A 72,089-nucleotide genomic window follows, 5' to 3' on the forward strand; every position below is an offset into this window, starting at 1 on the left:
AAAAAATGGTGGTTAGGGCCTACTAACGGCTTCTGCCCCTCCCTGGTGTTGTCCTCAACTAAATAAAGCTGAGCTTCAACCTTCCGGCTCTCATTATGTGGTTTTAAAAAAAAAAATGGTGGTTAGGGCCTACTAACGGCTTCTGCCCCTCCCTGGTGTTGTCCTCAACTAAATAAAGCTGAGCTTCAACCTTCCGGCTCTCATTATGTGGTTTAAAAAAAAAAAAAGGTGGTTAGGGCCTACTAACGGCTTCTGCCCCTCCCTGGTGTTGTCCTCAACTAAATAAAGCTGAGCTTCAACCTTCCGGCTCTCATTATGTGGTTTTAAAAAAAAAAAGGTGGTTAGGGCCTACTAACGGCTTCTGCCCCTCCCTGGTGTTGTCCTCAACTAAATAAAGCTGAGCTTCAACCTTCCGGCTCTCATTATGTGGTTTTAAAAAAAAAAAATGGTGGTTAGGGCCTACTAACGGCTTCTGCCCCTCCCTGGTGTTGTCCTCAACTAAATAAAGCTGAGCTTCAACCTTCCGGCTCTCATTAAGTGGTTTTAAAAAAAAAATGGTGGTTAGGGCCTACTAACGGCTTCTGCCCCTCCCTGGTGTTGCCCTCAACTAAATAAAGCTGAGCTTCAACCTTCTGCTCCAAATTACCATTTTAAAAAATGCAATAGGCTTTTCCGGCCTACTAAAGGTGTCTGCCCCTCCCTGGTGTTGTCCTCAACTGAACAAAGCTGAGCTTCCACATTCTGGCTTTCGCCCTATACTATCAGATATTAAACTGCATTTGGCCTACTAGTGTGGTTAGGCCCTTGAAACAGTGTCTGCTGCTCTTGGGTTTGCTACTCCACTGAACAAAGCAATGCCGCCTGTTTAGTCCTGTTACCAATTTTGAACTGCATGTAGCCTACTTTATTCTTTGGCCCTATATCTGTTTCCTCCTCATCCTGCCCATTGCCCAGCCACTGCTAAATGAGTCTGCTGGTACATTGACCGAGACCACTACATTCCCCTTGTACTCTACACAGCCAGAATCTGTCCCTGCTGAAAGTAAGGTTCCCCTTCCCGCATGTTATACCACCTTACACAGGGACAAAGAGGAAGGTGCAGATGAAAGTGCAGGTTCCTTCATCAGGTGGGGGGGCATACTCGTTGGCGACGTCACTGGCACAGGGCCCCTCAGAGTACGCAAAAGTGTCGCTGCTGGTGGGAGGCGCCCCCGCCATGCAAACACACCGCCGTACTTTGAGGGGCCCTGTGCCAGTGGCAATGCGAACGAGTGGGCCCCCCCCCTGCTTGCTCAGGATCACAGCACTTGCAACTTTTAAATAATTACCTTTCCCTGCAACACCGCCGTGACGTAGTCCGCATTTCCTGGGCCCACGAAAAACTTGAGCCGGCCCTACTCCCCCCACAACTTTTGCCAAATGACCCCCAATTCCCTATGCCCAACTATTATTATAAAGTTAATTAAGATTGACAAGCTTCAGAAACAAGAATGGATGTTTTTGGCATTAAAATGGGCACTGTAGGTGTTTTCCTGGCCTCCACTCACTGCCGACTATGCTTCCCCATTGACTTGCATTGGGTTTCGTGTTTCGGTCGATCCCCGACTTTTAGCGATAATCGGCCGACTGCACTCGACTCGACTCTGGACAAAATCGGGTTTCCCAAAACCCTACTCGATCTTAAAAAAATGAAAGTCGCTCAACCCTACTCTCTAGTGGTGACTGTATAAATCTGTATGTAGTGAGCTCCCTCTAGTGGTGGCTGTATAAAGCTCTATGTAGTGAGCTCCCTCTAGTGGTGGCTGTATAAATCCGTATGTAGTGAACTCTTTTATTATAAAAATACAAAACTTACAATCAATAAATAGCACAAATCAAAACCCCAGCAAAAGCAACTGTCCGAGTCCAACATTACCACCCCCCCCAGTCCAAAGCAAAGTCCAAGTCCAGCATAACTGCCCCCAGTCAAAGCAACCCCGCAAAAGAAAACAAAACTGCCTTCTTCTTTCTCAGAGAAGCTTCCTCCATCTTTCTTTCTTATGTTGTTTTCCGTCCTTTACTCGTCTTTTCACTTTTTATCCATCCAGATCTCCTCCTCCCCAGGTTACATCACCCAAGGAGAGAAGAAACATTTTATTAATACACACGCACATACACACTTCATACCAAACCTGACAAAGAAAAACTCTGGTCCATCGCCCAAAAAGAAACATTATAGCCACCTGGCTTAAACACATCTATCTAAATCACACAAAACACATTTTTTTTCCTTTTTATCTATTTTATAATTTATTTTTTTTTTTAATATATATATATATATATATATATATATATATATATATATATATATATATATATATATATATATATATATATATTTTTTTTACACAGCAAACACAACTATAAACAACCTACCACCAAACCCACACAATACAAAAATTAGCTCACCGAGGAACTCATAACCTCTTGCCTACAAGACAGGATCATCACATTACAATACAATGCTATATAACTCTATATACAACACTTACCCAGCGCCAGGATTGGTGCCTGTAAGCCCTATATCAATAATTCACTTCTGCAAAACAAAAATCTGATAGTGAAAAGCCCCAGCCCGCCACCGGGAAACCGGAGATGACAGGCTTCTACCCTAACAATCCTTACCCTACCAGCCGTCCCTACCTGTCTAGACATCTGTCCCTGGGCTGTCCCTATCCTGTCCCTACCTATCTACCTGTCCCTACTGAAGCTATCTACCTGTCCCTATCACCTACCTGCTTATCTAAGCCCTAGGTACATTAAATGAGAACCCTCTCCAGAGAAGAGAGGCCCTCGCTGCACCTAGCCTGTCATACTCCAGAGAGCGCACCTTCACCAGGCCACCCAGAATGTTCCTAACAACCTCGTCCCTGGGGAGGATTTTCTGCTGAGTTGACACTAAGCACCGTGCGTTCCACGTGTAAAACCTGACGACTAAACTGACTAGAAATAAAGTGCCCCGATCTCGGCCACCCAGGGATCCGAAGGCCCCATACGCCCACTCCGCATAGGAAAGGTGTGCCAGCCGAGGCCAGCCTATGGAAGCACCCACCCTGTTGTAGACCCCTGTATTAAAAGGACACTGAAGGAGGAAGTGCTCCATGCTTTCCAGCGTGTCGCAACACCCCTCACGGGGACAACCCCGATCATCGGAGTTCCTACACTTCAGGTTGTCCCTTACATACAGTTTCCCATGGAAGCAGCGCCAAGCCAAGTCCCAAAACTTCAAGGGGACCCGTGTAGAATTCAATAACCTCAGCCCACCCTCCAGATCCCGACTTGGGCAATCTTTGAGCACCAGAGGCTTCTGGAAATGGGTCAACAGGACCCTCCTGTCAAGGAATTTCCTCGACATGGTCCTGATCTCCCACATTCCCAGACCCCACCGGCGGATCACCTTCAGAACCGGGGTAGCGTAAGCCGGGAGATGCCCGTGCGGTGTGCGCAGGTCCTTCACTTGCCCTCCTGTCTCCCATTCCTGGAAGAAGGGTCGAAGCCATCCCCTGCAGGAGAATACCCACGGAGGAGCCCTCTCTGACCAGAGGTTGGCGATGTTAGTCTTGACAAAAGTGTTTATTAGAAACACCACTGGGTTGACCATACCCAACCCTCCTAGTCTCCTCGTGCGGTACGTGACCTCCCGCTTGACTAGGTTCAGCCTATTTCCCCATAACATCTGGAAAAACAGGCTGTAGACCCGTGTCCAGAGCGGCTCTGGCAACATGCAGACACTGCCCAGGTATATTAACAAGGGTAGCAAAAAACCCTTAACCAGGCTAACCCTTTCCCTCAGGGTCAAAGACCAACCCTTCCATTGGTCCACCTTCTGGGCGGCGATCTTAAGTCTGCCCTCCCAATTTTGCTGGGGGTAGTCCCCAGGGCCAAATTCGATGCCTAGGATTTTTGCCGATGCCTGGGGCTCTGGAAGAGTGTCCGGGAGACCAAAACTAGGGTCACCCCCTCCCAGCCAGAGACTCTCACACTTTTCCTGATTAATTCTGGACCCAGAAGCCTCCGAGTAGCGATCAACCTCAGACATGACCCACTCCGCCTCCTCACCCGAGGACACGAAAAGGGAGACGTCATCGGCATACGCTACCACCCTCAGAGTGGCTTCCGGGGCCACCTGGTCCATCCTGACTCCCGCCAACGGCCCACGCTCAATCCTCCTTAAAAGGGGATCTATCGCGAACACGTATAACAGCGGGCTCAATGGACAGCCCTGGCGGACCCCAGACCCAACCTCAAAAGGGCGGCCAGACCAACCATTCACGAGCGGGAAAGTCTCTGCCCCCGCGTACAAGATCTTTAGCCAATTTACAAACCCCCCAGGCAGACCGTACCTCAGAAGGACGGACCAGAGGTACTCATGGTTAACCCGATCAAAAGCCTTCGCCTGGTCTAAGGACAGCAAGTACCCCTTCCAGTGACCTGCCCTGCCCTGCTCCACTGCCTCTCGGACACCGAGCACAGCACTAAACGTACTGCGGCCTGGAACAGACCAGTGCTGGGCCCCCGAAAGGAGCCGGGGTGCAAACTTCACCAGCCGTTTGAACAGCACCTTTGCCAGAACCTTCCGGTCCGTATTGAGAAGCGCTATGGGACGCCAATTCTCAATACGGGACGGGTCCTTTCCTTACCCTTTGACAGGATAATCAGGGCAGACTGCCTCATTGACTGGGAAAGAGCGCCCGAGGAGAGACACTCGTTAAACACCTCAGTCAAGAGAGGGACCAAGGAGTCCCTAAAGGTCTTATAAAACTCGGATGTTAAGCCATCCGGACCTGGCGATTTCTTAGGCCGAAGCCCATCAATGGCCAGTCGCACTTCCTCTTCCCTGATTGGTTCTGTCAAAACGTGAAGCGAGGGGTCATCTCCTGGCTCAGGGATGGCCTCGGCCAGGAAAGCCGACATCACGTTCCGATCCAGATCCCTCTTCCCCAAGAGGTGTGAGTAGAAAGATCTGATCACCTCCAGGATCCCTGATTTGGATCTGTTCAGGGAACCCGTATCGTCGACCAAACCTGTCACCACCTTACAACTCACTGACATCTTACAGTTTCTGTAGGGGTCAGGCGAGCGGTACCTCCCGAAATCCCTCTCAAAAACCAAAGATGTGTGCCTATCGTACTGACACCTCTTGAGTAAAGACTTCACTCTGGAGATCTCCTCACGGTCACCTCCAGCCGAGACGAGATGTTCGAGTTTCCTCCTCAGTTCCTGATACAGGCGGTACCTGCTCAGGCTCCTGAGGCTCGAGAGCCGGCGGAAGAAACTCGCAACCCGATCCTTGAACATCTCCCACCACTCTGACTTATCGCTACAGAGATCCAAAAGCGGTACCTGGCTCTGAAGAAAGTCCTCAAAGGATTGTCTTATCTCTGCTTCTTCCAAGAGGGACGAATTCAGCTTCCATAGTCCCCTTCCCATCCGAGGGGTTTCTGAAACATTCAGAGAAAAAGAAATCAGACAGTGATCGGAGAACTCCACCTCAACAGCGGACACTGCTGAAGAGATGGCATCCTCCTTTAAAAAAAACCTGTCTATCCTAGACCTACAATTACCTCTATGAAAGGTGAAACCACAGTGACCTGGGGTGTGCCGGATGTGGACATCCACCAGGCGAGCCTCACTAGCTATGCTATTAAGAGTATTACTATCATAAGCCAGCCGGTCAATGGAGCCTCCCCTATCACGAAGCCTTGTGACAGTGTTAGGGTATGTGCACACGTTGCGGATTTCTTGCAGAAAATTCCTGAAGAAAACCGGAAATTTTCTGCAAGAAATCCGCATTTTTTTTTTTGCGTTTTTTTTCCGTTTTTTTCGCGTTTTTTTAGCATTCTGCAAGCGTAATTAGCTTGCAGAATGCTAAAGTTTTCCCTGCGATCTGTAGCATCGCTTGGAAAACTGACTGACAGGTTGGTCACACTTGTCAAACATAGCGTTTGACAAGTGTGACCAACTTTTTACTATAGATGCTGCCTATGCAGCATCTATAGTAAAAGATAGAATGTTTAAAAATAATAAAAAAAATAAAAAAATGCTTATACTCACCCAGACATCTCACCGGCGTCCGTTCCGTATAGCTGGTCTGTGCGCACAGGACCTCCCGTGACGTCACGGTCACGTGAGCGGTCACATGACCGCTCACGACCAATCACAGGACAGTGACGTCATTCGGCGAGGTCCTTCAGCGCACACCAGGTACAGAAACCGAACGGCAGCGTGCGAGGAGGCAGCAAGACATCGAGGGTGAGTATAGGACTGTTTATTATTTTATTTCTTATTTTTTGACCACTTATATGGTGCCCAGTGCGTGGAGGAGAGTCTCCTCTCCTCCACCCTGGGTACCAACCGCATATAATCTGCTTACTTCCCGCATGGTGTGCACAGCCCCGTGCGGGAAGTAAGCAGATCAATGGACCCCTAGGTGTGCGGAATCCCTGCAATTCCGCATTTTTAATGAACATGTTGCTTTTTTTTCCGCTATGCGATTTTTTCACGGAAAAAATCGCAACATTTGCACCAAAAATGCGGAATACCCTGTAAATAATAGGAGGCTTATGTAAGCGTTTTTTTTCGCGTTTTTATCACGTTTTTATAGCGAAAAAACGCGAAAAAAACGCTAACAATCCTGAACGTGTGCACATGGCCTTTAAGTCACCTCCAAAGACCACCTGCCGACTCGTAAAAAGATAGGGCTTAATCTTCAGGAAGAGACATTTACGGTCCCACTTTGACTGCGGACCATAGATGTTAATGAGCCGAAGCTCCTGTCCCCTCATGAAGACGTCTAAGACCAGGCACCTCCCCATTTCTACCTCGATAACTCTCCGGCATTCAACCGATGCAGTCTTAAAAAGGACTGCCACCCCGCTACACGGCTCGGCCGCAAGAGACCAGTACGAAGACCCGCACCTCCACTCGCTCTTCGCCTTGCGTATGGCCCCCATATCGGTAAGCCTGGTCTCCTGCAAAAACAAAATTTCAGCCTCAAATCGGGTGAGAAAATCAAAGGCCGCAAATCTAGCCGCATCAGACTTTATACTAGCAACATTAATGGTCGCTAGAGTCAACGGGGTGGGTGCCGCCATCATGAGTGATCAAGTTAGATGGCCTTTTTCTTCCCCCCACCCTTTTTCTTAGCCCGCTCATCTCCGGACGATGAAGCCCCCCCTCTTCTTTTCAGAGAGACAGAGGTATCCATCCCTCCCACCTCTTTCTCATCTCCGGACCCAGGGTCGTCCCTACCTCCCGAGGAAGACACACCCCCTGGAGAAGGGACTCCCCCGCCTCCCAAAGGCCCTCCCGATGTTACCTCCGGAACCTCACCCCCGACTCCCGTCTCAGCAGGATCGTCAAGGGCTTGGAACCGGTTGGAGAGGGGGATCAGAGGGGAGTCGGTGGGACCTTCCTTAGGCACCTTGGTCAGGGAAGAAGATTTTCCACCTTTTTTCTTCTTTTTTTTACTTTTGGCACTCTTGGCACTCTTGGTACCCTTGTCACCCATTTCTTTTGGCTGTTCCCCTCCATCCTCATCAAAACTTTCATATTGAGAGGCATCTGAGAGATCAGCCACTTCCTCATTCTCCATCCGTCTGATCTCCTCATTCACCGCTTCCTCCCCCGGGGCCTCAGTGACATGAGCTGTCGCCTCGGAGGAGGGGGCAGCCATTACCCCAGTTTCCCGAGGCTCCTCCTGCCCCCTGCCCTCCTGACGCCTTGCCTGCCTCCGCTGGTAAGAGGGGCCCCTCGCCCTGCCATTCCTCATCGGCCCCTCAGCTCCTCCCCCGCTGCCACCTCCAACCTCTGCAGAAGTTGCACCGCCAGGAACTTCCTCACGGCTCCCCTCCGCCCGGCCGGCCATGGCATTAGAGAAGGAACGAGGGCAGCGGCTGAACGGGTGACCTAGATCACCACACAGGTGACATCGAATGACACCACAGGATGCGGCGAGGTGACCCACCTCGCCACACAAGGCACATTTCTGCACCTTGCAGCCCGCGCTGAAGTGGCGAGGATCACCGCACCTGTGGCATACCTTCGGCTGCCCCTGGTAGAAGACCAGAATCCTTCCCAGGAAAGCCGAGGAAGGGATGTGGGTGACAGTGCCACCTGAACGCTTCAACTTTACCATGAAGGTCCAGCCTCCTGACCAGATACCAAAATCGTCCCGGTTCTTCTTAGGGACCTCCACAACCTCGCCGTAACGGCTCAACCAGGTCATTATGTCAACGCCAGAAAGAGACTCATTACATGTTAAAACGGTCACTTTCTTTGGCCCACTTTGGCGAGAAATTGCTTCCACGGCGAACCCTCGCCAGCCGGGCTCCTCTTTTACCAGCTCATAATTCGACCAAAAGAGCTCCAAGCCCTCTGGCCGAACAAAGCTGATATCAAAGGTGGAGGTCCCAAAAGGATGTATCAGAGCAAAGATGTCAATAGCCCTGAAGTCCATCTTCATGAGGAGCTTCACTACATTTGTCCTGGATGGACACGCCTCATCGCCCCTCCAGCGAAGACGAACCACATTTCTCCTGGAGACCCCCTGCCCGGCTGTCGGGAGGGACCACACGGTCTCCCCCCCCTTTTCTCTTGGAAGGCAGCTAGACCAAACTTATCTAGCCAGTAGGACAACGCCACCTCTCTTCCCTCTACATTGATCGTCCGCTCACCTTTTTTGAGGGCCTCCAGGAAACAGCGGCGAAAAGCTTCATTCCCTGGGTTCGGAGATGAGGAAGACCCCTGTGGAACCCCAGCGGCAGCAGCCGCATAACTAATGGTGGCTGCAGGTGAGGGGGACGATGGACCAGCCCCTATATTCCCTGAACCCTCAACCTCACAGTCAACCATCTCCACCTCACTTACCTCAGCCTCACCATTTTCACTGGTAGAAATCACCGCACTGGCACCATTCACACCAACCATACCTCCAGCAGAAACCACCCCTGACCCGTCACCATTATCACAGACACTATTCACACCACTTGCACCAATTCCATTCTTATGTACATTTACATTTTTGTTTGCATTTTTTTTTCTGCTTTCTGCTGGGGTTGTTGCTATTTGCAGTGCAGCTGCCCCTTTAACATCCATACTGCAGGGTTTGATTACCACACCCTGCTTTTCAGCAGAGCATGTGTTGGCAGCTGCAGACTGTTGCTCCAGCCTCTCCTGCAGACCATCTCCACGCTCCTGTGTGCACTTCACCGCCGGGTCCCCCACAGATACAGGTGACACACATGCAGAGGACCCCAGCGGTGCGACCCCCTCCGGTGAGGGTGCGATCCGGTCCGGCATTACCGCAGCCATTACAGCTGCACCTGAGATGATAAGCGGTGCCGGGGTCCCGGATTTTGACCCAGCATCGGATCTGCATGTGGGGGACCCCGACACCACAGCACACGCCGCCGATGATGCGGCCCCGGCTGACAGCGCACCGCCAACACTGCGGGGAGCGGCGACCACCGGCAAGGTACCCACAGCCTCCACCCCCCGAGCGCCAGCAGGTGCAGCAGGCACCAGGCCGTCCCCCGTTTCCACAGAGGATCGGGCCTGGACACCTCCACAGGTTCTATTACTGCCCGCCACAGGGCCACACTCCAGACCATGCACACTGTCCGGCTCTGCAGCCGCATGCCCACTCTCGCCCCCTCTGCTACCGCCAGCAGAGACGGCGACCTGCGCCATACGACTTGTACTCTCCCCGCTCCCTCGCACCGGACCCACTGCAGGTCCCGGGCCGGGGTGGGTAGCGGGCTCCACACAGCGGGATCGGGGGGTCCCAGGAAGGGGGACAAACACCAACCTCTCCTCCGATGTTTTCTTCCTTTTTTTGCTTTTCTTTTTCCCCCTCCTGGTTGCCTCGTCCCCGCAGACCTCATCCCCAAACTTCAGGTGGGCATAGTTTACTGGGGACTCTAGCTGACGGATCTGCTGCAAGACGAGGCAACCCCCACTACTGCTGTTATCACTGCTGCTATCATCCGCATCACCCCCATCATCCTCTGAAATGCTGTTATCTGATGGGAGTGGGACCTGCACTGGATCTATCCCGCTGTGTGTGGCCTGGAGATCACTTACCAAGCCCCCAGGTGGGTACGGCGCCTCCTCCATCTCCTCATGGTCCACCTCCTCCACATGGGTCGGACGCCGAGACCCCTCTGGCTCCTTCGCAGCAGCCATGTTGTGGAATCGGTCCTCGTTTTCCAGTTTTTCCCGGAAGGGCCCGCTGTTATCCAATATAGCCGCTCTCCGGGCTTCCATGCCCTCAATGCAGATCCCCAGGCTGGATATCCTGGCTGTCAGGGCAGACTTCTCTGTGCGGGAGGCTCTGCTTGCAGCTTGCCTCACCTCCTTCAGCTCCTCCCGGAGTCTCCTGATGGTCTTCCCAGCCTCATCATACTCGCTGAGGTACACATGGACGCGGGAGCCATAGCTGGTAACCGGCTCCTGTGCGGCCCTAGTGCCCCAATCCTTCGGCACCGCCACCGCTGCACCTCTGCGAGTGCTCCGCTCACCTCCGGGAGGAGACACCGCAGTGGCCCTCGCCTCAGCCTTAGGGGCTTTGCAGCCCTCCTGGGTCTTCCTGGGCTCCTCCATGTTTTGGGCCTTGCCGGATCTGGTGACCCTCTTTGCCGGTAGCAATGAGCTCCCACCCCTCGCCGGCTTAGACCGAGGGGTGGGAGACGGGGACTCAGCCCCACAGTCCATCCACTACACCCCTCTCTTTCCTAGGTTAGAGAGGGGGGGGAATTACTGGGTGGAAAAAAACTGGTGACTCTCCTGGAGCAAACAAACCAGCACCTTCCTCCACAGACTACAGGCTCCTAGTGATGGCTGTATAAATCTGTATGTAGTGAGCTCCCTCTAGTGGTGGCTGTATAAATCTGTATGTAGTGAGCTCCCTCTAGTGGTGACTGTATAAAGCTCTATGTAGTGAGCTCCCTCTAGTGGTGGCTGTATAAATCCGTATGTAGTGAACTCTTTTATTATAAAAATACAAAACTTACAATCAATAAATAGCACAAATCAAAACCCCAGCAAAAGCAACTGTCCGAGTCCAACATTACCACCCCCCCCAGTCCAAAGCAAAGTCCAAGTCCAGCATAACTGCCCCCAGTCAAAGCAACCCCGCAAAAGAAAACAAAACTGCCTTCTTCTTTCTCAGAGAAGCTTCCTCCATCTTTCTTTCTTATGTTGTTTTCCGTCCTTTACTCGTCTTTTCACTTTTTATCCATCCAGATCTCCTCCTCCCCAGGTTACATCACCCAAGGAGAGAAGAAACATTTTATTAATACACACGCACATACACACTTCATACCAAACCTGACAAAGAAAAACTCTGGTCCATCGCCCAAAAAGAAACATTATAGCCACCTGGCTTAAACACATCTATCTAAATCACACAAAACACATTTTTTTTTTTTCCTTTTTATCCATTTTATAATTTGTTTTTTTTTTTTTTTTTTTTTTTACACAGCAAACACAACTATAAACAACCTACCACCAAGCCCACACAATACAAAAATTAGCTCACCGAGGAACTTATATCCTCTTGCCTACAAGACAGGATCATCACATTACAATACAATGCTACATAACTCTATATACAACACTTACCCAGAGCCAGGATTGGTGCCTGTAAGCCCTATATCAATAATGCACTTCTGCAAAACAAAAATCTGATAGTGAAAAGCCCCAGCCCGCCACCGGGAAACCGGAGATGACAGGCTTCTACCCTAGCAATCCTTACCCTACCAGCCGTCCCTACCTGTCTAGACATCTGCCCCTATTCATCTACCTACCTTTCCCTGTCTCTCCCTGCCTGACCCTACGACCCTACCTAACTCACCGCGTGCCTACCTAACTGTCCCTGGGCTGTCCCTATCCTGTCCCTACCTATCTACCTGTCCCTACTGAAGCTATCTACCTGTCCCTATCATTTACCTGCTTATCTAAGCCCTAGGTACATTAAATGAGAACCCTCTCCAGAGAAGAGAGGCCCTCGCTGCACCCAGCCTGTCATACTCCAGAGAGCGCACCTTCACCAGGCCACCAAGAATGTTCCTAACAACCTCGTCCCGGGGGAGGATTTTCTGCTGAGTTGACACTAAGCACCGTGCGTTCCACGTGTAAAACCTGACCACTAAACTGACTAGAAATAAAGTGCCCCGATCTCGGCCACCCAGGGATCCGAAGGCCCCATACGCCCACTCCGCATAGGAAAGGTGTGCCAGCCGAGGCCAGCCTATGGAAGCACCCACCCTGTTGTAGACCCCTGTATTAAAAGGACACTGAAGGAGGAAGTGCTCCATGCTTTCCAGCGTGTCGCAACACCCCTCACGGGGACAACCCCGATCATCGGAGTTCCTACACTTCAGGTTGTCCCTTACATACAGTTTCCCATGGAAGCAGCGCCAAGCCAAGTCCCAAAACTTCAAGGGGACCCGTGTAGAATTCAATAACCTCAGCCCACCCTCCAGATCCCGACTTGGGCAATCTTTGAGCACCAGAGGCTTCTGGAAATGGGTCAACAGGACCCTCCTGTCAAGGAATTTCCTCGACATGGTCCTGATCTCCCACATTCCCAGACCCCACCGGCGGATCACCTTCAGAACCGGGGTAGCGTAAGCCGGGAGATGCCCGTGCGGTGTGCGCAGGTCCTTCACTTGCCCTCCTGTCTCCCATTCCTGGAAGAAGGGTCGAAGCCATCCCCTGCAGGAGAATACCCACGGAGGAGCCCTCTCTGACCAGAGGTTGGCGATGTTAGTCTTGACAAAAGTGTTTATTAGAAACACCACTGGGTTGACCATACCCAACCCTCCTAGTCTCCTCGTGCGGTACGTGACCTCCCGCTTGACTAGGTTCAGCCTATTTCCCCATAACATCTGGAAAAACAGGCTGTAGACCCGTGTCCAGAGCGGCTCTGGCAACATGCAGACACTGCCCAGGTATATTAACAAGGGTAGCAAAAAACCCTTAACCAGGCTAACCCTTTCCCTCAGGGTCAAAGACCAACCCTTCCATTGGTCCACCTTCTGGGCGGCGATCTTAAGTCTGCCCTCCCAATTTTGCTGGGGGTAGTCCCCAGGGCCAAATTCGATGCCTAGGATTTTTGCCGATGCCTGGGGCTCTGGAAGAGTGTCCGGGAGACCAAAACTAGGGTCACCCCCTCCCAGCCAGAGACTCTCACACTTTTCCTGATTAATTCTGGACCCAGAAGCCTCCGAGTAGCGATCAACCTCAGACATGACCCACTCTGCCTCCTCACCCGAGGACACGAAAAGGGAGATGTCATCGGCATACGCTACCACCCTCAGAGTGGCTTCCGGGGCCACCTGGTCCATCCTGACTCCCGCCAACGGCCCACGCTCAATCCTCCTTAAAAGGGGATCTATCGCGAACACGTATAACAGCGGGCTCAATGGACAGCCCTGGCGGACCCCAGACCCAACCTCAAAAGGGCGGCCAGACCAACCATTCACGAGCGGGAAAGTCTCTGCCCCCGCGTACAAGATCTTTAGCCAATTTACAAACCCCCCAGGCAGACCGTACCTCAGAAGGACGGACCAGAGGTACTCATGGTTAACCCGATCAAAAGCTTTCGCCTGGTCTAAGGACAGCAAGTACCCCTTCCAGTGACCTGCCCTGCCCTGCTCCACTGCCTCTCGGACACCGAGCACAGCACTAAACGTACTGCGGCCTGGAACAGAGCAGTGCTGGGCCCCCGAAAGGAGCCGGGGTGCAAACTTCACCAGCCGTTTGAACAGCACCTTTGCCAGAACCTTCCGGTCCGTATTGAGAAGCGCTATGGGACGCCAATTCTCAATACGGGACGGGTCCTTACCCTTTGACAGGATAATCAGGGCCGACTGCCTCATTGACCGGGAGAGAGCGCCCGAGGAGAGACACTCGTTAAACACCTCGGTCAAGAGGGGGACCAAGGAGTCCCTAAATGTCTTATAAAACTCGGATGTTAAGCCATCCGGACCTGGCGATTTCTTAGGCCGAAGCCCATCAATGGCCAGTCGCACTTCCTCTTCCCTGATTGGTTCTGTCAAAACGTGAAGCGAGGGGTCATCTCCTGGCTCAGGGATGGCCTCGGCCAGGAAAGCCGACATCACGTTCCGATCCAGATCCCTCTTCCCCAAGAGGTGTGAGTAGAAAGATCTGATCACCTCCAGGATCCCTGATTTGGATCTGTTCAGGGAACCCGTATCGTCGACCAAACCTGTCACCACCTTACAACTCACTGACATCTTACAGTTTCTGTAGGGGTCAGGCGAGCGGTACCTCCCGAAATCCCTCTCAAAAACCAAAGATGTGTGCCTATCGTACTGACACCTCTTGAGTAAAGACTTCACTCTGGAGATCTCCTCACGGTCACCTCCAGCCGAGACGAGATGTTCGAGTTTCCTCCTCAGTTCCTGATACAGGCGGTACCTGCTCAGGCTCCTGAGGCTCGAGAGCCGGCGGAAGAAACTCGCAACCCGATCCTTGAACATCTCCCACCACTCTGACTTATCGCTACAGAGATCCAAAAGCGGTACCTGGCTCTGAAGAAAGTCCTCAAAGGATTGTCTTATCTCTGCTTCTTCCAAGAGGGACGAATTCAGCTTCCATAGTCCCCTTCCCATCCGAGGGGTTTCTGAAACATTCAGAGAAAAAGAAATCAGACAGTGATCGGAGAACTCCACCTCAACAACGGACACTGCTGAAGAGATGGCTTCCTCCTTTAAAAAAAACCTGTCTATCCTAGACCTACAATTACCTCTATAAAAGGTGAAACCACAGTGACCTGGGGTGTGCCGGATGTGGACATCCACCAGGCGAGCGTCACTAGCTATGCTATTAAGAGTATTACTATCATAAGCCAGCCGGTCAATGGAGCCTCCCCTATCACGAAGCCTTGTGACAGTGTTAAAGTCACCTCCAAAGACCACCTGCCGACTCGTAAAAAGATAGGGCTTAATCTTCAGGAAGAGACATTTACGGTCCCACTTTGACTGCGGACCATAGATGTTAATGAGCCGAAGCTCCTGTCCCCTCATGAAGACGTCTAAGACCAGGCACCTCCCCATTTCTACCTCGATAACTCTCCGGCATTCAACCGATGCAGTCTTAAAAAGGACTGCCACCCCGCTACACGGCTCGGCCGCAAGAGACCAGTACGAAGACCCGCACCTCCACTCGCTCTCCGCCTTGCGTATGGCCCCCATATCGGTAAGCCTGGTCTCCTGCAAAAACAAAATTTCAGCCTCAAATCGGGTGAGAAAATCAAAGGCCGCAAATCTAGCCGCATCAGACTTTATACTAGCAACATTAATGGTCGCTAGAGTCAACGGGGTGGGTGCCGCCATCATGAGTGATCGAGTTAGATGGCCTTTTTCTTCCCCCCACCCTTTTTCTTAGCCCGCTCATCTCCGGACGATGAAGCCCCCCCTCTTCTTTTCAGAGAGACAGAGGTATCCATCCCTCCCACCTCTTTCTCATCTCCGGACCCAGGGTCGTCCCTACCTCCCGAGGAAGACACACCCCCTGGAGAAGGGACTCCCCCGCCTCCCAAAGGCCCTCCCGATGTTGCCTCCGGAACCTCACCCCCGACTCCCGTCTCAGCAGGATCGTCAAGGGCTTGGAACCGGTTGGAGAGGGGGATCAGAGGGGAGTCGGTGGGACCTTCCTTAGGCACCTTGGTCAGGGAAGAAGATTTTCCACCTTTTTTCTTCTTTTTTTTACTTTTGGCACTCTTGGTACCCTTGTCACCCATTTCTTTTGGCTGTTCCCCTCCATCCTCATCAAAACTTTCATATTGAGAGGCATCTGAGAGATCAGCCACTTCCTCATTCTCCATCCGTCTGATCTCCTCATTCACCGCTTCCTCCCCCGGGGCCTCAGTGACATGAGCTGTCGCCTCGGAGGAGGGGGCAGCCATTACCCCAGTTTCCCGAGGCTCCTCCTGCCCCCTGCCCTCCTGACGCCTTGCCTGCCTCCGCTGGTAAGAGGGGCCCCTCGCCCTGCCATTCCTCATCGGCCCCTCAGCTCCTCCCCCGCTGCCACCTCCAACCTCTGCAGAAGTTGCACCGCCAGGAACTTCCTCACGGCTCCCCTCCGCCCGGCCGGCCATGGCATTAGAGAAGGAACGAGGGCAGCGGCTGAACGGGTGACCTAGATCACCACACAGGTGACATCGAATGACACCACAGGATGCGGCGAGGTGACCCACCTCGCCACACAAGGCACATTTCTGCACCTTGCAGCCCGCGCTGAAGTGGCGAGGATCACCGCACCTGTGGCATACCTTCGGCTGCCCCTGGTAGAAGACCAGAATCCGATCCCTTCCCAGGAAAGCCGAGGAAGGGATGTGGGTGACAGTGCCACCTGAACGCTTCAACTTTACCATGAAGGTCCAGCCACCTGACCAGATACCAAAATCGTCCCGGTTCTTCTTAGGGACCTCCACAACCTCGCCGTAGCGGCTCAACCAGGTCATTATGTCAACGCCAGAAAGAGACTCATTACATGTTAAAACGGTCACTTTCTTTGGCCCACTTTGGCGATAAATTGCTTCCACGGCGAACCCTCGCCAGCCGGGCTCCTCTTTTACCAGCTCATAATTCGACCAAAAGAGCTCCAAGCCCTCTGGCCGAACAAAGCTGATATCAAAGGTGGAGGTCCCAAAAGGATGTATCAGAGCAAAGATGTCAATAGCCCTGAAGTCCATCTTCATGAGGAGCTTCACCACATTTGTCCTGGATGGACACGCCTCATCGCCCCTCCAGCGAAGACGAACCACATTTCTCCTGGAGACCCCCTGCCCAGCTGTCGGGAGGGACCACACGGTCTCCCCCCCCTTTTTCTCTTGGAAGGCAGCTAGACCAAACTTATCTAGCCAGTAGGACAACGCCACCTCTCTTCCCTCTACATTGATCGTCCGCTCACCTTTTTTGAGGGCCTCCAGGAAACAGCGGCGAAAAGCTTCATTCCCTGGGTTCGGAGATGAGGAAGACCCCTGTGGAACCCCAGCGGCAGCAGCCGCATAACTAATGGCGGCTGCAGGTGAGGGGGACGATGGACCAGCCCCTATATTCCCTGAACCCTCAACCTCACAGTCAACCATCTCCACCTCACTTACCTCAGCCTCACCATTTTCACTGGTAGAAATCACCGCACTGGCACCATTCACACCAACCATACCTCCAGCAGAAACCACCCCTGACCCGTCACCATTATCACAGACACTATTCACACCACTTGCACCAATTCCATTCTTATTTACATTTACATTTTTATTTGCATTTTTTTTTCTGCTTTCTGCTGGGGTTGTTGCTATTTGCAGTGCAGCTGCCCCTTTAACATCCATACTGCAGGGTTTGATTACCACACCCTGCTTTTCAGCAGAGCATGTGCTGGCAGCTGCAGACTGTTGCTCCAGCCTCTCCTGCAGACCATCTCCACACTCCCGTGTGCACTTCACCGCCGGGTCCCCCGCAGATACAGGTGACACACATGCAGAGGACCCCGGCGGTGCGACCCCCTCCGGTGAGGGTGCGATCCGGTCCGGCATTACCGCAGCCATTACAGCTGCACCTGAGATGATAAGCGGTGCCGGGGTCCCGGATTTTGACCCAGCATCGGATCTGCATGTGGGGGACCCCGACACCACAGCACACGCCGCCGATGATGCGGCCCCGGCTGACAGCGCACCGCCAACACTGCGGGGAGCGGCGACCACCGGCAAGGTACCCACAGCCTCCACCCCCCGAGCGTCAGCGGGTGCAGCAGGCGCCAGGCCGTCCCCCGTTTCCACAGAGGATCGGGCCTGGACACCTCCACAGATTTTATTACCGCCCGCCACAGGGCCACACTCCAGACCATGCACACTGTCCGGCTCTGCAGCCGCATGCCCACTCTCGCCCCCTCTGCTACCGCCAGCAGAGACGGCGACCTGCGCCATACGACTTGTACTCTCCCCGCTCCCTCGCACCGGACCCACTGCAGGTCCCGGGCCGGGGTGGGTAGCGGGCTCCACACAGCGGGATCGGGGGGTCCCAGGAAGGGGGACAAACACCAACCTCTCCTCCGATGTTTTCTTCCTTTTTTTGCTTTTCTTTTTCCCCCTCCTGGTTGCCTCGTCCCCGCAGACCTCATCCCCAAACTTCAGGTGGGCATAATTTACTGGGGACTCTAGCTGACGGATCTGCTGCAAGACGAGGCAACCCCCACTACTGCTGTTATCGCTACTGCTATCATCCGCATCACCCCCATCATCCTCTGAAATACTATTGTCTGATGGGAGTGGGACCTGCACTGGATCTATCCCGCTGTGTGTGGCCTGGAGATCACTTACCAAGCCCCCAGGTGGGTACGGCGCCTCCTCCATCTCCTCATGGTCCACCTCCTCCACCTGGGTCGGACGCCGAGACCCCTCTGGCTCCTTTGCAGCAGCCATGTTGTGGAATCGGTCCTCATTTTCCAGTTTTTCCCGGAAGGGCCCGCTGTTGTCCAATATAGCCGCTCTCCGGGCTTCCATGCCCTCAATGCATATCCCCAGGCTGGATATCCTGGCTGTCAGGGCAGACTTCTCTGAGCGGGAGGCTCTGCTTTCAGCTTGCCTCACCTCCTTCAGCTCCTCCCGGAGTCTCCTGATGGTCTTCCCAGCCTCATCATACTCGCTGAGGTACACATGGACGCGGGAGCCATAGCTGGTAACCGGCTCCCGTGCGGCCCTAGTGCCCCAATCCTTCGGCACCGCCACCGCTGCACCTCTGCGAGTGCTCCACTCACCTCCGGAAGGAGACACCACAGTGGCCCTCGCCTCAGCCTTAGGGGCTTTGCAGCCCTCCTGGGTCTTCCTGGGCTCCTCCATGTTTTGGGCCTTGCCGGATCTGGTGACCCTCTTTGCCGGTAGGAATGAGCTCCCACCCCTCGCCGGCTTAGACCGAGGGGTGGGAGACGGGGACTCAGCCCCACAGTCCATCCACTACACCCCTCTCTTTCCTAGGTTAGAGAGGGGGGGGAATTACTGGGTGGAAAAAAACTGGTGACTCTCCTGGAGCAAACAAACCAGCACCTTCCTCCACAGACTACAGGCTCCTAGTGGTGGCTGTATAAATCTGTATGTAGTGAGCTCCCTCTAGTGGTGGCTGTATAAAGCTCTATGTAGTGAGCTCCCTCTAGTGGTGGCTGTATAAATCTGTATGTAGTGAGCTCCCTCTAGTGGTGGCTGTATAAATCTGTATGTAGTGAGCTCCCTCTAGTGGTGACTGTATAAATCCGTATGTAGTGAGCTCTCTCTAGTGGTGGCTGTATAAATCCGTATGTAGTGAGCTCCCTCTAGTGGTGGCTGTATAAATCTGTATGTAGTGAGCTCCCTCTAGTGGTGACTGTATAAATCTGTATGTAGTGAGCTCCCTCTAGTGGTGGCTGTATAAATCTGTATGTAGTGAGCTCCCTCTAGTGGTGGCTGTATAAATCTGCATATAGTGACCTCCCTCTAGTGGCGGCTGTATAAATCTGCACCCTAGTCTTGGGTCAGGCAGAGTCTTTTCGCATATAATTCTACAATTATTTCCATGTTACTATTACTCTGTTTGAAAGGAGCCAAAAACTACCCCCAACATAATACATTCAGCATAGAATTCAATGAGTGTTCCTATAGAACTATATTCCTGGTTATCCTTCAGGCAGCACACAAGGGGTTAATGATTAGCTTTGACACAATTGGACAAATGATAATTTAGTAATGTAATGAAATGATAAAGTTTCAGTAATACACGATATAAGTAGAGCGCTCCCCGGAGGCCGCTGTTTCCTCTGATTTTAATTCTTAGGGTATGTTCACACTGCGTCTTCTATTTTGACATTTTCCATGGCCGTGGTCGGTGCCAGCTACTGGCCCAGGCGAAACTCCGCTGTCAATCACGCTCCATTGACGCCATTAGAGACCGTAATCTACACTATACACAGCAATACTGACAGATTGCGGTATATATTAGATGATATTTATATATATGAAAAAAAACTGACTGGACGATCACAGATTCAAATCCCCTAAGGCTAATAATAAATAAATAATAAATCCCCTAATAAAAAAAAAAAAATAAATAAAAAAAATAAAGAAATACATTTATATATATATTTCTCCATTAAAAATAAAATAAACATATCTGCTATCGCCGTGTCCAGAAAAATCCGATATTTTAAAATATAAAAGTAAATTCACCTGATTGGTAACTACTGTAAGAAGAAAAAAGGGAAAACAGCTCTTTTATTTCAGTCACCTCAACGCCCTACAAAGGCGCAAAATAATAAAAACATAAGCGATAAATAATATAAAAGGAAAAGGAAGAAAAAACGAAAGAGCAAACATGAAAATGTGCCTGACCCTGACGAGGTTAGAGCGGCAGAGCGACGCAGTCTAAACACTAAATTTCCTTTTTTTATCTGACTCGGTGCAGATCAGAAGGCGCCGCGTCCTCCGATGACTTTACACCGGATCCTGAGGACAGGTCATCTAAGTCGCAGAAAGCAGCCAAGCAGACCGGTGAGACACGACGCCAGGTTACACAGGTTGCTCTACTTTCCAGAGAAAAAGCGAAATTGCTGCCAGATCGTCCTGTCCTGAACTAGACGGTTCGGACACATTGGCTTAGACTCAATACAGCGGATGCAGGCGCGAGATTTAAAGCTCGAACAAGAAGAAACAGACAAATGGGAAAGTCAAAAGTGGCCACATCTCGCACTTCTATTATTCCCGCTGCTCCCCCAAAACACTCCGGTTTTTATTTTTTTAAATCCAGAGATATGGGCCTTTATTTTTTTTATTAAGTGCTATGTTTTACAGGCTGTACATGGGGGTTTGGCTCACATGGTAATTATGCAGAAGTCTAAAGTCCCGCCCCCGAGGAACCTTGTGAGCGCTGACCCCTTTATAAAAATGTCCTAGAAATTAGCACTTAGTTAGAAAAGGTCCCCAACTCTGAAACCATTAAGAGGAGGAGGAATATTCAGGGGAGCAGCAGGAATAAAATAAAAGCAAAAAATGGTCACTTTATAAATCCTCTATAACAGTCTGAGTTATTCCGCATCATCAGCTGCTTTTTTTCATAGGTCCTTGAGAACACACAGTGGTTTGGCCTGTTCTGATAAAATTATTTTTTGCGTTTTCCTTCCCCGTCCTCCAAGAGCCATCGTAACATTTTTTTTATTTTCCAGCTGACAAAGAAAAAACAAATTATATATTTATATGTATACTCTACATTTTACCCATTGGTCCCCTTAGGGGACTTGAACCTGCGTGTGCTCTATACCGGGGTATTGCTGTATATAAAATAAATCATGGTCTTCTATGATGCGTGGCCACAGACTTGTCATAACAGAAATCATATGACAGGAACGGAGGCGTTCAGCTGGCCAATGGGTGTCATACAAACCCATCAGCTCCCTGCGATCGCTTTGCAGAGAAGCCCATGGCCAAATCACGGCGCTTACAACTTGTACAAATGCATTTCGTCAGATTCTTGGTCATCGTCTTTAAGCAAGAGAATATTGGATAAAATTAATTTCAATTCCTTCAGAAACATTATTTCCGAATGTTCTTTCCCCCAATGGTCCAGTCCTTCTGAATCAGGGGGATACAGGGGTGAACTCTTGTATATTCCCAGGCTTGTGGTGGACTCATCAATCATTCAGAAGAGTCAAGATGGAGTCGATAAACTCCATAACTACTTTTCTCACAGAACAAGCCTTCATAGCTACGACAATTGAGGAATCCATATTCCCATTGTCGGGTGGTCCGGAAATTCTTAATGATAGCTCACTACCATCCCTCTACCGTTCTGCTCTTATTTTATTTTCGCTGCTCCTCCCGATCATTCCGCTTTTTCCTTTTTAAAATCCACCATTTTCATTCAGCGCCAATTTTTAGGCATCGTGCGATGGCGGATGTCAGGGATTGACCGCAGCATGTCATCTGCAGTGTTCGGAGCGGTTACAGGCAGAGATCGGCTGCTGATCACAACTACATATATACATAGGGACCTGACGTACTCCTACGGCCGGATGTTAAATGCAGCAGATTCAGAGTCCCTATGACAACACTTCCTGCTCTATCCCCTGCTGCTGATCCAGATACTTCCGATACTGCTGGGTTTTCATATCAGGGGGTATTTTTGATACAGAGACTCCAGACAAGTCGAAAGGAGAGAAAACTATTTATACAACAGTCAGTAGTCACAGAAAGAAGAAAGGAGCGTCCCCAGGATAGACTAAAAAAAAACAAAAACCAAAGTCCCAGACGATCCATGTCCTGCGTTCACCGCACGGCCTCCCATCACCCACAGTAGGGGCGTTCAGTCCAGACACCGGCGCCAATCCTTGTGCAAAGCGGGTAGGGATGTATTGGACCCATCACAAAAGGGATCCTTCTACTGTAAGAAGAGGAAGTGCGTCCACGCCATCATCACCGGCTGCCCTCGCTCCGGCCACGCGGGGCATCCTGGGACGGGGGGCTTCTATTATAAAAAGTCACTTCTGGGAAATCCGCAAATCTGTCTGGGTCAGGAATCTTGCAGGATAATTACAGTTCACTATGGAGCTTTTTTTTTGCAATGACAGCCCCCCCCCCTCACCCGCCGTCCAATGAGGGCACTATCTAACAGAAAGCTCTGCCCAAAGCAGGTGGCAGAGGGTGGTAAGAGGAGAAAGATAACCAGTTTATGGGGGTAAAACCAAAATAGTAAAACATCTATGATGCTAGCTGACCTCCTGCTTCACCTCAATGGTGGGCAAAGGGAATCCGGGGGTGAAAGTCAAAGTGGGTGGGCAAGGAGGGCAGGGCGGGCACAGTCCGGGGACTCGCTTTCTGGTACAGTTCGTGCAGATGTAATCCTCGTTCTCGGCCATTTCGGAAGAGACACCGACACAGACCTGATGAAACCACTCGTCACAGCCACCGTCGCACTGCACCCAGTCCACCTGCGGGAAAGAGAAGGACAAGTGATAATAAAAGCCGCAATGCAAAAGGCAGGACGTGCGTCGGGGGCTTGGGATCCATCCTTAGGAGGATACTCCAGACACCGGCCCAAGATGGCGACACTGAGGAAAAGACAATGCAACTCAGCATAGACCAGGTCTGTGCATCCTGTACGGATATGTGACCGATGCAGCCAATCACTAACTGCAGTAGTGACAGCAAGCGATTGGCTGCAGATATCCCATGGCCGAAAGAGGAAGTACAGAAGCCAGTGGAGCAGCGGGAGGAAAGATCTTTTGCTACATGCTGGAATTTTTTTTTTCTTCTCGCATTTAAAAAAGTTTTCCAACTTTCTGAAACATTTTCAATTTATTCTTCACTATTTTCAATATCTCTCCTTTCTGCCAGTGAATGGAAACATTCTTGTGTTCAGGGACTGAAATCCTATCCGGACTTAAAGGAGTCTCTGACGCCACTCACCTGGGCATCGAGATACGTGTCTGTAAACAGATGGGCAGGACCGGGTGGTGTCCCGCTAAGTAATCCCGATGCAGAAGTAGGTGGTGGCGGAGATGCCCTTTAATACTTCATACATATGGGAGTTTGTTACAATTATATCTAGACTGATACAATGAAACGAACCCTCTGGACCCGTAGGCGGTAGCACACATCTCTTATGTCCGGAGGATGGTTTCTGTCAGCAGAACTCGGTGCGGTTCAGAGCAACAAAATGCTGCAAAATCGGAAGTTCCTGATGAACCCCCTTCCCCCCGCTCGGATCCGGATCACGTCCGCCCTCACCTTGTCCTTGCAGGGCCGCTGACAGTTCTGAGCCGCACATATGGCGTTCTCGTCGTCAGAGTCTTCGGCTCCCGACCAGTCGTACTTGGAGGGGATGTCCAGCACCTTCTTCTCTCGCTTCTTCTCGGTGATCTCTTTGCCGAGCTCCACTTTGGAGGCCGCAGCCTTCTCCTTCTTCCTCTTGCGCTCCTCCTCCTTGGCCAGCCTCTTGGCGAGCTTGCTGAGCTCCTTGGCCTTGTCGTGTCCCAGCTTCAGCTTCTTCTTTTTGGTCTTGTCCAGTTTCTTCAGCTCCTTGGACCGTTGCTTTCCTTCGAACAGCAGCTCTGCCCGCTCCAACTTCCGTTTGCGCTTCTTCTCAGAAGAATCACGACTTTTCAGTTTCAGCGGCTTCTCATCCAGGCTGTCGTCCTGTGGAAAACGCAACAGTAAGGCTTAAGGTCTGAGCTGGGAATGATGGCAAGGGCCGGACAGCGGGAAGTCTTACCTCCATGACATGCAGGAAGCGCTCCTCCGATGGTGGATGTGTTGCCTGTAGTATCCGCCAGATATGCTGCGTCTCATCCAGAGAAACTTCCAGAAGATCTCCCAACATCATCAGCTCCTCCAGCTGACACTTTGCACCGGGAGACAGCTCTAGTACAGGAGGCTCCAGGCTACGAGGTACCAGAGGGGTCTTCCTCGGTTGCTTTCGAGGAGCTCCTGAAGCTAATGGACAAGAAAAAGCAAAATTAAAAGAAGGGCCAATGAAGGGGCCTGTCAAAAAGAAGGGAGGGCGCGAGGGGCCCGTCGAAAGGAAGAGAGGGCGCGAGGGGCCCGTCGAAAGGAAGAGAGGGCGCGAGGGGCCCGTCGAAAGGAAGAGAGGGCGCGAGGGGCCCGTCGAAAGGAAGAGAGGGCGCGAGGGGCCCGTCGAAAGGAAGAGAGGGCGCGAGGGGCCCGTCGAAAGGAAGAGAGGGCGCGAGGGGCCCGTCGAAAGGAAGAGAGGGCGCGAGGGGCCCGTCGAAAGGAAGAGAGGGCGCGAGGGGCCCGTCGAAAGGAAGAGAGGGCGCGAGGGGCCCGTCGAAAGGAAGAGAGGGCGCGAGGGGCCCGTCGAAAGGAAGAGAGGGCGCGAGGGGCCCGTCGAAAGGAAGAGAGGGCGCGAGGGGCCCGTCGAAAGGAAGAGAGGGCGCGAGGGGCCCGTCGAAAGGAAGAGAGGGCGCGAGGGGCCCGTCGAAAGGAAGAGAGGGCGCGAGGGGCCCGTCGAAAGGAAGAGAGGGCGCGAGGGGCCCGTCGAAAGGAAGAGAGGGCGCGAGGGGACGTCGAAAGGAAGAGAGGGAGCGAAGGGACGTCGAAAGGAAGAGAGGGCGCGAGGGGACGTCGAAAGGAAGAGAGGGGGCGAGGGGACGTCGAAAAGAAGGGAGGGCGCGAGGGGCCTGTCGAAAGGAAGGGAGGGCGCGAGGGGACGTCGAAAGGAAGAGAGGGTGCGAGGGGACATCGAAAGGAAGAGAGGGCGCGAGGGGACATCGAAAGGAAGAGAGGGTGCGAGGGGACATCGAAAGGAAGAGAGGGCGCGAGGGGACGTCGAAAGGAAGAGAGGGCGCGAGGGGACGTCGAAAGGAAGAGGGCGCGAGGGGACGCCGTAAAAAGGAGGGCGCGAGGGGATGCCGTAAAGAGGAGGGCGCGAGGGGACGCCATAAAGAGGAGGGCGTGAGGGGACGCCATAAAGAGGAGGGCGCGAGGGGACGCCATAAAGAGGAGGGCGCGAGGGGCTGTCGTAAAGAGGAGGGCACAAAGGGCCGTCGTAAGGAGGAGGATGCAAAGGGCCTGTGAAGGGGGTGATACAATGAAACAAAGCCAGAGGAATATGGCAGCTGCCACCCATTGCGGTTTCTGACAGGGCAGGGGGATGATTTGGGTCACAACAGCACAGCCCGTGTCTGTCCGGATCCTCCTTACTCTGCATGCAGCTCTTGGAGGCAGAGGAGTACGCATGCTCCGCACAGAAGGATGGGGTGGTCCACATGTGACTGACGACTTCTTCCGACTTGATGGGAATCTCCTCGTCACAGAACAGGTTGGGCTCGAAGCTGCTGGACGACTTCACGCTGCCGGTGTCCTGGGGAGCAGGAGAGAGGATCAGGGCCCCAATATATCCACCATCCTAAACATGTGCGCAGTCTGCAATGTCCTAATGTTATCGGTCACCCCAGGACACCCCGACTGTCGGCATGCCGATACTATACAAATCCTCGTCTGTACGCAGCCTGGAAATATTGAGCGAAATATACAGCAGATGCTCCACAAATAAAAGCAGGAATATTGCACGTAGCCACGCTGAGGGTTATAGTCCCACCCCAGACCACTACTCACATACAATGCTGCATCGCCCCCAAACTGCAGTCGGCTCATTAAAACATTTCTCCAGGGGACTCGGCCCCTATAAAAGTCACATCAGTAATAGACATTTAGTGTTGTAGTTGCACAAAAATTCCCTCTTAATCCATATACCAGTGTGGATGCGGCACGCTCCGATGCCTCCACGTGGCCAGTGTGGATGTGGAAAGCTCCGATGCCTCCACGCGGCCAGTATGGATGCAGCATGCTCTGAAGACTCCACGCCGCCAGTGTGGATGCAGCACACTCCGATGCCTCCACGCCACCAGTGTGGATGCGGCACGCTCCGATGCCTCCACACGGACAGTGTGGATGCGGCACGCTCTGATCGCCCTATAGACAGGGCAATTTTTTGATTTTTGACTTTTTTTTTTTCTCTTCATAGAAGAGCCACAACTTTTTTTTTTTTCTACCGACAGCCGTACGACACTGATTTTCGTGGGATGGGTTGTGGTTCTAACACCGTTCACTTTACCAGATAATGTGCTAGAAAAAGGGGGAAAAAAATCCCAAAGTGCAGCGAAATGGTAAAAAAAAGAAAAAAGCAATTTTGTCATTTTAGGTTTTGATTGTACAACGCTCTTTGTGCGACTCTCCAGCTCGGTGGTGATTGCACTGAATCCAAACTTGTAGAGGGTTTTTTTTTTTTTTTTTTTAAAGTGGCAAAAATAAAAAAGGAAAAAACAGAAATTTAACTAAAAAAAATAAAACTGGCATTGGGTCAGCAAGAGGCTAAGTGTGTTGACCAAGATTTTTAATAAGCAAAAAAATGGAAAATATTAACGGTAAATTTCCTGCCGTTCCTCTGATCCCGTCAGTCTTTGTGAACAGTGTCAACAATGACCGCTGCAGCCGAGCTCTGGCGTTAGCAGCGATGGTCGCACAGTTGGCACCAAGATATTGAAGCCAGTGATTGTCTGCAGCGGTATGCGTGGTCGGCATGTGATCACTTCAGGACTGCCACAGAGACAGGGATTTACTATTTTAATGCATTGTGACCAAAACAACAAAAAAAAAATCTTTAAAAAAAATCTTTAAATAGTAGAGGATTCTGGGAAAGGCAAAGTCACAGGCCGGGGTGAGCGGCGCTAGTGACGTGCCGGCTGCGCACACGCCAGGACGTGCCTACAGCACCAGCCGACAGCACGTACCCGGGATCAGTGCCGCTCACCTCCAGAAGCAGAAGGACACATACTGGACAACCCCTTTAAGTCACGGCATTTCCTTCAGTCATTACCATGCTGCTCGCTACCTTTACATCATAACCGTACGTCTCCCTGATGTCCTCGTCGGAGTCGGTCTCCTCATCGTCGTAGTCTAGAGGAGGTTGTGGAGACGACGCCACGCTGGACATCCCCCGACTGAAGGAGCCTTGCTGGAATATGGGCAGGTGACCCTTAAGGGGCGAAAGAAAAATGTCAGAGAAGCTGCTGACCGCCCAAACTGGTGGCAGCGGTGTTACTGGTGCTCACCTGCAGGTCGGGATTGGCGGCAGCTTTCTGCAGCTCGGCACTGATGATCTTCTCCGTCTTCTCCCGTGCCGCCTGCTCCACCATCCGCTGGCTCAGTACAGATAGTTTGGCCAGGGCACAAGACAGTTCTTGTGTGGCCAGCGCTTGCCGTGCTCGGTCCTGCCAACTCATGGCGCGTTCCGTCAGGCACTGCAACGCTTCGCCCTCCGGCAGCCGCACCGGCAGTTTCTGTAGTGATACCAGAAGCGACAGGATGGTCTCCAGTCGCGGCCGGCGGGAACGCATGCACTGCGTGCACAGGAACTTCACCTCCTTGGACTGCCAGTTGGCGCCTTTTTTCTGGGAGCTGGTTTTGGGCAGGGGCACGCACGTGCTGTGGAACCAGTCCTTGCACAGCTCGCACTGCAGCATGAAACCGCTGGCGGCTTTGCGGCATATGCAGAACCGAACCTCCTCGATACGATCCACCATGGCCATCTTGGCCAGATTACTGGCCCGCAAGGAGCGCATGGAATCCACCTCCTTGTGCTCCAGATCCTTAAATAATGCGACCTGTGCGAGAAGGAAAACCAGGGTCACATCGACGGCTTCTTATATCGCCCCCCCCAGTTCAGGTGTGTAAGAGTTAATGGGTGCTCATTATCCGCCATCATTAATATTGGATGTCGGGATGGTCCTGACTCCATATCATCTGGATCCCATTACCACAGAGGCCGCGTCCCGAGCGTCTTCCTGCAGCTCCTCCAGTTCGCTCAGCGAGTCCAGGTCCAGGTCCTTCTCCTCCAGCAGCGCCTTCACCTTCTTCCTTTTATTCCGCCCGCTGCCGTAAACGCCGATGTCACTGCGGGGGCTGAGGACCTGCGGGGGGCGAGAGCAGGGAGTCCGGGGTCAGTCAATTGAAGTCAAGACATAATATGTAGTGCCATCCACATTACAGAGCACACCCAAAAAGCAAAAAAAAACAAAAACCTTAATAAGTAACATTTCCCACATGTCTACTTTACATCAGCACAATTATGGAACTAAATTTTTTTTGTTAGGATGTTCTAAGGGTTAAAAGTTGACCAGCAATTTCTCATTTTTACACCACCATTTTTTTTAGGGACCACATCACATTTGAAGTCACTTTGAGGGGTCTATATGATAGAAAATACCCAAAAGTGACACCATTCTAAAAACTGCACCCCTCAAGGTGCTCAAAAACACATTTAAGAAGTTTATTAACCCTTCAGGTGCTTCACAGGAATTTTTTGGAATGTTTAAAAAAAATAAATAAATAAAAAATGAATATTTAACTTTTTTTGGAACAAAAAATTTACTTCAGATCCAATTTGTTTTATTTTCCCAAGGGTAACAGGAGAAATTGGACCACAAAAGTTGTACAATTTGTCCTGAGTACTCTGATACCCCATATGTGGGGGTAAACCACTGTTTGGGCGCAGGGCAGAGCTCGGAAGGGAAGGAGCGCCGTTTGACTTTTCAATGCAAAATTGGCTGGAATTGAGATCGGACTCCATGTCGTGTTTGGAGAGCCCCTGATGTGCCTAAACAGTAGAAACCCCCCCACAAGTGACAACATTTTGGAAAGTAGACCCCCTAAGGAACTTATCTAGATTTGTTGTGAGAACGTTGAACCCCCAAGTGCTTCACTAAAGTTTATAACGCAGAGCCATAAAAATAAAAAATAATTTTTTTTCTCACAAAAATGATTTTTTAGCCCCCGAATTTTTTTTACAAGGGTATCAGGAGAAAGTGGACCCTAAAAGTTGTTGTCCAATTTGTCCGGAGTTCGCTGATACCCCATATGTTGGGGTAAACCAGTGTTTGGGCGCACGGCAGAGCTCGGAAGGGAAGGAGCGCCATTTTGCTTTTTCAACGCAGAATTGGCAGGAATTGAGATCGGACGCCATGTCACATTTGGAGAGCCCTGATGTGCCTAAACAGTGGAAACCCCCAATTCTAACTTCAGCTCTAACCCAAACACACCCCTAACCGTAATCCTAACCCTAACCATAACCCTAACCACACCCTTAACCCTAGTCCCAACCCTAACCACACCCCTAACCCCAACATACCCCTAACCGTAATCCCAACCATAACCCAACACACCCCTAACCCTAATCACAACCCTAACACACCCTTAACCCTAATCCCAACCCTAACCCTGACCCAAATCCCAATCGTAACCCTAACCCTAACCCTAATGGGAAAATGGAAATAAATACATTTTTTTATTTTATTATTTTTCCCTAACTAAGGGGGGTGACAAGGGGGGGTTTGATTTACTATTTATAGTGGGGGTTTTTAGTGGATATTTATGATTGGCAGCTGTCACACAATAAAAGATGCTTTTTATTGCAAAAAATAGTTTTTACACCACATTTTGAGAGGTATAACTTTTACATATTTTGGCCCACAGAGTCATGTGAGGTCTTGTTTTTTGCGGGACAAGTTGACGTTTTAATTGGTAACATTTTTGGGCACATGACATCGCTTTTTATTTATTTTATTACGATTTGTGAGGCAGAATGAACAAAAACAAGCAATTCATGAATCTCTTTCGGGGGGGGGGGTGCGTTTATACCGTTCCACGTTTGGTAAAACCGATAAAGCAGTTCTATTCTTTGGGTCAGTACGATTTCAGCGATACCTCCTTCATTTATATCATTTTTTAAAGTTTTGGCGCTTTTATACAATAAAAACTATTTTATATAAAAAAATATATATATTTTTGCATCGCTTCATTCTGAGAGCTATAACTTTTATTTTTTGACGGAGCTATAAAGCGGCTCGTTTTTTGCAGGACAAGATCATGTTTTCAGCAGTACCATGGTTATTTATATCCATCTTTTTGATCGCGTGTTATTACACTTTTTGTTCGGCGGTATGATGATAAAGAGTTGTTTTTTTACCTTTTTTTTTTTTTTAAATGGGGTTAGCTAGTGGGACAGTTTTATAGGTCGGGTCATTACGGACGCGGTGATACTAAATATGTGTACTTTTACTGTTTAGATTTTTTTTAAATTCAAATATTTTTTTTATCAATGGAATAAATATTGATTTTATTATTATTTTTCAAAAATATTTTTACAATTATTAACAAAAAATTTTTTTTTAATTAATTCTTACTTTTACACTGTGTCCCACTATGGGACACTCATTTTGTGCAGATCTGCGTACTATAGAAGCTGTCAGTGCTGCGCTCTGTGCATACTGACCTTAGAGACTTCCTGACATGCACTGCCTCGCAGAGAACATGTCCTGTCCGGCTCCTGCCGTCTCCTGGGCTGTAGGGGGGCTGGTATATGAGCATTAACGTGCAGCTGCCCCCAATCACTGACAGACACAACGTGGAGGCGATGCACCCCGACAATACATAGTCACATGACGAGATGGGAACATGCTGCAAACTCTATGGAGGGTCCTCACCTGCAGTAAGGTGTAGCTGGAGTTCTTCTTCAGGAAGGTCCGGCCGGTGCGCTCCCTCCAGGCTCGCGATGCTGCAACCTGGGACTCCAGCTGCGGGAGGGCATCTAGGCGCACAGGGATCGGCCGGCCCTTGCTCAGCAGGCACTCCAGATGCTCCAGGTAGGCGTAGTGACTGCCGCTCTGGGGACAGGAGCAGATGACGCATTATTAGGTCTATGATTGGCAGCGCGACCGGCGCTAGAACACGCGGCAGGAAGACGCTACCTGAATGGCTTCCACTTTAGAGGTCCAGTCCTTGGCTCTCTGCAGAGCCTCCTTCAGCGCCAGCACGTTGGGCAGATAGGCCTGGATGTTCTTCGCCTCGGCTAGGATGCCCTCGAGGCTGGGCACGCTGTGCTGCGGCCTAGGACGCACGGGGAGATCATTATACATCAATTGTCCTGAATCTACAGCAAGCAAGACGTAAAGAGCAGCCGCCATGCATGGACGCCGCCAGTCACCTACCTCGCCTGCAGACAGGCTTTCGCTTTCTCTTCCCACCTCTCGGACACTGTGAGCAACTCCTGAAGTTCGGCCATTGCTTTCTCTACGGCGTGGTGAGGGGCCAGTCCCACCCCTGAATCGATCAACTTCTTCATCACATCCAGAGTGACTTTATGGGGGTCGGCGAGAGTCTGGCGCACCTCGTCCAGCCACCGCGCCTGCAGCAGCTCTTGTTTCAGTCGCGGCAGCTCCGGGAGCTCTACGTACAGGTTGGATCCCATGTCTATGAGAGCTTGTAGCTTGCTGGAGTCTGGGATCTCGTCAGACATGGCCTCCTGGGCGCGCTCGTGGAATTCCTCCACGTCATCCAGCAGGTTCTGGGGAGACAGATGTAGACAGGACGGATGTAAAGGACATACTGGGGGGGTGGGTGATGCAGAAGGGGCGCGCTGGAAGCCAGAGTCAGTCCTCCTGCGCGCCTCTGCTTATGACTATGCTGATGACCCGAGCTGCCAATCATAAGGAGTGCACCGCCCACGAGGAACCAGGAGACAGAGGAGCAGTGGCTGCTGAGCAGACGAGGGGCCCAGCAGTGCACAGAAGTGCTTACCTTCACCTGCCGGGCCTGGGTGATGATGCACGGCAGGCTGAACAGCTGCTGGACAAAGGCCTTCAGCTCCTCCATGGTGAGCTTGGTGCGAGTTTTCCCAGAATCTTGGCTCAGCTTACTGGGAAAGCAAAGACCAACAGAATAGTGAAGCAAAACGGATGTCTAACACATTAATTACAGCTGGAAAGCAACTCTTTGCAGACCACTGGCCAGTGATTGGCTGCAGTGGTCACAAGTACCAACATGATGTCAGACCTGCAGCAAAGAGCAGCAGGGCCACAGGTTAGTACCGCTGCCCCCAGCGGCCCGCTTACCTGTGCTTCTGCTTTTTGGCTAGGAGCAGCTGAGCCACGGAGGCGCAGGTCTCAGCCTCTTTCACGGCGTCTCGGAGCCTTCGGAAAAGATCGTTCTCTGGGAACTTCCTGTCCTCCGCGTCTTCCATCATAACCTTCAACTCGATGATGTCTGTGGAGGAGACGATAATCATCAATCACATCCGCGAGCAGCAAAAAAAAAAATACAGAGCGTGAGAGTAAGATCGCAGAGACTCACCTTTCTTGTGGTTCAGGCTTGCGGTCAGAGCGTCCGTCACCCGGCCGACCCATGTGTCGTAGGACTGAGCGCGCAGCTTCACCCCGTACAGCAGAGCCGGGAAATCCTCAAGAGAATATCGGTACCTGGGATCAAGAACACAAGAGGAGGTCAAATGCGTCACCGATGGATAGGAGGCATTCTCAGTGATGTCACCGCTGATCTCTGGTGATGGATAGGAGGCATTCTCAGTGATGTCACCGCTGATCTCTGGTGATGGATAGGAGACATTCTCAGTGATGTCACCGCTGATCTCTGGTGATGGAGAGGCGGCATTCTCAGTGATGTCACCGCTGATCTCTGGTGATGGATAGGAGACATTCTCAGTGATGTCACCGCTGATCTCTGGTGATGGATAGGAGGCATTCTCAGTGATGTCACCGCTGATCTCTGGTGATGGATAGGAGACATTCTCAGTGATGTCACCTCTGATCTCTGGTGATGGATAGGAGGCATTCTCAGTGATGTCACCGCTGATCTCTGGTGATGGATAGGAGGCATTCTCAGTGATGTCACCGCTGATCTCTGGTGATGGATAGGAGGCATTCTCAGTGATGTCACCGCTGATCTCTGGTGATGGATAGGAGGCATTCTCAGTGATGTCACCGCTGATCTCTGGTGATGGAGAGGCGGCATTCTCAGTGATGTCACCGCTGATCTCTGGTGATGGATAGGAGACATTCTCAGTGATGTCACCTCTGATCTCTGGTGATGGATAGGAGACATTCTCAGTGATGTCACCGCTGATCTCTGGTGATGGATAGGAGGCATTCTCAGTGATGTCACCGCTGATCTCTGGTGATGGAGAGGCGGCATTCTCAGTGATGTCACCGCTGATCTCTGGTGATGGATAGGAGACATTCTCAGTGATGTCACCTCTGATCTCTGGTGATGGATAGGAGACATTCTCAGTGATGTCACCGCTGATCTCTGGTGATGGATAGGAGGCATTCTCAGTGATGTCACCGCTGATCTCTGGTGATGGATAGGAGGCATTCTCAGTGATGTCACCGCTGATCTCTGGTGATGGATAGGAGGCATTCTCAGTGATGTCACCGCTGATCTCTGGTGATGGATAGGAGGCATTCTCAGTGATGTCACCGCTGATCTCTGGTGATGGATAGGAGACATTCTCAGTGATGTCACCGCTGATCTCTGGTGATGGATAGGAGACATTCTCAGTGATGTCACCGCTGATCTCTGGTGATGGATAGGAGGCATTCTCAGTGATGTCACCGCTGATCTCTGGTGATGGATAGGAGGCATTCTCAGTGATGTCACCTCTGATCTCTGGTGATGGATAGGAGGCATTCTCAGTGATGTCACCGCTGATTTCTGGTGATGGATAGGAGACATTCTCGGTGATGTCACCGCTGATCTCTGGTGATGGATAGGAGACATTCTCAGTGATGTCACCGCTGATTTCTGGTGATGGATAGGAGACATTCTCGGTGATGTCACCGCTGATCTCTGTTGATGGATAGGAGACATTCTCAGTGATGTCACCGCTGATCTCTGGTGATGGATAGGAGACATTCTCAGTGATGTCACCTCTGATCTCTGGTGATGGATAGGAGACATTCTCAGTGATGTCACCGCTGATCTCTGGTGATGGATAGGAGACATTCTCAGTGATGTCACCGCTGATCTCTGGTGATGGATAGGAGACATTCTCAGTGATGTCACCTCTGATCTCTGGTGATGGATAGGAGACATTCTCAGTGATGTCACCGCTGATCTCTGGTGATGGATAGGAGACATTCTCAGTGATGTCACCGCTGATCTCTAGTGATGGATAGGAGACATTCTCAGTGATGTCACCGCTGATCTCTGGTGATGGATAGGAGGCATTCTCAGTGATGTCACCTCTGATCTCTGGTGATGGATAGGAGGCATTCTCAGTGATGTCACCTCTGATCTCTGGTGATGGATAGGAGGCATTCTCAGTGATGTCACCGCTGATCTCTGGTGATGGATAGGAGGCATTCTCAGTGATGTCACCGCTGATCTCTGGTGATGGATAGGAGACATTCTCAGTGATGTCACCTCTGATCTCTGGTGATGGATAGGAGGCATTCTCAGTGATGTCACCTCTGATCTCTAGTGATGGATAGGGGGCATTCTCAGTGATGTCACCGCTGATCTCTGGTGATGGATAGGAGACATTCTCAGTGATGTCACCTCTGATCTCTGGTGATGGATAGGAGGCATTCTCAGTGATGTCACCGCTGATCTCTGGTGATGGATAGGAGGCATTCTCAGTGATGTCACCGCTGATCTCTGGTGATGGATAGGAGACATTCTCAGTGATGTCACCTCTGATCTCTAGTGATGGATAGGGGGCATTCTCAGTGATGTCACCGCTGATCTCTGGTGATGGATAGGAGGCATTCTCAGTGATGTCACCGCTGATCTCTAGTGATGGATAGGAGGCATTCTCAGTGAGGTCACCGCTGATCTCTGATGATGGATAGGGGGTATTCTCAGTGATGTCACCGCTGATCTCTGGTGATGGATAGGAGACATTCTCAGTGATGTCACCGCTGATCTCTGGTGATGGATAGGAGGCATTCTCAGTGATGTCACCGCTGATCTCTGGTGATAAATAGGAGGCATTCTCAGTGATGTCACCGCTGATCACTGGTGATGGATAGGAGGCATTCTCAGTGATGTCACCTCTGATCTCTGGTGATGGATAGGAGGCATTCTCAGTGATGTCACCGCTGATCTCTGGTGATGGATAGGAGACATTCTCAGTGATGTCACCGCTGATCTCTAGTGATGGATAGGAGGCATTCTCAGTGATGTCACCGCTGATCTCTGGTGATGGATAGGAGGCATTCTCAGTGATGTCACCGCTGATCTCTGGTGATGGATAGGAGGCATTCTCAGTGATGTCACCGCTGATCTCTGGTGATGGATAGGAGGCATTCTCAGTGATGTCACCTCTGATGTCTGGTGATGGATACCGGTTTTTACGTACCGGTAATAGGATTTTACAGAGTCCACGACAGCACCCACAACGAGAGAGGGGATCCGCCCACCTTCCGGACAGGAACCTACAGGTTAAAAAGGGGCGGTCCCCCTCGCCCTCCAGTTTGTGTTCCAGAGTACAAGGGATACCGCCAATGAATCAGTACATGAAAACATTATCTTAAACACTACTAAATGCCACCACCTCTATAGAGTGATCTCTAAAGCACACCCTCAAACAGAGTGCAGGAATAAGTAACTAATTACAGGGGGGGAATGTATGGGTGCTGTCGTGGACTCTGTAAAATCCTATTACCGGTACGTAAAAACCGGTTTTCCTATCGCCACGACAGCACCCACAACGAGAGACTTTCAAAGATTATTAACTGGGAGGGACTACAGCACTAAGCACTGAGCGGCCAAATTGTAAGCTAGCGTTAGCTGATAGATCAAGGCGATAGTGTTTATAAAAGGTTGAAGGTGATGACCACGTTGCCGCCTTACATATCATTTCAATAGGGACATCTGCCTTCTCCGCCCAGGATGTAGCCATGGCCCGAGTGGAGTGCGCCCTGATGCCTTCTGGTGGTGTTACTCCCTTGGCTGAATAGGCAAGCCATATAGCTTCTCTAATCCATCTGGCGATAGAGCTCTTCGTGACACCAGAACCCTTTTTCTGATTCTGGAAAGAAATAAACAGAGCCCTACTCTGTCTCCAGCTTTGTGTCCTATCCAGATATTCTAATATTGCCCTCTTAACATCTAGGGAATGATATTTCCTCTCCTCTTCTGAAGCTGGATTTTCATAGAAAGATGGTAAATAAATCTCCTGAGTTCTATGAAATTTAGTTGCTACCTTCGGCAAGTATGCAGGATCAGGCTTTAAGACAATCTTATCCTGGAGAATCATTAGGTAAGGAGGATCTACAGATAGAGCATGTATATCACTGACTCTCCTGGCTGATGTTAATGCTAAGAGTAGTGCTGTTTTCAAAGTTAGGTTCTTTATTGAAATAGAGTCTAGAGGCTCGAAGGGAGGTTCGGTCAATGCGTCAAGCACTAAATTTAGATCCCAAGGGGGAATTCTTACAATATGGATTGGGTTAGAACGCTGACATGCCCTAATAAATCTAGCAACCCATCTATTACCAGCTATATCACTGTTATATAGAGCTCCCAAGGCTGAAACATGAACTCTTAGAGTGTTCACTGCTAAACCTAATTCCCAGCCCTTCTGGAGAAACTCTAAAATAGCTGAAATTGGAGCCTTATCTCCTAATGGTTGCTGATGAAACATAAGAAATTTTTTCCATATTTTTGTATAGATTTTTGTAGTGACCTCCTTCCTGCTTTTTAATAAGGTAGTTATTAAGGCACTAGAGAACCCCCTTTCCCTTAGAAGCTCCCTCTCAAGTTCCAAGCCGTTAAGTGAAGAGTCTCCAAATTTGGATGACGAAATGGACCCTGAGAAAGGAGTTCCGGAACCACTGGCAACACCCAGGGATCGGTCACCGACATTGTTCTTAGGAGAGAAAACCAAGGCCTCCTGGGCCAGAAGGGAGCAATTAAAATTACTCTGGCTCCTTCCTCCCGGATCTTCCTGAGAACTATCGGAAGTAGACACATAGGGGGAAAGGCATACGCCAGCTGGAAGTCCCAACGGACGCGAAGGGAATCCAGTATGAATGGTTGGTCTGCCATCTGTAGTGATGCAAACCTCCTGATTTTTCTGTTCTCTCTGGTAGCAAATAGATCTATTGTTGGTAGACCCCACAGATTGACTATGTGACCGAATATGTGTTGGTCTAAGGCCCATTCTCCCTGACGAAGGGAATGGCGACTGAGGTAGTCCGCCTGTATATTGAACTCTCCTCTTATATGAACTGCCGACAGGGATCGTAGATGATTCTCGGCCAGACTCAATATCTGAGCTGTAGTAATCATCAGGGATCGTGATCTTGTCCCTCCCTGATGATTGATGTAGGACACCACAGTCATATTGTCTGTCTGTATTTGTACATGCGAGTTCCTCAGGGATGGTAGGAAGCAAAGAAGAGCTTGCCTGACTGCAGTAAGCTCTCTTAAGTTTGAGGATCTCTGGGATTCTTGAGTCGACCACCGTCCTTGGGTCAGACTGTCTCCCGTATGGGCTCCCCAACCGAATGGACTGGCATCCGTCGTAACTACGTTGTCCGGAGTGATGTTCCAGAGAACTCCTTCTGACAAATGCGCCAGGTTGAGCCACCATGTCAGATCGTGAAGAGTGGCGGTTGATAGACTGAACTTTTTGCTTAGCGCACCATGAAGATCTCTTTCTGCTTGAAGAACTTCGTATTGGAGCATCCGGGTATGAGCTTGAGCCCATCTTACTGCTGATATACATGCCGTCAAAGATCCCAGCAGAGACATTGCGTCTCTTAAACTTAAGTTTGGAGCTTTCTTTACGGCCGTGACCCTTTGGATGATCTTCAGCTTCTTGTCTTCTGGTAGGAAGGATGTCTGATTTTCCGAGTTTAGAAGAACTCCTAGGAACACCTGATGTCTTGTGGGTTCCAGTTTTGATTTTTCCCAGTTGACTATCCATCCGAGTGCCTGCAGGGACGATATTATGGCATTTACCCTAGACGTACACTGAGCAATTGAATTTCCAACTATTAAAAAATCGTCTAAATAGGGCACCACAAGGGTTTCTTTTTCCCTAATATGGGCCATTACTTCAGAAACCATCTTAGTAAAAATTCTAGGGGCCATGGACAGGCCAAAGGGCATTGCTAAATATTGGAAGTGTTTAAGCTGATGGTTTACCCATACTGCCATCCTGAGAAATTGCTGGTGATTTCTGTGAACTGGAAGATGGTAGTACGCATCTTTTAGGTCCAAAACCGCCATGTAGCACCTAGGAAACAAAAGCTTAGCTGTAGATTTGATGGATTCCATCTTAAAGGCGCGGTATTGAAGATATTCGTTTAATTTACGCAAATTTATGATAGTCCTAAAGGACCCATCAGGTTTAGAGATTAGGAACAGGGGAGAATAAAAACCCGTCTTTTCCTGATGCTTTGGTACTTCTTCAATAACCCGCTTTGCGAGCAATTGTTGAATCTCTAACTCCAAGGCCTGTTGTTGGGCCTGAGTATCCAGTGATGTAATAATAAAATGATTTGGGGGAGTTCTCAAAAATTCTAATTTTAATCCTGACTCGACTACCCCCATTATCCAGGCACTAGATGTTATCTTTCTCCATTCCGCTGTGAAGAACTTTAGTCTTCCTCCTACTGGTAGACTTGTTCTATCTGTAATTACGTCTACGTCTCGAAAAGGATGGAGGATTTTTATAGTATCCACCTTTTTTCTTGTGGTCTGACGTCTCCCAGTCCCGATTATATCCCTGTTGGTCTGACTGGAATTTCCTGAAGGGTATGCGTCTCCTGAAGGCATTCCTAAAAGTGGGATTAAATATTTTAGGAAATCCCTTTTTCCTGTCTTCTGCCTTTGCAAGGATGTCATCCAGCACTGGGCCGAATAGGTACTCACCCCTACATGGAATGGAGCATAATTTGGCTTTTGCCTGAGCATCACCTTTCCAGGTCTTTAGCCAAAGGGCCCGTCGAGCTGCATTTGAGAGCCCCGCCGATCTTGCAGCCAATTTTAGAGAGTCAATCGATGCGTCTGCTAGATAAGCTGCTCCTTCTCTGACCTGAGACAGGGAGCTTAACAATTTATCTCTGGGTACTTTAGCCTTAAGCTGTTCTTCCATCTGAGTAACCCAGACCATAACCGATCTTGCCATACAGGTGCCTGCTATCGCAGGCTTAAAGGCTCCAGATGATGCTTCCCACACCTTTTTAAGAAGCATGTCCGCCTTCCTGTCTGAAGGATCTTTAAGGAGACCCACATCCTCCAATGGTAGTGACGCTGTTTTTGAGGTAGAGGCAACTGCCGCATCTACTTTTGGGATTTTCAACCACTGGGATAAGGTGTCATCCTCAAAGGGGTACCTTCTTTTTGCGGCCGAAGGTAAAAACCCCTTATCTAGTTTGTCCCATTCCCGTCTGACCAGATCCTTGACGGTATCAACCACTGGGAAAGCTTTGCGACTTTTCTGGCTCAGACCAGCGAACATAATTTCCTGGGTTGTTTTCGGCTCCTTACTGTCTGCCATACCCATAGTTGTACGGACAGCTTTAATCAAAGTCTCCATATTTTCGATAGAAAAGCAAGGCCTTCCTTCCTCATCCGAGGAGGATGGCAATGGACTCTCTGAGCATTCGCCCTCTTGTAACGAAGGGGTGGAGTCAGACTCTATTTCTCCACTGTCTTTCTCACGTCGTCTAGATTTAAGGGATGATTTAATTTCCTCCCTAATAACTTCTCTCAAATCTGATACGCGGAGGGGGGCCTCTTCCTCTAGCGTCTGGCATATACACGTCTGACATAACTTCTTTACATAAGCGTCAGGTAGTGGCTCTGTGCATAATGCGCACTGTTTATGTTTTGTCTTTGAGACCTTTTTGCCCTATAACAAAACATAATATAGAAGACAGCAGTATCAGCAAATGGTTTCAGATATTAACTCACCACGGCTGAAGAACTTTAGAGTACCGGTTTCTGAGGGGGTGAGGTGTGACGTGACGTGCCAGGGTCCTGCTGCCCGCGTGTCACTTCTCCACCATGAGATCTGCTGCTCCTTTCTCCTGATTGTCGGTGTTCGGCGTCTCCTGTGGAAGACATGTTGCCGCACACACTCACCAAGCGCTGCTTCTTTTTAAAAGTCCCGCGCTCCTCCTCCCGGCCTCTTCCGGAAGTCCTCAAATCACTTCCGGGTTATAAGCGCCGACCTGCTCCCGCAGCGTCGCGCGCGTGTGGACGATCCAGGGCGGCGTGCCTTCCCCCAGAAACGCCACGGTCCGGCCCTGCCGTCCCTGCCAGACGAGGGGGGAAGCTGAAAACAGGACTTCCCCCGACGCTGCTTCCGGGCCCCCGACTCTGCCGTTCCCTTCGGACACCGCACAGAGGCTTGGCGGACCCGGGTAAGCGATAACCTGTAGGCTCCCGCCGTCCGGACAGGAACCCAAACTGGAGGGCGAGGGGGACCGCCCCTTTTTAACCTGTAGGTTCCTGTCCGGAAGGTGGGCGGATCCCCTCTCTCGTTGTGGGTGCTGTCGTGGCGATAGGAAAAGGAGGCATTCTCAGTGATGTCACCTCTGATCTCTGGTGATGGATAGGAGACATTCTCAGTGATGTCACCGCTGATCTCTGGTGATGGATAGGAGACATTCTCAGTGATGTCACCGCTGATCTCTGGTGATGGATAGGAGGCATTCTCAGTGATGTCACCGCTGATCTCTGGTGATGGATAGGAGGCATTCTCAGTGATGTCACCTCTGATCTCTGGTGATGGATAGGAGGCATTCTCAGTGATGTCACCTCTGATCACTGGTGATGGATAGGCGGCATTCTCAGTGATGTCACCGCTGATCTCTGGTGATGGATTAGCAGCATTCTCATTGATGTCACCGCTGATCTCTGGTGATGGATAGGAGGCATTCTCAGTGATGTCACCGCTGATCTCTGGTGATGGATTAGCGGCATTCTCATTGATGTTACCGCTGATCTCTAGTGACCCTCGAGCATCTGACATACTCTGTAGATGGGAGTACCCCCGTTCCTTCTCACCTGAGACACTTGCTCTGCACAGGGCAGGCACACAGCTCCTCCACATGATGCAGGCAGACGAGCCGGTCAGAGCTGCAGCTGCAGGTCAGGGCGGACAAGAAGCAAGTTGTCCTGCAGGAGGCGCACTGCCGCTCGTCGTCTGGAACGAGCTCGAACACTTCTTCTTCTGACTGCTCGATCCCCTGTGAGACACAACGACAGCTCTCAGATCTGCAGACCACCCGATCCCCATAAGGACCAGGAAGACGCCGGCCCTTACCATCTGCACGGCATTGTCTCGCATCCTGCTCTCATCCTCAATCATCACCGCCATCTCCTTACACACGGTGGCTGCCAGGCCGACATCCAAGCACTCGGGGTCTGCGGCCATCTTGAAGATGAGCTCCTCGTGAGAAAACACGCAGTGCCGTCTCAGCCTGCGATAATGATTCACACACTGACGGCCAATGGGAAGCTGTCATTAAAAAAAAAATAAGTTTTGGGGTGACCTATGCAGAAATATAGGTAATAACGCCGTCCGGCTAAGCGCACCCAGTCCGCTGTGCAGAAATTCACGGCCTCCGCAAAGTTGTATCCTTGGTTGAAGCCGGAGTGATACGCTCGGGGGAAGGTGACCACAAACTCCCCCGCACATTGGTTCGTCCTGTAAACCTGGGGACAAAAGTATAAATCCCGGTCAGTCTCATGGCAGAATATGGGGGTGTCATGAGTGGGATCTAATGGTGCAGTGAGTGCCCATCTCTGGGGCCTTGGGGGTCTCACACAGTAACTGTACATGATGGGCGGACCCCGGGGGCGCAGCGCTGCACTTACTGGCACGCAATGCTCCACTTACTGGCACGCCATGCTCCATTAGGATGTTGGGGTTCATGATGGTGACCAACTGGTGTAAAAGGTCAGGCTGCGTCTCGAACAGTTCCGGCGCCAGTTCCCTCATGACGTCCTCCAGCTGCTCGGCAGCGTGAGAGGGGACCCCGTACCATGTCTTAGGTTCTCCCCTAAGGAGAGAGAACGATAGCCAGTCACACAAGCCAAACCAACCGTCGCCGTACACCTTCCCCGTCCCAAGGGGACACATGAAACCCACCAGTGCAGGTAATTAATGGAGTAACTCCAGTGGTCCTCGATGTGCCAGCAGAACGAGGAGAAGCACATGCCCACGTAGAGCCAGGGCACCTTCATGCCGGAGATGTCCACATTGATGTGGGTGAGGACCGACTGATCCAGGACCGGCATGTTATTCAGGTTCCAGCCGCACTGGGCGTAATCCTGCCGAGGGAGAAACGAAGGGTTAACAGACATCCCACCGGCAGAACAGAGAGTGCAGCTCTGGAGTAATCTCACCTCTTCATCGGGCGTCAGTTTCCTCCGACCATCGAGTGTCGGGAAGCCGCTTCCAAAATCTCTGGAGGAAATATCGGCTCCGTACTCCACGATCACGTCCTCCTCTATGGAGCTCACCAGGCGCCAGAACTCCTTCTCCACCAGCTCGGTGGGCACCATCTGCCGAGGAAGTAACGTTACGGCCCACCTCTGACTCACGGAATCTGCTATGTAACAGAGAGGGGTCTACACTCACGTGCACCGGCATATTGAAGTAGTCAGACTTGAAGTTGTCGGCCATCTCTCCAAAGCTCTGCAGTGTATATTCCCTGACGGCCTGCTCAAATCCGAAGGCTTCCCGGGGCTTGCTGCACTCCTGTGCAGAAAAGGAAAGATGAAAAATACAATCTGCAGGAACCTAAGCCGTTAAATGGTCACAATCTGCAGCAGACTAAAGAGAGGACCGTCCGTGCATTATGGGAGTGGTGTAATTCTCCCTCCCGCCTGCGGGGGGGGGTGCAGAATCTGGGACCTCACAAACGGGTAGTTAAGGTTACAGAATTACCTCCGCGATACATTTCGGGCAGCGCCAGTCTCCTTTGGGGACCTCTGGAAGCGGTGGAATGAGGCAGAAAGTGTGGTAACTGTCGTCACAGCCGTCACACAGCAGCAACTTCTCCTCGCAGTCCCCCCGGCCGCAGAACAGGCAGATGTAGAGGTCCACCTGCAGGGGGCGCACAAATAGGAACACATTACAAAAGGCAAAAGATTGGGTTACTCCACGGCAGCTGGAATGGCGCCCTTCACACGTCCTCCGCCAGGAATGGATGCTGGTGTACGGGCGCCTCTGGGGTCTGCAAGGTGCAACGTACATCATGACATTGTGGGGGGATAACAGTCACAAAACCAGAAAGATGGTAGGACCCAGGTACGGCTGCCATGGAGTAAAGATATGGACGCTGGACCAGGGTGGTCATCTCTAGTAACGAGGGCGTAGTATGTGTGCAGGATACTTACGAAATTGACAGACAGAGCCCCCTTCCGCTGCCTCATCTGCATCCCGAAAGCGTCCAGCTTTGAAGTCTTCCTCTTCTTCAAAAGTTCATCTAAAACAGCGAGAGGCAAAGAAAAGAATCTATATATATAATTGTCTAAGGGTTTTTCTGTTTGTCTGTCTGTCCTGGAAATCCCGCGTCTCTGATTGGTCGAGGCCAGCAGGCCTCGACCAATCAGCGACGGGCACAGCATGGCGACGATGATGTCATAAAGGTTGCCTCGACCAATCAGCGACGGGCACAGTCTGCCGTGAATTCTGGAATCATCATTGTCCATATACTACGGGGACATGCATATTCTAGAATACCCGATGCGTTAGAATCGGGCCACAGTCTAGTATATATATATATATATATATATATATATATATATATATATATCTGGGACATCAGGGCTGATGGGTAAAGTGATAGCGAGTGGAAACTCAGCCTTGCGAGACATCGCAGACCCCATTACCCTCATCATCCTCCAGCATCATAATATAGGGAAGAGCTCCCTCTGCTGGACATTGTGCCTCACTACACTACATAAGAGGGGAGACCTGATCCATCCCATTTCCTTCAGTGATTGGACAGACACTCCCCTTGAGAAAGCACGTGGGCGAAACGCGCGTCGGGGCGTCCCTGGGCAGCGGCATACAATCATGGGTAAGCATTGATTTATCTTTTACATCTTACAACTATTCCGTATACTGAATTCTCATCATCCGGGAACAATATTTGCATTATCACCTTAAAGGATGTTTTTAGGAATTGTATATGAGACTAGTTTCAATTATACATTGTGTCTTAACCTTTAAAAAGACATGGTTGGATATGGTACTTCCGCTGTATCTGGGGTATTGTTAAATCCTCTTTGAATTTAACTCACATGGTATTATGTATAATTCTGTTTTTAAAACTTGTTTTCAATAAACTTTATTGATTTTATGAGATTTGTGGCATAGTGGTCTGTGGGTACTAGTTACTCATTTTGTGATAATCTTATTTTGTAGCACCCTATAATCTGTGCGGTGCGGGCGCCGTCCTACCAGCTCTGTCTTTAACGCTGTCACCAACTCCGATCACCCTGGGAGCTGCTCCGAAGGCGTGAAGTTTCTTCACCTCTGGACTTTTACTGATCTCCACCAACTCCTAAAATACAATAATACAGCTTCAGGAAAGGGTTAAAGGGAACCTGTCACCCCGTTTTTTGAAGATGAGCTAAAAATAGCGTTAAATAGGGGCAGAGCTGGGCGTTACATTAGTGTCTTTTTTGTGCCTTTATTACCCACCTATGCTGCCGAAATACCTTTGTAAAGTCGCCGTTTTTTGCTGTCACTCACGCTGGTCTGGTCCTATGGGCGTGGTGACAGCGCTGTTTCTCCCCCAGATCAGGCTCATCATTCCGTTGGTGGCGTAGTGGTGTGCGCATGTCCAACAGAGAATATCCACTGCCCAGGTGATGAAAAACAGCGCGATCTGCGCTATTCAGCCGTTTACCGGTGGGCGCGGCCATCTTTCCTGTGGCCGCGCGTGCGCAGATGGAGCGCTCTGCTGCCCGGGGCTTCAGGAAAATGGCCGCGGGATTCCGCGCGTGCGCAGATGGAGATCGTGGCGGCCATTTTCCTGAAGCCACGGGCAGCAGAGCGCTCCATCTGCGCACGCGCGGCCACAGGAAAGATGACCGCGCCCACCGGTAAACGGCTGAATAGCGCAGATCGCGCTGTTTTTCATCACCTGGGCAGTGGATATTCTCTGTTGGACATGCGCACACCACTACGCCACCAACGGAATGATGAGCCTGATCTGGGGGAGAAACAGCGCTGTCACCACGCCCATAGGACCAGACCAGCGTGAGTGACAGCAAAAAACGGCGACTTTACAAAGGTATATCAGCAGCATAGGTGAGTAATAAAGGCACACAAAGACACTAATGTAACCCCCAGCTCTGCCCCTATTTAACGCTATTTTTAGCTCATCTTCAAAAAACGGGGTGACAGGTTCCCTTTAAATGAAACGTTACACTGCCACCTGCAGGCCAATAACGGGTGAAATTCTGCACTTCCAGGAGCTGTAACGTTATCAGGTGGGGTGGGGAAAAAAAAAAAGAAGTTTCATGTCATTGGATTGATGGCTGGCTCGAGGTCAAAACTAACGAAGAGGCAGAAAAGGGGCAACTGCAAAGGCAACATGGCCCCTCTGTGACGGGAGATGAAAACCCCTGTAAGATTAAAGACAAATGTCAGCACCTCAGACTTGATCCGCTTTGACCTCTTCAGGGGGACGTTCGTCTTCTCGGTCCTCGTGGAGTCTTTGGTGTCCTCACAAGGTTCTGCCACCTCCACCTTCTCCTCAACATTCAAGCTTGGTTTCTGGATGCCCTGAGGGGACGAGGAGTGAAGGCCACGGTCAAAGGAGGCTGGGGGAACGGAGACGGCACTTTAAGGGGTCCGAGTGTGACTTACCATGAGGCTGATCCCAGACTGGAAGAGCTCATAGGGGTAGAGGATCCGCTCATAGTGCATCTTTAGGAGAGACCCCGTGCCCTTCCCGGACACGTACCCCAGGCGGCTGCCCACTTTTGACCATTTCTTCTCCTTGCTGATGATGTCGAAGCCCCCTTCACTGGAGACCACCTGCAGCGACGGAGAAGAGAAGGGACAAGAGAGATCACTCAAGACTGATGATAATACATATGCAGTGCTCTCCACCATATAACAGTGGATCAGGGGTCCGGGACCAGAAACACACAGTTAATTTTGGAGCTGTCCTCACCTTGCTCAGTGCATACAGATCCAACAGCCGGCGATCCACCACTGGGATCCGGAGCGTGGATCCCTGCAGCTCCCAGAACTTGGCCAGCTGATCTAGGAAGTCGAGCTTCACACGGGTCATGGCCTGGGGACGAAGATGTGAAAGCGTGATTATAGTGCAAAGTGCAGCGAAGACGGCACAAGACCGGACCCCGGTGGGCGCTCACCTCCAGCTCGTTCAGACGCTGCACCCGGGGAGTGAAACCGAAGCTTTTCACATCGCAGGCGAAGGGCGGCTGCCAGTCCTGGAAAGAGACAAAAAAGTCAGCAATGCCAATGACACCCCGACCTCTAGAGAGGAAAAAGCCAGCAATGCCTATGACACCCCGATCTCTAGAGAGGAAAAAGTCAGCAACGCCGATGACACCCCGACCTCCAGAGTGGAAAAAGTCAGCAACGCCGATGACACCCCGACCTCCAGAGAGGAAAAAGTCAGCAACGCCGATGACACCCCGATCTCCAGAGAGGAAAAAGCCAGCAACGCCAATGACACCCCGATCTCCAGAGAGGAAAAAGACAGCAATGCCGAAAACACCCTGATCTCCAGAGAGGAAAAAGTCAGCAACGCCGATGACACCCCGACCTCCAGAGAGGAAAAAGCCAGCAACGCCAATGACACCCCGACCTCCAGAGAGGAAAAAGTCAGCAACGCCGATGACACCCCGACCTCCAGAGAGGAAAAAGCCAGCAACGCCAATGACACCCCGACCTCCACAGAGGAAAAAGTCAGCAACGCCAATGACACCCCGATCTCCAGAGAGGAAAAAGCCAGCAATGCCGAAAACACCCTGATCTCCAGAGAGGAAAAAGTCAGCAACGACGATGACACCCCGACCTCCACAGAGGAAAAAGCCAGCAACGCTGATGACACCCCGATCTCCAGAGAGGAAAAAGTCAGCAACGCTGATAACACCACGATCTCCAGAGAGGAAAAGCCAGCAATGCCGAAAACACCCCCATCTCCAGAGAGGAAAAAGCCAGCAGCGCCGATGACACCCCGACCTCCAGAGAGGAAAAATCCAGCAACGCCGATGACACCCCGACCTCCAGAGAGGAAAAAGCCAACAATGCCGATGACACCCCGACCTCCAGAGAGGAAAAAGACAACAATGCCGATGACACCCTGATCTACAGAGAGGAAAAAGCCAGCAACGCCGATGACACCCCGACCTCCAGAGAGGAAAACGTCAGCAACGCCGATGACACCCCGACCTCCAGAGAGGAAAAAGCCAGCAACGCCGATGACACCCCGATCTACAGAGATGAAAAAGCCAACAATGCCGATGACACCCTGATCTACAGAGAGGAAAAAGCCAGCAACGCCGATGACACCCCGATCTACAGAGATGAAAAAGCCAACAATGCCGATGACACCCTGATCTACAGAGAGGAAAAAGCCAGCAACGCCGATGACACACCGACCTCCAGAGAGGAAAAAGCCAGCAACGCCGATGACACCCCGACCTCCAGAGAGGAAAAAGCCAACAATGCCGATGACACCCTGATCTACAGAGAGGAAAAAGCCAGCAGCGCCGATGACACCCCGACCTCCAGAGAGGAAAACGTCAGCAACGCCGATGACACCCCGACCTCCAGAGAGGAAAAGTCAGCAGCGCCGATGACACCCCGATCTCCAGGGCCTGAATGTGGGCAGAAGGCATAAAACGGCTGAGATCAGAGGAGATCCAGTCACAGCGATCACATGGCCACCAGCCCATTATACAGGTGAAGGGCAAGATGTACAAAAAGGGACACATCCCAGAAGTACAGGAGCGGCTGCTATCAGTCACACATGGATGGAGGTCTCGTGCAGGGATTATTGGGGTCTCTACACTTCCTGTCAGTGGAGTTTATGAAGGGTCACTACACTTAGTATCATCAGATCCCCCAGATGTCAGCAGGACGGAGCGACATCCCCTCCACAACTGGAGACCGTTCTGCTCATCCAGGACTCGTCCCTCCCCACAATAATTCCACAGATTCAAGGGACAAACATTCCCCCGACACTTCAGCTATTCGGTTACATTTCAGCCTGTTTATCAGGTTTTTCTCTAGATTTTATTTTGTCACAATCTTCCTGGACTGTGAGCGGCTGATACAACGTGTCCGGAGTCTCGGGAAACATTTACATTTCTTGTATTTTACAACGATGAAACCAAACATCACAGATCTGATCAGATTCTGTCAGTTTTTTTCCATAATTGACATTTTATTCATTTTTCATTCTTTTTCTCTTGTCCACATTCCTCTTTTGTCCCATCGCTGTCTGCCCCTCACTGTATGCTCCTCACTGTATGCCCCTCGCTGTATGCTGCTCCTCACTGTATGCCCCTCCTCACTGTATGCCCCTCGCTGTATGCCCTCGGGGTATGCCCCTCCTCACTGTATGCCCCTCGCTGTACGCCCCTCGCTGTATGCCCCTCGCTGTACACCCCTCCTCACTGCATGCCCCTGGCTGTCTGCCGCTCCTCGCTGTATACGCCGCTGTATGCCCCTCACTGTATGCTCCTCGCTGTATGCCGCTCCTCACTGTATGCTCCCCGCTGTATGCCGCTCCTCACTGTATGCTCCCCGCTGTATGCCTTCGCGGTACGCCCCTCCCCGCTGTATACTCCCCCTCACGGTATGCCCCTCACTGTATGCTCCCCACGCTGTATACCCCTCATCGTATGCTGCTCCTCACTGTATACCCCTATGTCTGCCCCTCACGGTATGCTGCTCCTCGCTGTATACCCCTCGCTGTAAACTCCCCTGCTGTATGCCCCTCGCTGTATGCTGCTCATTGCTGTATACCCCGCTGTCTGCCCCTCACTGTATACTCCTCGGTGTATGCTCCCCACTGTATACCCCGCTGTCTGCCCCTCACTGTATGCCCCTCACTGTATACCCCGCTGTCTGCCCCTCCTCACTGTATGCCCTCGGGGTATGCCCCTCCTCACTGTATGCCCCTCGCTGTACGCCCCTCCTCACTGTATGCCCCTGGCTGTCTGCCGCTCCTCGCTGTATACGCCGCTGTATGCCGCTCCTCACTGTATGCTCCCCGCTGTATGCCGCTCCTCACTGTATGCTCCCCGCTGTATGCCTTCGCGGTACGCCCCTCCCCGCTGTATGCTCCCCACTGTATGCTCCTCGCCGTATACTCCCCCTCACTGTATGCCCCTCACGCTGTATACCCCTCATCGTATGCTGCTCCTCACTGTATACCCCTATGTCTGCCCCTCACGGTATGCTGCTCCTCGCTGTATACCCCTCGCTGTATACTCCCCTGCTGTATGCCCCTACCCCGCTGTCTGCCCCTCACTGTATACTCCTCGATGTATGCCCCTCACTGTATACCCCGCTGTCTGCCCCTCACTGTATACTCCTCGATGTATGCTCCCCACTGTATGCCCCTCACAGTATATGCCCCTCACTTTATGTCATCCATGTTTCTTCATTTATGTACATTTTTGGCTTCATAGGTGACATTTTTATTATTTTTTTTTATATATTTCCGCTGCAGTTTACACCCGGGACATGTTTGTACAGATGATTTCTGGCTGGGGGGATTGTAGACTGGGGGGCACGGAGGGGGATTGGGTTGGGTCTCTTGAGGTTAATCCTGGGCCTAATGCAAATGCATCACAAATGTGCCGGACAGCAGGCCGGGGGGCTGCGCGCCTCTTACCTTGGGGGGGCGGATTTTGCATATTCCCGTCCTCTCGGCGATGGGTCGGATGCGTCCGATGAAGCTCAGGGGGTCGGAGAATTCCTCCCAGCTCGGCTCGAACACCGGGCACTCCGGAGGGGGCACAAACTCGCTGTACGCAGCCATGTCAGGGGCGCCGGGGGGCCGCACACACAGACGCTCGGGGGGCGCTGGATGACGCCGGGCCTGAACCCTGGGATTAACCCCTCATCGCCGAGCAGGAGAAACCTGGAGGCCGGGGAGGGTCGCACCCACAATAGTGTGTGACACCAAAGTCAATGTCCCTGCCACATTAATCTTCTGTCACTGGAGACAGCACAAGGAGGTAATCTGACAACCAGGACACCGCGAGATCACGTCTGACAACCAGGACACCGCGAGATCACGTCTGACAACCAGGACACCGCGAGATCACGTCTGACAACCAGGACACCGCGAGATCACGTCTGACAACCAGGACACCGCGAGATCACGTCTGACAACCAGGACACCGCGAGATCACGTCTGACAACCAGGACACCGCGAGATCACGTCTGACAACCAGGACACCGCAAGATCACATCTGACAACCAGGACACCGCGAGATCACGTCTGACAACCAGGACACCGCGAGATCACGTCTGACAACCAGGACACCGCGAGATCACGTCTGACAACCAGAACACACCCAGGTCCCCACCCTCAATCAGCCCTGACAACCAGGTTACTCCTAATAATGAGACCACTGGATACATTAAGGCTTTAGTCCTGACAACCAGGGGGAAATGACTGAATAAAACCTGACAACCAAGACTCAGACACCCAGAGGCTTAGTCCTGACAACCAGGCGCCCCCGGGGCTCCGCTCCTGCCCGCAGGGCCCCCCCAGGCCTCCACTTCTCCCCGGGGCCGCTCCAGGGGCCCCTCCTGCTCCGGCGTCGCCGTGCGGATCCCCGGGGCCCGGTACGCTCTGCCCTCGCCTCCCCGGAGTGATGACCGGCGGTCACAGCAGCCTCCGCACCTCCCGGCCCGGTGCCTCCGTCTCCGGGCTACAAACACCGGTTTGTTTTGCTCTCAGTCCTAGGCCGGAAGTTCGGGGTCACCGGAAACCGGAACTGTCCGCCTCCGCGAGCCGGGGGCAGGTAGTGCGCGGCTGCTGTGATGGCGGCTGAGCCCGGAGATGAGATCCGTGCAGATTTCAGACGGCGGCGGGGAAGGTTCTCACACGGCGATAATGATGCTTCACCGGGCGGAGGGATCTGCGGTGCGGCCGGTGGTATCACTCCGCGTCATCCTACACTGTACTACCTGATGTCACCAGCAGAGGGCGGCGGTATCAATCAGTGTCAGCCTGCGCTGAAGTACCAGCTATGACCAGCAGAGGGCGGCTGTATCACTCCGTGTCATCCTAAACTGCAGTGCAGGATGTAGCCAGCCGGGAGCGGGCATTATCACTCCCTGTCATCTTACAGTGAAATACCAGAAGTGACCAGCAGAGGGCGGCGATATCAATCAGTGTCAATCTGCGCTGCAATGCCAGATGTGACCAGCAGAGGCGGACGGTATCACTCAGCGTTATCCTAACCTGTAGTATCAGATGTAACCAGCAGAGGGCAGCGGTATCCCTCCGTGTCATCGTGGACGCCCGTACAGCCACGTATCCAGCAGAGGATGGTACCACAGAGGATGGCACCACAGAGGATGGCACCACAGAGGATATTACCACAGAGGCTGGTACCACAGAGGATATTACCACAGAGGCTGGTACCACAGAGGATGGTACCAAAGAGGATATTACCACAGAGGATGGCACCACAGAGGATGGTACCACAGAGGCTGGCACCACAGAGGATGGTACCACAGAGGATGGCACCACAGAGGATGGTACCACAGAGGATGGTACCACAGAGGATGGTACCACAGAGGATAGTACCACAGAGGATGGCACCACAGAGGATGGCACCACAGAGGATGGCACCACAGAGGATAGTACCACAGAGGATGGCACCACAGAGGAAGGTACCACAGAGGATAGTACCACAGAGGATGGCACCACAGAGGGTGGCACCACAGAGGATGGCACCACAGAGGATGGTACTACAGAGGATGGCACCACAGAGGATGGCACCACAGAGGATGGCGCCACAGAGGATAGTACCACAGAGGATGGCACCACAGAGGATAGTACCACAGAGGATAGTACCACACAGAGGATGGTACTACAGAGGATTGTACCACAGAGGATGGCACCACAGAGGATGGCACCACAGAGGATGGCACCACAGAGGATAGTACCACAGAGGATGGCACCACAGAGGGTGGCACCACAGAGGATTGTACCACAGAGGATTGTACCACAGATGATGGCACCACAGAGGATGGCACCACAGGATTGTACCGCAGAGGATGGCACCACAGAGGATGGCACCACAGAGGATGGTACCACAGAGGATATTACCACAGAGGATGGTACCACAGAGGATGGCACCACAGAGGATGGCACCACAGAGGATATTACCACAGAGGATTGTACCACAGAGGATTGTACCACAGAGGATTGTACCACAGAGGATGGCACCACAGAGGAAGGTACCACACAGAGGATGGCACCACAGAGGATAGTACCACAGAGGATGGCACCACAGGATGGCACCACAGGATGGTACCACAGAGGATTGTACCACAGAGGATGGCACCACAGAGGATAGTACCACAGAGGATGGTACCACAGAGGATGGCACCACAGAGGATAGTACCACAGAGGATGGTACCACAGAGGATGGCACCACAGAGGATGGCACCACAGAGGATGGCACCACAGAGCATAGTACCACAGAGGATGGCACCACAGAGGGTGGCACCACAGAGGATTGTACCACAGAGGATGGCACCACAGGATTGTACCACAGAGGATGGCACCACAGAGGATGGCACCACAGAGGATGGTACTACAAAGGATGGCACCACAGAGGATGGCACCACAGAGGATGGTGCCACAGAGGATAGTACCACACAGAGGATGGCACCACAGAGGATGGCACCACAGAGGATGGCGCCACAGAGGATAGTACCACACAGAGGATGGCACCACAGAGGATGGCACCACAGAGGATGGCACCACAGAGGATAGTACCACAGAGGATAGTACCACACAGAGGATGGTACTACAGAGGATTGTACCACAGAGGATTGTACCACAGAGGATTGTACCACAGAGGATTGTACCACAGAGGATGGCACCACAGAGGATGGTACCACAGAGGATGGCACCACAGAAGATAGTACCACAGAGGATGGCACCACAGAGGGTGGCACCACAGAGGATTGTACCACAGAGGATGGCACCACAGAGGATTGTACCACAGAGGATGGCACCACAGAGGATGGCACCACAGGATTGTACCGCAGAGGATGGTACCACAGAGGATGGCACCACAGAGGATGGCACCACAGAGGATGGTACCACAGAGGATATTACCACAGAGGATGGCACCACAGAGGATGGCACCACAGAGGATGGCACCACAGAGGATGGCACCACAGAGGATGGCACCACAGAGGATATTACCACAGAGGATGGCACCACAGAGGATGGCACCACAGAGGATTGTACCACAGAGGATGGCACCACAGAGGAAGGTACCACACAGAGGATGGCACCACAGAGGATAGTACCACAGAGGATGGCACCACAGGATGGTACCACAGAGGATTGTACCACAGAGGATTGTACCACAGAGGATGGCACCACAGAGGATAGTACCACAGAGGATGGCACCACAGAGGATAGTACCACAGAGGATGGTACCACAGAAGATGGCACCACAGAGGATGGCACCACAGAGGATAGTACCACAGAGGATAGTACCACAGAGGATGGCACCACAGAGAATGGCACCACAGAGGATGGCACCACAGGATTGTACCACAGAGGATTGTACCACAGAGGATGGCACCACAGAGGATAGTACCACAGAGGATGGTACCACAGAGGATGGTACCAGAGAGGATGGTACCACAGAGGATGGCACCACAGGATTGTACCACAGAGGATAGTACCACAGAGGATAGTACCACAGAGGATGGTACTACAGAGGATGGCACCACAGAGGATGGCACCACAGAGGATGGCACCACAGAGGATGGTACCACAGAGGATGGCACCACAGAGGATGGTACCACAGGATTGTACCACAGAGGATGGCACCACAGAGGATGGCACCACAGGATTGTACCACAGAGGATAGTACCACACAGAGGATGGTACCACAGAGGATGGTACCACAGAGGATGGCACCACAGAGGATGGCACCACAGAGGATGGTACCACAGAGGATGGTACCACAGGATTGTACCACAGAGGATGGTACCACAGGATTGTACCACAGAGGATGGCACCACAGAGGATGGCACCACAGGATTGTACCACAGAGGATAGTACCACACAGAGGATGGCACCACAGAGGATGGTACTACAGAGGATAGTACCACAGAGGATGGTACCACAGAGGATAGTACCACAGAGGATAGTACCACAGAGGATGGCACCACAGAGGATGGCACCACAGAGGATGGTACCACAGAGGATGGTACCACAGAGGATGGTACCACAGAGGATGGTACCACAGAGGATGGTACCACAGAGGATAGTACCACAGAGGATGGCACCACAGAGGATGGCACCACAGAGGATGGTACCACAGAGGATGGCGCCACAGAGGATAGTACCACAGAGGATAGTACCACACAGAGGATGGCACCACAGAGGATGGCACCACAGAGGATAGTACCACAGAGGATAGTACCACAGAGGATAGTACCACAGAGGATAGTACCACACAGAGGATTGTACCACAGAGGATTGTACCACAGAGGATTGTACCACAGAGGATAGTACCACAGAGGATGGAACCACAGAGGATAGTACCACAGAGGATGGTAACACATTGTACTGTATGGAACATTATATGTGGCTCATTATTCTGTATGGAGCAATATATGTTGCTCATTATTCTGTATGGAGCAATATATGTTGCTCATTATTCTGTATGGAGCAGTATGTGGGGCCCATAATACTGTATAGAGGACTATACTTTCCGGTTTCTGACCTATTGAAGAATTTCCAATAGATATCACTCACGTAATATAAGAAGTGAAAACTTTAGCAATGTACTATACGTATATTTCTCTGCTGTAACTGCATTATGAATTGTGTTAAAGGGGCCCACCGAGACTCTTTTGCCTGGGGCCCATGAAAACCTGGAGCCGGCCCTGATGGTACCACAGAGGATTGTACCACAGAGGATGGAACCACAGAGGAGCTGCACCACAGGATTGTACCACAGAGGAGCTGCACCACAGAGGATATTACCGCAGAGGATATTACCGCAGAGGATATTACCGCAGAGGATGGCACCACAGAGGATGATACCACAGAGGAGCTTCACCACAGAGGATGGACCACAGAGGATTGTAGGTGTCCTGAGGGGGCCGTTGTATGAGGGGCACATGGCACAATAGATGACCTGAGTTGTGATCGATGTGGCGGCTTCGTTTTCCGGCTTTCGGTTCCTCGTCGTTCTTTCCTTCCTCGTTGTAAAGTGTTTTTCTGTTTTGTTTTTTTTATTATTTTCTTCTCCACATTCGGCCGTTTCCATATTATGGAGATTGGAGACGACTTTTCAGGATTCATCTTCAGGACTCGGGTCTGATCGGAGGATTTCGTGGCTCTGGACGTTCTTACCCTGATACACGTGGACGGAGCGCTCTGCAGGGTTATTCTGAGCGCTCTGCAGGGTTATTCTGAGCGCTCTGCAGGGTTATTCTGAGCGCTCTGCAGGGTTATTCTGGGCGCTCTGCAGGGTTATTCTGAGCGCTCTGCAGGGTTATTCTGAGCGCTCTGCAGGGTTATTCTGAGCGCTCTGCAGGGTTTTTCTGAGCGCTCTGCAGGGTTATTCTGAGCGCTCTGCAGGGTTATTCTGAGCGCTCTGCAGGGTTATTCTGAGCGCTCTGCAGGGTTATTCTGAGCGCTCTGCAGGGTTATTCTGAGCGCTCTGCAGGGTTTTTCTGAGCGCTCTGCAGGGTTATTCTGGGCGCTCTGCAGGGTTATTCTGAGCGCTCTGCAGGGTTATTCTGAGCGCTCTGCAGGGTTATTCTGAGCGCTCTGCAGGGTTATTCTGGGCGCTCTGCAGGGTTATTCTGAGCGCTCTGCAGGGTTATTCTGAGCGCTCTGCAGGGTTATTCTGAGCGCTCTGCAGGGTTATTCTGAGCGCTCTGCAGGGTTATTCTGAGCGCTCTGCAGGGTTATTCTGAGCGCTCTGCAGGGTTATTCTGGGCGCTCTGCAGGGTTATTCTGGGCGCTCTGCAGGGTTATTCTGGGCGCTCTGCAGGGTTATTCTGAGCGCTCTGCAGGGTTATTCTGAGCGCTCTGCAGGGTTATTCTGAGCGCTCTGCAGGGTTATTCTGAGCGCTCTGCAGGGTTATTCTGGGCGCTCTGCAGGGTTATTCTGAGCGCTCTGCAGGGTTATTCTGGGTTTTAGTTTTGATTGTTTTTGATGTTTGTTGTTCTCTCACTTTTGCATCACAAATTGTTTCTCCTAATTTTAGATTATTATCTCTTCAGATATCGTCACATTTTTCCTCTTTATTATTTTTTCTACTGTTTTATGTAATTTCTCTTTCTGTCTGACATCTTGTGCCGCTCGGCTCCTCTGCTGGATCGGTGGCTGCCTGGTGTCCATATATCTATGTTTGGCCCTTCCTGGCCTCCGTCCCCCATGTGACGCACTGTCCTTACCATTACATACTCTGCATTCACCCTTCGGCTTCATCATCACAAGTTGTTAAACTATTGGGAATTACTGAGGCTCCACTTTTGGCCGATCTGTGGGCAATATATCGAGCCTGATTTGGCTGTTGGCTTGTTATCCTGCTCATCTCATCTCGTATTTCATCTTTTTGGATGTATACTTTAGAATAGTTTTTTTTTTTTATTATTAATAAATATTTTTGATTTTTAACAATCCTCCTCTGGTGATTGTGGCTTATTCCAACCTCACTAGAGTATAATACTAGATCTAGCCAGCAGAGGGCGATGGTATCACAGTCATCCAACACTGCAATACCAAATGTGACCAGCAGAGGGCGGCAGTATCACTGTTCTACAGTACCAGATAAAACCAACAGAGGGCGGCAGAATCAATCTGCGTCTTCCTACACTGCAGTAGCAAATGTGACCAGCAGAAGGTGGCGATATCACAGTCATCCTACCCTGGAGTACCAGATAAAACCAGCAGAGGGCGGCAGTATCACCGTGTCATCCTACGCTGTAGTACCAGATAAAACCAGCAGAGGGCGGCGGTATCACCGTGTCATCCTACACTGTAGTACCAGATAATACCAGCAGAGGGCGGCAGTATCACCGTGTCATCCTACGCTGTAGTACCAGATAAACCAGCAGAGGGCGGCAGTATCACCGTGTCATCCTACACTGTAGTACCAGATAACACCAGCAGAGGGCGGCAGTATCACCGTGTCATCCTACGCTGTAGTACCAGATAAACCAGCAGAGGGCGGCAGTATCACCGTGTCATCCTACACTGTAGTACCAGATAACACCAGCAGAGGGCGGCAGTATCACCGTGTCATCCTACGCTGTAGTACCAGATAAACCAGCAGAGGGCGGCAGTATCACCGTGTCATCCTACACTGTAGTACCAGATAACACCAGCAGAGGGCGGCAGTATCACCGTGTCATCCTACACTGTAGTACCAGATAACACTAGCAGAGGGCGGCAGTGTCACCGTGTCATCCTACCCTGTAGTACCAGATAAAACCAGCAGAGGGCGGCAGTATCACCGTGTCATCCTACGCTGTAGTACCAGATAAACCAGCAGAGGGCGGCAGTATCACCGTGTCATCCTACACTGTAGTACCAGATAACACCAGCAGAGGGCGGCAGTATCACCGTGTCATCCTACACTGTAGTACCAGATAACACTAGCAGAGGGCGGCAGTGTCACCGTGTCATCCTACCCTGTAGTACCAGATAAAACCAGCAGAGGGCGGCAGTATCACCGTGTCATCCTACACTGTAGTACCAGATAACACTAGCAGAGGGCGGCAGTATCACCGTGTCCTCCTACCCTGTAGTACCAGATAAAACCAGCAGAGGGCGGCAGTATCACCGTGTCATCCTACCCTGTAGTACCAGATAAAACCAGCAGAGGGCGGCAGTATCACCGTGTCATCCTACACTGTAGTACCAGATAACACTAGCAGAGGGCGGCAGTATCACCGTGTCCTCCTACCCTGTAGTACCACATATAACCAGCAGAGGGCGGCAGTATCACCGTGTCATCCTACGCTGTAGTACCAGATAACACCAGCAGAGGGCGGCGGTATCACCGTGTCATCCTACGCTGTAGTACCAGATAAAACCAGCAGAGGGTGGCGGTATCACCGTGTCATCCTACACTGTAGTACCAGATAATACCAGCAGAGGGCGGCAGTATCACCGTGTCATCCTACGCTGTAGTACCAGATAAAACCAGCAGAGGGCGGCAGTATCACCGTGTCATCCTACGCTGTAGTACCAGATAAAACCAGCAGAGGGCGGCAGTATCACCGTGTCATCCTACGCTGTAGTACCAGATAATACCAGCAGAGGGCGGCAGTATCACCGTGTCATCCTACGCTGTAGTACCAGATAATACCAGCAGAGGGCGGCAGTATCACCGTGTCCTCCTACGCTGTAGTACCAGATAATACCAGCAGAGGGCGGCAGTATCACCAGGTCATCCTACGCTGTAGTACCAGATAATACCAGCAGAGGGCGGCAGTATCACCGTGTCATCCTACGCTGTAGTACCACATAAAACCAGCAGAGGGCGGCAGTATCACCGTGTCATCCTACGCTGTAGTGCCAGATAAAACCAGCAGAGGGCGGCAGTATCACCGTGTCCTCCTACGCTGTAGTACCAGATAAAACCAGCAGAGGGCGGCGGTATCACCGTGTCATCCTACGCTGTAGTACCAGATAAAACCAGCAGAGGGCGGCGGTATCACCGTGTCATCCTACCCTGTAGTGCCAGATAATACCAGCAGAGGGCGGCAGTATCACCGTGTCATCCTACGCTGTAGTACCACATAAAACCAGCAGAGGGCGGCAGTATCACCGTGTCATCCTACGCTGTAGTACCAGATAACACCAGCAGAGGGCGACAGTATCACCGTGTCCTCCTACCCTGTAGTACCACATATAACCAGCAGAGGGCGGCAGTATCACCGTGTCATCCTACACTGTAGTACCACATAAAACCAGCAGAGGGCGGCAGTATCACCGTGTCATCCTACGCTGTAGTGCCAGATAATACCAGCAGAGGGCGGCAGTATCACCGTGTCATCCTACGCTGTAGTACCACATAAAACCAGCAGAGGGCGGCAGTATCACCGTGTCATCCTACGCTGTAGTACCAGATAACACCAGCAGAGGGCGACAGTATCACCGTGTCCTCCTACCCTGTAGTACCACATATAACCAGCAGAGGGCGGCAGTATCACCGTGTCATCCTACACTGTAGTACCAGATAACACCAGCAGAGGGCGGCAGTATCACCGTGTCATCCTACGCTGTAGTACCAGATAACACCAGCAGAGGGCGGCAGTATCACCGTGTCATCCTATGCTGTAGTACCAGATAATACCAGCAGAGGGCGGCGGTATCACCGTGTCATCCTACGCTGTAGTACCAGATAACACCAGCAGAGGGCGGCAGTATCACCGTGTCATCCTACGCTGTAGTACCAGATAACACCAGCAGAGGGCGGCAGTATCACCGTGTCATCCTACGCTGTAGTACCAGATAATACCAGCAGAGGGCGGCAGTATCACTGTCATCCTACGCTGTAGTACCAGATAAAACCAGCAGAGGGCGGCGGTATCACCGTGTCATCCTACGCTGTAGTACCAGATAAAACCAGCAGAGGGCGGCAGTATCACCAGGTCATACTACGCTGTAGTACCAGATAACACCAGCAGAGGGCGGCGGTGTCACCGTGTCATCCTACGCTGTAGTACCAGATAACACCAGCAGAGGGCGGCAGTATCACCGTGTCATCCTATGCTGTAGTGCCAGATAACACCAGCAGAGGGCGGCGGTGTCATCGTGTCATCCTACCCTGTAGTACCAGATAACACCAGCAGAGGGCGGCAGTATCACCGTGTCATCCTACGCTGTAGTACCAGATAAAACCAGCAGAGGGCGGCAGTATCACCGTGTCATCCTACCCTGTAGTACCAGATAATACCAGCAGAGGGCGGCAGTATCACTGTCATCCTACGCTGTAGTACCAGATAAAACCAGCAGAGGGCGGCGGTATCACCGTGTCATCCTACGCTGTAGTACCAGATAAAACCAGCAGAGGGCGGCAGTATCACCAGGTCATACTACGCTGTAGTACCAGATAACACCAGCAGAGGGCGGCGGTGTCACCGTGTCATCCTACGCTGTAGTACCAGATAACACCAGCAGAGGGCGGCAGTATCACCGTGTCATCCTATGCTGTAGTGCCAGATAACACCAGCAGAGGGCGGCGGTGTCATCGTGTCATCCTACCCTGTAGTACCAGATAACACCAGCAGAGGGCGGCAGTATCACCGTGTCATCCTACGCTGTAGTACCAGATAAAACCAGCAGAGGGCGGCAGTATCACCGTGTCATCCTACCCTGTAGTACCAGATAATACCAGCAGAGGGCGGCAGTATCACCGTGTCATCCTACGCTGTAGTACCAGATAAAACCAGCAGAGGGCGGCGGTATCACGGTGTCATCCTACACTGTAGTACCAGATAACACCAGCAGAGGGCGGCAGTATCACCGTGTCATCCTACGCTGTAGTACCAGATAATACCAGCAGAGGGCGGCAGTATCACCGTGTCATCCTACGCTGTAGTACCAGATAACACCAGCAGAGGGCGGCGGTATCACCGTGTCATCCTACGCTATAGTACCAGATAATACCAGCAGAGGGCAGCAGTATCACCGTGTCATCCTACCCTGTAGTACCAGATAAAACCAGCAGAGGGCGGCAGTATCACCGTGTCATCCTACGCTGTAGTACCAGATAGAACCAGCAGAGGGCGGCAGTATCACCGTGTCATCCTACCCTGTAGTACCAGATAATACCAGCAGAGGGCGGCAGTATCATCGTGTCATCCTACGCTGTAGTACCAGATAATACCAGCAGAGGGCGGCAGTATCACCGTGTCATCCTACCCTGTAGTACCAGATAAAACCAGCAGAGGGCGGCGGTATCACCGTGTCATCCTACGCTGTAGTACCAGATAACACCAGCAGAGAGCGGCAGTATCACCGTGTCATCCTATGCTGTAGTACCAGATAACACCAGCAGAGGGCGGCAGTATCACCGTGTCATCCTACGCTGTAGTACCACATAACACCAGTAGAGGGCGGCGGTATCACCGTGTCATCCTACGCTGTAGTACCAGATAAAACCAGCAGAGGGCGGCGGTATCACCGTGTCATCCTACGCTGTAGTGCCAGATAAAACGAGCAGAGGGCGGCAGTATCACCGTGTCATCCTACGCTGTAGTACCAGATAAAACCAGCAGAGGGCGGCAGTATCACCGTGTCATCCTACGCTGTAGTACCAGATAATACCAGCAGAGGGCGGCAGTATCACCGTGTCATCCTACGCTGTAGTACCAGATAATACCAGCAGAGGGCGGCAGTATCACCGTGTCCTCCTACGCTGTAGTACCAGATAATACCAGCAGAGGGCGGCAGTATCACCAGGTCATCCTACGCTGTAGTACCAGATAATACCAGCAGAGGGCGGCAGTATCACCGTGTCATCCTACGCTGTAGTACCACATAAAACCAGCAGAGGGCGGCAGTATCACCGTGTCCTCCTACGCTGTAGTACCAGATAAAACCAGCAGAGGGCGGCAGTATCACCGTGTCATCCTACGCTGTAGTACCAGATAAAACCAGCAGAGGGCGGCGGTATCACCGTGTCATCCTACGCTGTAGTACCAGATAAAACCAGCAGAGGGCGGCGGTATCACCGTGTCATCCTACCCTGTAGTGCCAGATAATACCAGCAGAGGGCGGCAGTATCACCGTGTCATCCTACGCTGTAGTACCACATAAAACCAGCAGAGGGCGGCAGTATCACCGTGTCATCCTACGCTGTAGTACCAGATAACACCAGCAGAGGGCGACAGTATCACCGTGTCCTCCTACCCTGTAGTACCACATATAACCAGCAGAGGGCGGCAGTATCACCGTGTCATCCTACACTGTAGTACCACATAAAACCAGCAGAGGGCGGCAGTATCACCGTGTCATCCTACGCTGTAGTGCCAGATAATACCAGCAGAGGGCGGCAGTATCACCGTGTCATCCTACGCTGTAGTACCACATAAAACCAGCAGAGGGCGGCAGTATCACCGTGTCATCCTACGCTGTAGTACCAGATAACACCAGCAGAGGGCGACAGTATCACCGTGTCCTCCTACCCTGTAGTACCACATATAACCAGCAGAGGGCGGCAGTATCACCGTGTCATCCTACACTGTAGTACCAGATAACACCAGCAGAGGGCGGCAGTATCACCGTGTCATCCTACGCTGTAGTACCAGATAACACCAGCAGAGGGCGGCAGTATCACCGTGTCATCCTATGCTGTAGTACCAGATAACACCAGCAGAGGGCGGCAGTATCACTGTGTCATCCTACGCTGTAGTACCAGATAACACCAGCAGAGGGCGGCAGTATCACCGTGTCATCCTATGCTGTAGTACCAGATAAAACCAGCAGAGGGCGGCAGTATCACCGTGTCATCCTACGCTGTAGTACCAGATAATACCAGCAGAGGGCGGCAGTATCACCGTGTCATCCTACGCTGTAGTACCACATAAAACCAGCAGAGGGCGGCAGTATCACCGTGTCATCCTACGCTGTAGTACCAGATAACACCAGCAGAGGGCGGCAGTATCACCGTGTCATCCTACGCTGTAGTACCAGATAATACCAGCAGAGGGCGGCAGTATCACTGTCATCCTACGCTGTAGTACCAGATAAAACCAGCAGAGGGCGGCGGTATCACCGTGTCATCCTACGCTGTAGTACCAGATAAAACCAGCAGAGGGCGGCAGTATCACCAGGTCATACTACGCTGTAGTACCAGATAACACCAGCAGAGGGCGGCGGTGTCACCGTGTCATCCTACGCTGTAGTACCAGATAACACCAGCAGAGGGCGGCAGTATCACCGTGTCATCCTATGCTGTAGTGCCAGATAACACCAGCAGAGGGCGGCGGTGTCATCGTGTCATCCTACCCTGTAGTACCAGATAACACCAGCAGAGGGCGGCAGTATCACCGTGTCATCCTACGCTGTAGTACCAGATAAAACCAGCAGAGGGCGGCAGTATCACCGTGTCATCCTACGCTGTAGTACCAGATAACACCAGCAGAGGGCGGCAGTATCACCGTGTCATCCTACCCTGTAGTACCAGATAATACCAGCAGAGGGCGGCAGTATCACCGTGTCATCCTACGCTGTAGTACCAGATAAAACCAGCAGAGGGCGGCGGTATCACGGTGTCATCCTACACTGTAGTACCAGATAACACCAGCAGAGGGCGGCAGTATCACCGTGTCATCCTACGCTGTAGTACCAGATAATACCAGCAGAGGGCGGCAGTATCACCGTGTCATCCTACGCTGTAGTACCAGATAACACCAGCAGAGGGCGGCGGTATCACCGTGTCATCCTACGCTATAGTACCAGATAATACCAGCAGAGGGCAGCAGTATCACCGTGTCATCCTACCCTGTAGTACCAGATAAAACCAGCAGAGGGCGGCAGTATCACCGTGTCATCCTACGCTGTAGTACCAGATAGAACCAGCAGAGGGCGGCAGTATCACCGTGTCATCCTACCCTGTAGTACCAGATAATACCAGCAGAGGGCGGCAGTATCATCGTGTCATCCTACGCTGTAGTACCAGATAATACCAGCAGAGGGCGGCAGTATCACCGTGTCATCCTACCCTGTAGTACCAGATAAAACCAGCAGAGGGCGGCGGTATCACCGTGTCATCCTACGCTGTAGTACCAGATAATACCAGCAGAGGGCGGCAGTGTCACCGTGTCATCCTACACTGTAGTACCAGATAACACCAGCAGAGAGCGGCAGTATCACCGTGTCATCCTATGCTGTAGTACCAGATAACACCAGCAGAGGGCGGCAGTATCACCGTGTCATCCTACGCTGTAGTACCACATAACACCAGTAGAGGGCGGCGGTATCACCGTGTCATCCTACGCTGTAGTACCAGATAAAACCAGCAGAGGGCGGCGGTATCACCGTGTCATCCTACGCTGTAGTGCCAGATAAAACGAGCAGAGGGCGGCAGTATCACCGTGTCCTCCTACGCTGTAGTACCAGATAATACCAGCAGAGGGCGGCAGTATCACCGTGTCCTCCTACACTGTAGTACCAGATAATACCAGCAGAGGGCGGCAGTATCACCGTGTCATCCTACGCTGTAGTACCAGATAACACCAGCAGAGGGCGGCGGTATCACCGTGTCATCCTACGCTGTAGTACCAGATAAAACCAGCAGAGGGCGGCAGTATCACCGTGTCATCCTACGCTGTAGTACCAGATAAAACCAGCAGAGGGCGGCAGTATCACCGTGTCATCCTACGCTGTAGTACCAGATATAACCAGCAGAGGGCGGCAGTATCACCGTGTCATCCTACACTGTAGTACCAGATAAAACCAGCAGAGGGCGGCAGTATCACCGTGTCATCCTACGCTGTAGTACCAGATAAAACCAGCAGAGGGCGGCAGTATCACCGTGTCATCCTACGCTGTAGTACCAGATAACACCAGCAGAGGGCGGCAGTATCACCGTGTCATCCTACGCTGTAGTACCAGATAAAACCAGCAGAGGGCGGCAGTATCACCGTGTCATCCTACGCTGTAGTACCAGATAAAACCAGCAGAGGGCGGCAGTATCACCGTGTCATCCTACGCTGTAGTACCAGATAACACCAGCAGAGGGCGGCAGTATCACCGTGTCATCCTACGCTGTAGTACCAGATAAAACCAGCAGAGGGCGGCGGTATCACGTGTCATCCTACGCTGTAGTACCAGATAAAACCAGCAGAGGGCGGCGGTATCACCGTGTCATCCTACGCTGTAGTACCAGATAATACCAGCAGAGGGCGGCAGTATCACCGTGTCATCCTACGCTGTAGTACCAGATAAAACCAGCAGAGGGCGGCAGTATCACCGTGTCATCCTACGCTGTAGTACCAGATAAAACCAGCAGAGGGCGGCAGTATCACCGTGTCATCCTATGCTGTAGTACCACATAAAACCAGCAGACGGCGGCGGTATCACCGTGTCATCCTACGCTGTAGTACCAGATAACACCAGCAGAGGGCGGCAGTATCACCGTGTCATCCTATGCTGTAGTACCAGATAAAACCAGCAGAGGGCGGCAGTATCACCGTGTCATCCTACGCTGTAGTACCAGATAAAACCAGCAGAGGGCGGCAGTATCACCGTGTCATCCTACGCTGTAGTACCAGATAAAACCAGCAGAGGGCGGCAGTATCACCGTGTCATCCTACGCTGTAGTGCCAGATATAACCAGCAGAGGGCGGCAGTATCACCGTGTCATCCTACGCTGTAGTACCAGATAAAACCAGCAGAGGGCGGCAGTATCACCGTGTCATCCTACGCTGTAGTGCCAGATATAACCAGCAGAGGGCGGCAGTATCACCGTGTCATCCTACGCTGTAGTACCAGATAACACCAGCAGAGGGCGGCAGTATCACCGTGTCATCCTATGCTGTAGTACCAGATAACACCAGCAGAGGGCGGCAGTATCACCGTGTCATCCTATGCTGTAGTACCAGATAAAACCAGCAGAGGGCGGCGGTATCACCGTGTCATCCTACACTGTAGTACCAGATAACACCAGCAGAGGGCGGCAGTATCACCGTGTCATCCTACGCTGTAGTACCAGATAAAACCAGCAGAGGGCGGCGGTATCACCGTGTCATCCTACGCTGTAGTACCAGATAATACCAGCAGAGGGCGGCGGTATCACCGTATCATCCTATGCTGTAGTACCAGATAAAACCAGCAGAGGGCGGCGGTATCACTGTGTCATCCTACACTGTAGTACCAGATAATACCAGCAGAGGGCGGCGGTATCACCGTGTCATCCTATGCTGTAGTGCCAGATAAAACCAGCAGAGGGCGGCGGTATCACCGTGTCATCCTACACTGTAGTACCAGATAAAACCAGCAGAGGGCGGCGGTATCACCGTGTCATCCTATGCTGTAGTACCAGATAAAACCAGCAGAGGGCGGCGGTATCACCGTGTCATCCTACGCTGTAGTACCAGATAAAACCAGCAGAGGGCGGCAGTATCACCGTGTCATCCTACCCTGTAGTGCCAGATATAACCAGCAGAGGGCGGCGGTATCACCGTGTCATCCTACACTGTAGTACCAGATAATACCAGCAGAGGGCGGCGGTATCACCGTGTCATCCTACGCTGTAGTACCAGTTATAACCAGGAGAGGGCGGCAGTATCACCGTGTCATCCTACGCTGTAGTACCACATAAAACCAGCAGAGGGCGGCAGTATCACCGTGTCATCCTAGCCTGTAGTACCAGATAACACCAGCAGAGGGCGGCAGTATCACCATGTCATCCTACGCTGTAGTACCAGATAAAACCAGTAGAGGGCGGCAGTATCACCGTGTCATCCTACGCTGTAGTACCAGATAACACCAGCAGAGGGCGGCAGTATCACCGTGTCATCCTACGCTGTAGTACCAGTTATAACCAGGAGAGGGCGGCAGTATCACCGTGTCATCCTACGCTGTAGTACCACATAAAACCAGCAGAGGGCGGCAGTATCACCGTGTCATCCTACGCTGTAGTACCAGATAACACCAGCAGAGGGCGGCAGTATCACCGTGTCATCCTACGCTGTAGTACCAGATAAAACCAGTAGAGGGCGGCAGTATCACCGTGTCATCCTACGCTGTAGTACTAGATAACACCAGCAGAGGGCGGCAGTATCACCGTGTCATCCTACGCTGTAGTACCAGATAACACTAGCAGAGGGCGGCAGTATCACCGTGTCATCCTACGCTGTAGTACCAGATAACACCAGCAGAGGGCGGCAGTATCACCGTGTCATCCTACGCTGTAGTACCAGATAATACCAGCAGAGGGCGGCAGTATCACCGTGTCATCCTACGCTGTAGTACCAGATAAAACCAGCAGAGGGCGGCAGTATCACCGTGTCATCCTACGCTGTAGTACCAGATAACACCAGCAGAGGGCGGCAGTATCACCGTGTCATCCTACGCTGTAGTACCAGATAACACCAGCAGAGGGCGGCAGTATCACCGTGTCATCCTACGCTGTAGTACCAGATAATACCAGCAGAGGGCGGCAGTATCACCGTGTCATCCTACGCTGTAGTACCAGATAAAACCAGCAGAGGGCGGCAGTATCACCGTGTCATCCTACGCTGTAGTACCAGATAATACCAGCAGAGGGCGGCAGTATCACCGTGTCATCCTACGCTGTAGTACCAGATAATACCAGCAGAGGGCGGCAGTATCACCGTGTCATCCTACGCTGTAGTACCAGATAACACCAGCAGAGGGCGGCAGTATCACCGTGTCATCCTACGCTGTAGTACCAGATAACACCAGCAGAGGGCGGCGGTATCACCGTGTCATCCTACACTGTAGTACCAGATAACACCAGCAGAGGGCGGCAGTATCACCGTGTCCTCCTACGCTGTAGTACCAGATAAAACCAGCAGAGGGCGGCAGTATCACCGTGTCCTCCTACGCTGTAGTACCAGATATAACCAGCAGAGGGCGGCAGTATCACCGTGTCATCCTATGCTGTAGTACCAGATAATACCAGCAGAGGGCGGCAGTATCACCGTGTCATCCTACGCTGTAGTACCAGATAACACCAGCAGAGGGCGGCAGTATCACCGTGTCATCCTACGCTGTAGTACCAGATAAAACCAGCAGAGGGCGGCAGTATCACCGTGTCATCCTACCCTGTAGTGCCAGATAAAACCAGCAGAGGGCGGCAGTATCACCGTGTCCTCCTACCCTGTAGTGCCAGATATAACCAGCAGAGGGCGGCAGTATCACCGTGTCGTCCTACGCTGTAGTACCAGATAACACCAGCAGAGGGCGGCAGTATCACCGTGTCATCCTACGCTGTAGTACCAGATAACACCAGCAGAGGGCGGCAGTATCACCGTGTCATCCTACGCTGTAGTACCAGATAACACCAGCAGAGGGCGGCAGTATCACCGTGTCATCCTACGCTGTAGTACCAGATAACACCAGCAGAGGGCGGCAGTATCACCGTGTCATCCTACACTGTAGTACCAGATAACACCAGCAGAGGGCGGCAGTATCACCGTGTCATCCTACGCTGTAGTACCAGATAACACCAGCAGAGGGCGGCAGTGTCACCGTGTCATCCTACGCTGTAGTACCAGATAATACCAGCAGAGGGCGGCAGTATCACCGTGTCATCCTACGCTGTAGTACCAGATAACACCAGCAGAGGGCGGCAGTATCACCGTGTCATCCTACGCTGTAGTACCAGATAACACCAGCAGAGGGCGGCAGTATCACCGTGTCATCCTACGCTGTAGTACCAGATAACACCAGCAGAGGGCGGCAGTATCACCGTGTCATCCTACGCTGTAGTACCAGATAATACCAGCAGAGGGCGGCAGTATCACCGTGTCATCCTACGCTGTAGTACCAGATAATACCAGCAGAGGGCGGCAGTATCACCGTGTCATCCTACGCTGTAGTACCAGATAATACCAGCAGAGGGCGGCAGTATCACCGTGTCATCCTACACTGTAGTACCAGATAAAACCAGCAGAGGGCGGCAGTATCACCGTGTCATCCTACGCTGTAGTACCAGATAAAACCAGCAGAGGGCGGCAGTATCACCGTGTCATCCTACACTGTAGTACCAGATAATACCAGCAGAGGGCGGCAGTATCACCGTGTCATCCTACGCTGTAGTACCAGATAACACCAGCAGAGGGCGGCAGTATCACCGTGTCATCCTACGCTGTAGTACCAGATAACACCAGCAGAGGGCGGCAGTATCACCGTGTCATCCTACGCTGTAGTACCAGATAATACCAGCAGAGGTCGGCAGTATCACCGTGTCATCCTACACTGTAGTACCAGATAACACCAGCAGAGGGCGGCAGTATCACCGTGTCATCCTACACTGTAGTACCAGATAATACCAGCAGAGGGCGGCGGTATCACCGTGTCATCGTATGCTGTAGTACCAGATAAAACCAGCAGAGGGCGGCGGTATCACCGTGTCATCCTATGCTGTAGTACCAGATAACACCAGCAGAGGGCGGCAGTATCACTGTGTCATCCTACGCTGTAGTACCAGATAAAACCAGCAGAGGGCGGCAGTATCACCGTGTCATCCTACGCTGTAGTACCAGATAATACCAGCAGAGGGCGGCGGTATCACCGTGTCATCCTACACTGTAGTACCAGATAATACCAGCAGAGGGCGGCGGTATCACCGTGTCATCCTACGCTGTAGTACCAGTTATAACCAGGAGAGGGCGGCAGTATCACCGTGTCATCCTACGCTGTAGTACCACATAAAACCAGCAGAGGGCGGCAGTATCACCGTGTCATCCTAGCCTGTAGTGCCAGTTATAACCAGCAGAGGGCGGCAGTATCACCGTGTCATCCTACGCTGTAGTACCAGATAACACCAGCAGAGGGCGGCAGTATCACCGTGTCATCCTACGCTGTAGTACCAGATAAAACCAGTAGAGGGCGGCAGTATCACCGTGTCATCCTACGCTGTAGTACCAGATAACACCAGCAGAGGGCGGCAGTATCACTGTGTCATCCTACGCTGTAGTACCAGATAACACCAGCAGAGGGCGGCAGTATCACCGTGTCATCCTACGCTGTAGTACCAGATAACACTAGCAGAGGGCGGCAGTATCACCGTGTCATCCTACACTGTAGTACCAGATAACACCAGCAGAGAGCGGCAGTATCACCGTGTCATCCTACGCTGTAGTACCAGATAAAACCAGCAGAGGGCGGCAGTATCACCGTGTCATCCTACGCTGTAGTACCAGATAAGACCAGCAGAGGGCGGCAGTATCACCGTGTCATCCTACGCTGTAGTACCAGATAAAACCAGCAGAGGGCGGCAGTATCACCGTGTCATCCTACGCTGTAGTACCAGATAACACCAGCAGAGGGCGGCAGTATCACCGTGTCCTCCTACGCTGTAGTACCAGATATAACCAGCAGAGGGCGGCAGTATCACCGTGTCATCCTATGCTGTAGTACCAGATAACACCAGCAGAGGGCGGCAGTATCACCGTATCATCCTAGCCTGTAGTGCCAGTTATAACCAGCACAGGGCGGCAGTATCACCGTGTCATCCTACGCTGTAGTACCAGATAACACCAGCAGAGGGCGGCAGTATCACCGTGTCATCCTACGCTGTAGTACCAGATAAAACCAGTAGAGGGCGGCAGTATCACCGTGTCATCCTACACTGTAGTACCAGATAATACCAGCAGAGGGCGGCGGTATCACCGTGTCATCCTACGCTGTAGTACCAGATAACACCAGCAGAGGGCGGCAGTATCACTGTGTCATCCTACGCTGTAGTACCAGATAAAACCAGCAGAGGGCGGCAGTATCACCGTGTCATCCTAGCCTGTAGTGCCAGATAACACCAGCAGAGGGCGGCAGTATCACCGTGTCATCCTACCCTGTAGTACCACATATAACCAGCAGAGGGCGGCAGTATCACCGTGTCATCCTACTCTGTAGTACCAGATAACACCAGCAGAGGGCGGCAGTATCACCGTGTCATCCTACGCTGTAGTACCAGATAACACCAGCAGAGGGCGGCAGTATCACCGTGTCATCCTATGCTGTAGTACCAGATAACACCAGCAGAGGGCGGCAGTATCACCGTGTCATCCTAGCCTGTAGTGCCAGTTATAACCAGCAGAGGGCGGCAGTATCACCGTGTCATCCTACGCTGTAGTACCAGATAACACCAGCAGAGGGCGGCAGTATCACCGTGTCATCCTACGCTGTAGTACCAGATAAAACCAGTAGAGGGCGGCAGTATCACCGTGTCATCCTACGCTGTAGTACCAGATAACACCAGCAGAGGGCGGCAGTATCACTGTGTCATCCTACGCTGTAGTACCAGATAACACCAGCAGAGGGCGGCAGTATCACCGTGTCCTCCTACGCTGTAGTACCACATAACACTAGCAGAGGGCGGCAGTATCACCGTGTCATCCTACACTGTAGTACCAGATAACACCAGCAGAGAGCGGCAGTATCACCGTGTCATCCTACGCTGTAGTACCAGATAACACCAGCAGAGGGCGGCAGTATCACCGTGTCCTCCTACGCTGTAGTACCAGATATAACCAGCAGAGGGCGGCAGTATCAACGTGTCCTCCTACGCTGTAGTACCAGATAACACCAGCAGAGGGCGGCAGTATCACCGTGTCATCCTACGCTGTAGTACCAGATAAAACCAGCAGAGGGCGGCAGTATCACCGTGTCATCCTACGCTGTAGTACCAGATATAACCAGCAGAGGGCGGCAGTATCACCGTGTCATCCTACGCTGTAGTACCAGTTATAACCAGCAGAGGGCGGCAGTATCACCGTGTCCTCCT

The 72,089-nt window shown here is 51.8% G+C and overlaps 2 protein-coding genes across 5 annotated transcripts; both read right to left on the bottom strand.

Moving 5' to 3' along the window:
* Positions 1-22,237: 22,237 nt before the first annotated feature.
* On the bottom strand, positions 22,238-51,682 carry KDM5A (lysine demethylase 5A). Of its 4 annotated transcripts, none has more exons than XM_077267014.1 (28): positions 50,260-51,677; positions 46,760-46,837; positions 46,555-46,677; positions 46,245-46,415; positions 46,029-46,160; positions 44,829-44,931; positions 43,760-43,848; positions 43,308-43,466; positions 42,999-43,118; positions 42,764-42,922; positions 42,507-42,688; positions 42,255-42,417; positions 41,951-42,070; positions 41,679-41,873; positions 41,420-41,601; positions 32,732-32,856; positions 32,494-32,644; positions 32,180-32,297; positions 31,591-31,946; positions 31,351-31,489; positions 31,087-31,266; positions 28,363-28,515; positions 27,658-28,209; positions 27,423-27,581; positions 25,748-25,907; positions 24,300-24,520; positions 23,816-24,223; positions 22,238-23,016 (listed from the first exon to the last, which is right to left on the bottom strand). In XM_077267014.1, exons 1-28 carry the CDS (start codon positions 50,404-50,406, stop codon positions 22,795-22,797), a joined length of 5,067 nt encoding a protein of 1,688 aa, XP_077123129.1. In that variant the 5' UTR covers positions 50,407-51,677; the 3' UTR covers positions 22,238-22,794. The 4 variants fall into 4 exon arrangements, with proteins under 4 accessions (XP_077123129.1, XP_077123130.1, XP_077123127.1 ...); XM_077267015.1 differs by having other exon boundaries at positions 27,438-27,581; positions 50,260-51,614; XM_077267012.1 differs by having other exon boundaries at positions 42,507-42,922; positions 50,260-51,682.
* Positions 36,637-39,944, bottom strand: LOC143773513 (uncharacterized). The gene is made up of 4 exons (XM_077260932.1): positions 39,801-39,944; positions 38,549-38,639; positions 36,893-38,335; positions 36,637-36,641 (listed from the first exon to the last, which is right to left on the bottom strand). Exons 1-4 carry the CDS (start codon positions 39,942-39,944, stop codon positions 36,637-36,639), a joined length of 1,683 nt encoding a protein of 560 aa, XP_077117047.1.
* Positions 51,683-72,089: the final 20,407 nt, after the last annotated feature.

Source organism: Ranitomeya variabilis, chromosome 5, assembly GCF_051348905.1.
Source record: "Ranitomeya variabilis isolate aRanVar5 chromosome 5, aRanVar5.hap1, whole genome shotgun sequence".
NCBI lineage: Eukaryota > Metazoa > Chordata > Amphibia > Anura > Dendrobatidae > Ranitomeya > Ranitomeya variabilis.

Bases quoted from the DNA above. Each gene is read 5' to 3' on its own strand.
- KDM5A (XM_077267012.1), bottom strand. From the start codon at position 50,406: ATGGCTGCGTACAGCGAGTTTGTGCCCCCTCCGGAGTGCCCGGTGTTC. The intron at 46,416-46,554 runs GTGAGGACAGCT...CCGTCGCTGCAG, and splicing joins ATCTGTATGCACTGAGCAAG to GTGGTCTCCAGTGAAGGGGG. The intron at 42,923-42,998 runs GTGAGTGTAGAC...CTTCCTCGGCAG, and splicing joins ACTTCAATATGCCGGTGCAC to ATGGTGCCCACCGAGCTGGT.
- LOC143773513 (XM_077260932.1), bottom strand. From the start codon at position 39,944: ATGGAGACTTTGATTAAAGCTGTCCGTACAACTATGGGTATGGCAGAC. The intron at 38,640-39,800 runs GTCAGACGGGAA...TTTGTTTCCTAG, and splicing joins TTGATACCGTCAAGGATCTG to GTGCTACATGGCGGTTTTGG. The intron at 38,336-38,548 runs GTAAACCATCAG...TCGTCCCTGCAG, and splicing joins TTCTCAGGATGGCAGTATGG to GCACTCGGATGGATAGTCAA.